This window comes from Ptychodera flava, chromosome 7 (assembly GCF_041260155.1).
Source record: "Ptychodera flava strain L36383 chromosome 7, AS_Pfla_20210202, whole genome shotgun sequence".
NCBI lineage: Eukaryota > Metazoa > Hemichordata > Enteropneusta > Ptychoderidae > Ptychodera > Ptychodera flava.
The window spans coordinates 5,594,358-5,666,446 of record NC_091934.1 but is presented as its reverse complement, the minus strand read 5'-3'; the positions used below and the strand labels follow the sequence as shown (position 1 = coordinate 5,666,446).

At 37.9% G+C, this 72,089-nt stretch overlaps 2 long non-coding RNA genes across 4 annotated transcripts; both read right to left on the bottom strand.

Annotated features, from left to right (window-relative positions):
* Positions 1–41,789: 41,789 nt before the first annotated feature.
* On the bottom strand, positions 41,790–66,640 carry LOC139136637 (uncharacterized). Of its 2 annotated transcripts, none has more exons than XR_011553213.1 (3): positions 66,242–66,640; positions 44,372–44,490; positions 41,790–41,996 (listed from the first exon to the last, which is right to left on the bottom strand). It is a non-coding gene; the product is annotated as an uncharacterized lncRNA (long non-coding RNA). The 2 variants fall into 2 exon arrangements; XR_011553212.1 differs by having other exon boundaries at positions 44,372–44,484.
* On the bottom strand, positions 49,997–60,326 carry LOC139136635 (uncharacterized). Of its 2 annotated transcripts, none has more exons than XR_011553211.1 (3): positions 60,079–60,326; positions 56,099–56,214; positions 49,997–51,511 (listed from the first exon to the last, which is right to left on the bottom strand). It is a non-coding gene; the product is annotated as an uncharacterized lncRNA (long non-coding RNA). The 2 variants fall into 2 exon arrangements; XR_011553210.1 differs by having other exon boundaries at positions 56,099–56,208; positions 60,079–60,323.
* Positions 66,641–72,089: the final 5,449 nt, after the last annotated feature.

The window sequence follows — 72,089 nt, the reverse complement described above, 5'->3', positions numbered from 1 at the left end:
TCAATGACCCTAGTTTTTTTTCGTTAGATTCATATAATCTTGAAGTAACTGTCGTGAGTCCGGCAGAGGAGGAGGCGTTGCGGCCTATATCCATACATCAGTAAAATATAAGAAATTGTCGTCATTCACCATATCTAATTCTGAGTCATTGTGGTTGGAAATACAGGACGGGAAACAGGTTTATGTTATAGGTATACTGTATAGGAAGCCGAATACTACGTTGTCCGATTTTGAAAATAGCCTTTTAGATGTACTCAACTGTGTAAAAGTAGATAGGAAACATTGCATTCTTCTTGGCGATTTTAATATTGATATTTCCAGACAGGATAAATGTGTTGATAGTTATATTACATCATTGAACTGTCTACATTTTTCTCAATTGATTACAGTTCCAACACGGGTTACTGAAATCTCTCGTACTGTTATCGATCATATTTACACAAATATTAGTAACTGTTCCATTGTTTCTGGTACTATCGCTTGTGAGATATCTGATCATTTACCAGTTTTTGCGATCTTCAAAGATATAAGTTTACATAGTAGAATGTCAGGAAAAGTTGCTTTTAGAAATTATAAAATATTTGATGGAACAGATTTTGTAAATGATCTCTCTGAGCAAACATGGAACGAGGTTTACACTAGCACAAGCGTCGATGATGCTTACAACAATTTCGTTTCAATTTTCCGTGATTGCTGTGATAAACACGCACCAGTTGTCGAAAAGACCTTTAAGAACATCAACAAACACAAGCCATGGATTACAAAGTCAATAAGAAAGTCAATCTACAAAAAGCATAATTTATTTGCGAAAATGATTCACTCAAACTATGACTTACAAATTGTTAATAATTACAAACAATATAGAAACACTTTAACTAAAGTCCTAAGGGCTGCTAAGAGAGATTATTATTCGTCTTTGATTCTAGAAAACCATAATAATTCTACCAAGACATGGGATATTATTAATCATTTACTCAGTAGGAAGAAAGTTTGTAATAGAACATGTTTGCCAGAACAACTGATTGTTACATCTAGTGATGAAAATGAGACGATATGCAGTACTCCTTATGAGATTGTAAATGGTTTCAATAGTTTCTTCACAAATGTAGGACCCGATCTGGCTAGCAGAATTCATTCACCTTCACATTCTTATTTTGATTTCCTACCCAAGACCTGTAAAAATTCGTTTTTCTTAGAGCCAACATCAGAAATTGAAGTTGCCAATTTGTTGAGAACCCTTGATATAAAAAAGGCTTCCGGCTGTGATAATTTACCAGCGAAACTCATTGTAATTGCTGCTAATCAAATAGCCAAACCATTGTCTCATATTTTCAATCTGTCGTTTACACAATGCAAGTTTCCAAATGCATTAAAGGTAGCGAGGGTAATACCAATTTATAAGAAAGGTTCAAAAGATGCACCTGGAAACTACCGACCGATTTCTGTGTTACCCCTTTTCAGCAAAATTATTGAAAAAATTGTAAATACTAGACTTATGGGCTTTCTCAACAAATTTAATTTACTGTATAAACATCAATATGGTTTTCGTGAAAAACATAGCGCAAAATTGTCACTTATCAATTTGGTTAGTGACTTACTGCATCAGATCGACAACGGGAATGCTACTATTGGGATCTTCATAGATTTTGCAAAGGCTTTTGATACGATAGATCATAGTATTTTAATATCAAAGCTTCAACATTACGGTATAAGGGGAAACCCTCTAAGTTGGTTTTCAGATTACCTGCATAATCGTACCCAGTTTGTTTTTGCGGACCAGGTGAAATCTGAAAATATGCCACTCACGTGTGGTGTGCCCCAGGGGTCAACACTTGGTCCAACATTGTTTTTAATATACATCAATGATCTCCCGAACTCATCCAACTACTTTGATTTTCGTTTATTTGCAGACGATTCCAATTTATTTCATTCATTTCCTGACAAGCTAAGTAACATAGACCTTTCAGTTGTAAATCATCATTTTATGAGAGTTATACACTGGTGCGACTCAAATAAATTGACTATTAATATTGAGAAGACAAATTATATAATTTTTCATGGCAAACGTAAAGTCATCTCCAATCATGGTGTACTAAAGGTCAAAGGTAAAATTATAAAGCAGGCGGAAAATGCCTCCTTTGTTGGTGTGATTTTCGACGAGCACTTGTCTTGAAAGAACATATTGATTATGTAACACTTTGTATTCGAAAAAAGTCAGGAATGTTATTTAAGTTAAGAAACATTGTACCAAAACATATTTTACTTTTACTTTATAAAGCTTTTCTTCAACCAAACATAATGTATGGATTAGAAGTGTGGGGGAGTACATACTCGACATATTTGCAATCTATTTTGAAAACTCAGAAAATGTGTTTACGGTGTATAACCTACTCTGGATTCAGAGAGCCGTCTGCACCACTATTCAAAGAACTAGGTCTTCTTGATATCTTTAAACTTTATAAACTTGGTATAGGAAATTTCATCTTTGATCTGTACAATTATAATCTTCCCCATCATATTAGTGACTATTTCAATATGGTCGACCATGGCCGACATACAAGGTTTAAACTTCAGCAAAACTTAGCTATTCCGAAGATATACACAGATGCCGGTAAATTTGCCGTTAAATATTCAGGCGCTAAACTGTGGAATAGTTTACCCATTCACATGAAATCACTCACATCACAACATCTGTTTAGAAAAGCGTTAAAACAACACCTCATCGATGAATCGTAAAGTACTCACTGTCATGTAAATTCTTACATTTTAAGCTCGTTGTATTTACTGGATTTTCTTCTTTCTAGCCCTTTTAACAGTGATGCACATGTAGTTTGAGGTGGGGCCAAACCAGATTAGCGAAAAGCTATTTTTTGGCTCCTAAATTGCCATTTCTTTCCTTTTTCAGTAATATGTAAAACGTTTATAGTAGTTGTTATTTCTTTATGGCAATAAATGAATGAATGAATGAATGAGCTCATTCTGTAAATTTAATATGTGCCTATGTGTTGATATATCCTTGAACTAGTTGTTATACATGAAAATTTCGTGTCAAAGATCCTTTTCCCCATTTCCCATTTACATGACTTTAAAAAGTGTGTGTGTCATAGACAAATGGGAAATAGTGTTACAATAAAAGTCCATTAATTGTGTGGTCACTTGTCAGCCATACAGACTGATGTGATGACAAGAAAAATAAAGTTTTTTTTCTTCCTCTGCGTCCTATTTTCTGCTAATGAGGAAATAGATGAAAAAAAACTGCAAAAATACATCACGATAGTGCATGTATAAAACAGAACCGTACAAATAATTGACACTAACATTCAGATCAGAACAGTATACATATTTCACTCTTATATTACTCTGTGAAAACTGTGCAAATGCTGCACTTAAACCGCTGAACTGTTGCTGTACAAAAATAATAAAGCAACACTGCTGTACATTTGTCTCTGCGTGCATCATGATGTTGTCATTTTTTCCTGCGTTGTTGATTGAAGAATGAAAAAAGAAACCCGCGTCACCACATAATTTTTGAAATATGTCTAGAATAAGAAAGAAACGTTTTATTTTTCTTGGCGTAGTACTAGTTGTTTTAATGACCTGTACACTATGAATTTCAAAATGTTGGGTAGAACAAAAGGGTGTTCTTCAAAACCTGAAAATTCCAAATATTAAAATGCAAAAGTTACTGGCAATAACAAAGTATGGAGTTGTTACTCAGGAAACAAATGCTAAACATCGTGGTAAAAGTTGAAACTACAGTCTCTTTTATAAGATTACAAGTTTTGCAGTAAGAAGAGTGGGTATTAGACTGAAAGATTCAGTCGCGTGCGGGCGCTCCGGCGCACTGCGACCTACGACTGTACGGCGCTTATCTGACAAAACGTGCTTATCTGACAAAACTCTTTTTAGCAATACCTTGGGGAGTCACTTTAGCCAGCGCACTTCATGCGCGCGGTACATGTCGTCTCTTCGTACGGTGTCGTGTACACAGAGTGTGCCAATGTAACGTTAATACGAATTCTTCTATGTGAAGGATTTTGTTTCTGTAAACTACTCTCAAATTGTTGACATGTAGTTTTTTTTATTGTGGTTGTTCTTCCATCGGCCAGGCTCGCGCTCGCTCACTCGTCACTGTACAAAGTACTGTACGAGCCCATGGAGGTAACTCCGTGTTGCAACATGTAGGTGCTTTTCTTATCATACACTTGCATGTTTATTGAATATAATTTATGTACTTTAATGGCAAAATTAGCGATCGAGGAAGGTGATGAAAAACAAAAATAAAAGTACTCTGCTTGCCATTGCCGCATTGTGATGTGGGTGGTTTTGATACTCCCGCCACCGTGAGAGCGCACGACCTCATGTGACCTCGTGCCCTCTCCTCTACCCCTTAAGACAGCCTCTATGTGTTGATCGATGTATACACAATGATTAATTGAGGTGCTCGGCGATTTTACGCAATCAATGAAATTTACTGTATTTTTTAACTATTTTATGGCTGTTTTGTGATGTTTGTGATTTTAGACTTCTGTAATTAAAATTTCATTCGTGTGTTTTAACAGACGAAGTATTGTGTGAGGGATTACTTTCCACAAATGAGTAAGGCTACAAGCAGTAATTAGTTATTTTTGTCAGATAAGCACGTTTTGTCAGATAAGCGCCGTACAGACGACCCCCCGTAAAGGGTCGTAGGTTGCAGTGCGCCGGAGCGCCCGCACGCGACTGAATCTTTCAGTCTAAGTGGGTATCTGAACAAATCATAACAGCCTTGAGTACGAAGCCTCCTTTTTAAGTGTCAAATAATACTAGTCCTGAGGCAAAAGTTAGGCGTATGCGATGCAGCTATATTTAATAGTTACAAACCTGTAATCGCTATCAATGCTGTACTGCACATATCGCTATAGACAACGGCACGAAACCTAGCTTCTGCATACCAGTTTTTCAAACGAATTAGATATCCATTCTCATAGCAGTTCAAAAGTAAAATACTCTTAGACTTGAGAAATGTGTGCATTATAGACTTTCGATAAATTTGCTTTACGCTTGAATTTAGCATGGAGCTTTGGTAGCTCTATGAATTTAACAAGCGATGCTCGGACACTGGCAGCGCACAGTGCATCGATGACACTTGGGTCAGGGGTCATCATCAAAAACGTCAATGCCTTATTCACGGCCAGCTTGATATGAATCATGCCACGGATCGCGAAAATCACGGATCATATATCCAAATGTTCATGTCTAATACGTAAAGAGAACCCGAAAATATAAAACACATAATGATTTGATATGGAGAAACATCATTTTGTTTCACTGACGGTCAAGTTAAATGCTCAAATATCGCGACAAGACTTGCACATTTGCACAATATGAATGCGGAAGTACGTCGACTGTACTCTGCGGACGAGCGAGCGCCTTCTCTGAAAATCTGTTTACAATATCACGTCACAATACACTGAAAATTCTTGCGAATTCATCTTTAAGGAAGCCAATTCACACAAGTTCCTAACGTCAGTACAGATATTTTCTTGTTGGCAGCAATACACCACCAACATTTTCGCCGTTCAGGAGTGCCTTACTCGCTCTACGTTGAAAAAAAGCCGTATGCTTTTAACCATGCCGTTCCTAACTTTGCAAATTCCAGTCGACTTTCCTACTCTGATCATAATCTTTCTTTCCATTTCATAGCTTTACTTGCGCTTACAACCTGTGTTAGGGGTGGTTTCTCCCCAATATTGGTGGAGCTGCATAAAGTCAAAAACGAAAGTTTGCCGTTTTTGCTTAGTTTCACCGTCACTACGATCCTTCAGTGTTGATGATGACACTCACAGGCGTGCTGTTTGCATCCCACCACATCGTATAACGCCGGTAACACACAGCCCTGTCATGCAGAGCTAGGTATTTGTATAAGTGTAGTTTATGCTATGTTCTGACGTTCTACGGAAGAGAACGTCGGAACGTAGCATAAACTATACTTATACAAACTACCAAGTAAACAGCACGCCTGTGACGACGTTGTACTGCACAGTGCACGGAGCAATCTGTAGGTACATTGTGCGAAGTTGTCCAACCCAAAACTTAGTAACATCTTAGTCAAATAGTCATGGTAAACATGGGTACTTTTGGTTTGTTAGCTATTTCGTAACAATTTTATTCATTACTGTATGTGTTACAAATACGATCTTCTGACGCATAAGGTCGGGGATGCACAGAGATAAAGTATTACTTCTCAAGTTGAATGCAGGACAGCGCGTGGACAGACAAAGTGATGACGTCATCTGCAATTTTCGATCCGCAAGTTTGGATAATATTTGCTAAATCTTCTCGGCAAACGCTACTTTTTTCTCGCATTTGCGATTTTGCGAGCAGGCAGCGGAAACACTGCCTGCGTCATTGCGAACAAAGGAAGGCCACAACGCACCTTATTTTCAAGCAGGCGATTTATGTTTATTTTTCAGATTTCGTCCATTGAAAATCCTACCAGCACGCGAACGGCAAACAAAGAATTTATTGTATGGCACCTAATGTAGAGTGTTTGGATAACATACACAAGAACGTTCTAAATTACTCATGGAGTTGATCGTTGAAACTGAATAGTGACAGTAGTGGTACTTGGAGCAAAAGTTTCTAGCATTGTTGTTTCTGAACGTTGGTGTCACTCAAGTCCACATGCTTAAATATTCAAACCTTGGAATTGAGGAAGTGCATATTTACTGAGTGTTCCCACTGTAATAAGCTGCGCAAACAAACATTCTGAACAGCTACACTAACAACTGATATGGTCGCACCTAATTAGACCTAGAACAATGGCAAGAGCGTCCAGCTCTGATTAACCATTTTACCTGCAGGCTGTGAGTGACGATTTTGCAGTTCGCCGGCATTGAGTCGATAGCCTGTTATTTCAGCAACAGTGACGCAATACATTTTTCTACAAGTATTTTACTTCTCACTTTCCGATTTCAAAATGTTTATGACAAACAGCCTATAATGTTTATCATACCCTTACTTCATAATATTGACATTTTAGTTTCAATTAGATCTCAACGTCACCACGAACTTCATTACACAAAGTGTTGTTTTAATCGATGTGTATCAGCAATTTTGATGTGGTCTTGTTTACATTTTTAATCAGCTACATGCTCTCAGTTACACAACACACCAGGGCCACTCCATGCATGTCAGATAGAGAAACATAAAAAAATCACCACACCTTGCAATGTCATATATCTTACTTTTTTATTCGTGATGAACAAGTGAGCGTGCATTCAGACACCTACATACAAAATTACCCGAATAGCTTCATTTATGATCCTTGACACTCACAAAACAGCTGTGTGTAGACCCCAGTAATTGTGGCAGGACCTTGTCCCGCTCTATTTCAGTCAATCACAGCAGTCGGCCACCCCTAAAGTTAGTGGCACGCTCTTCTAAGTACTTCCGTGGCAGTATACTTGACAACGTCATCCTGGCGTACAAAACCTGGGCGCTGAAGTTACTATACACAATGGGCCGAGAGCCGAGATTAGGGTTCGTGCGACTGCTAGTTTAATTTGACAGCGGGCATTGCAGTCTGTTGTTCCATCTTTGACTCTCAAGTGTACAATATAACATACATCACTGATCGATCTTCTGACTGACGAGGTTTTAAACTGCTGCCTTATGAACATTGGGGCGACTTAACCGATCCAAATACCTTTCGCAAACTTGAAAGTGCTCGCACTAAGAAAGATATGAAGTAACATTTCAGTTAAATCTGTGTGTTGGTTTTTGAGAGGAAAATTTTTAAAGGGGAAGTTCACCAAGGATGATTTTTACATATGTGGTAGCTCTGTGGTCATTTACCCCAGAAAAGCTATTTTCACCATTTATAACTCGCCCGATTTTTTACGAAAACGATAAAAATAGTACAGGAAGTTGCCCATGTAATTTGAATCATGGGAAAAAAGCCCCAAGTTTGGAGCTTGCATCATGTGACATGGAAGGCACCATTTTCCCATGGGTATGGCATTGTCCACTCATCCATGCTGAAACCAGGCTGTGCGTATTTACATAACTTTTGTTTATACTGAGTATCCTTGCATAAACGATGAATCACTTATAATAAACTGTCCACTGTCAGATTTTGTGTTGCTGTTTTCTACTGTGTTACTGTGAGTAAACAATGTGGGGGCCATACCCATCCAAAGATAGTCCCTTCCATATCACATGATGCACGCTCCAAACTTGGGGCTTTTTCCCATGATTCAAATTACATGGGCATATTCCTGTACTATTTTTATCGTTTTCGTAAAAATCAGGTAAGTTATAAATGGTGAAAATAGCTTTTCTGGGGTAAATGACCACAGAGCTACCACATATGTAAAAATCATCCTTGGTGAACTTCCCTTTAAGGATTAAATTGCGATTTTCGCTATATCCACTACAGCGAACAAACCTCCTGACTGACCCAAACGCCTTTCGGAAATTAGAAAGAACTACCACTAGGGATTATGAGTGTAAAATTTTAGTTCAATCTGTGTATTGGTTCTGGAGGAAAATATTTTAAAAGATTAAATTACGAGTTTTGCAAAATCAAATATGGCAGCAAAACCATGTGACCTATCCGAATGCCTTTCACAAACCTGAAAAGATATTACAATAGATGATACATGTAAAATTGCAGTCTACTCGGTGTGTTGGTTCTAGAGAAGAAGATTTTTAAAGATGAAATTACGATTTTCGCAAAATCCAATATGGCGGCCAAACCACGTGACCGATCAAAACGCCTTTCACAAACTTGAAAGTGATCACTGTAAGCATGACATGAGTAAAATTCCAGCTTAATCAGTGTTTTGGTTCTGGAGAAGAAGATTTTTAAAGATTAAATTACGATTTTTTGCACAATCCAATATGGCGGCCAAACCACGTGACCAATCCAAACGCTTTTCGCAAACTTGAAAGAGATCACACTGTAGATGACATTTATTAAATTTTAATTCAATTGGTGAATTTGTTCTGGAGAAGAAGATTTTAAAGATTAAATTGTGATTTCAAAAAATCCAATATGGCGGCCAAACCACGTGACCGATCGAAATGTCTTTTGCAAACTTAATAGAGATCACTGTAAGGATGACATGAGTAAAATTTTAGCTTAATCGATGTTTCGGTTCTGGAGAAGAAGATTTTTAAAGATTAAATGACTATTTTAGAAAATCCAATATGGTGGCCAAGGTCACGTGATCGCATGCGATTTTATTTGCAAATTCTAGAGACCTTAGGTCATGCTTAATATACAAATAATTTCAAATCGACTAGACCCCTAGGTCTTCTGGAGAAGCCATTTTTAGGTTTTTGGAAAATCCAATATGGCCACCAGGTCACGTGACCAATCAAAATTTCAAGGGTCAGGTGCACGAGTACTAATTGATACCTACTAGCCCTGCAAATTTTAGAAGTTTTCGTTCAGCCGTTTTAGAGATCTAGGTCGACAAAGAATCGGCAGAAGAAGAAGAAAAAGAGGAAGAAGAGGAAGTAGTAGAACTTGAGCAATAACAATAGGGTCCCAGCCGGTCGGCTTGGGCCCCTAAGAAGAAGAAGAAAGTTGAACTCCTACGAAACCAATAGGGGCCCAGCCGGTAGGCTTGGGCCCCTAATTAAAGCTGCAAGCAGCGTTTGCGGGGCCCAAGCGGATAACATGGTTGAAAGATCTTGCACTAATGATATTATGTGCAAAATTCGATCTTGGAAAAGTATGATTTTGAACATCATCTCATAGTTACTGTACGTGTCAGTGGGAATTGCATGTTTTATGTAAAATCCAGCTGGCTCAGAATTAGATATGCGCATAATTAATGAGGTACAGGATGTGGTGTCATAAGGTCTCCCATCATACCAAATATGAAGGCTGTAGCACTTGTGGTTACTGAGTTATTGACATATACGTATATTCAAGGTCAAAGGTCATCGAGGTCACGTGACATTATGTCAAAAAAATTGTATTGCTAAGTTATCCCTATATACCAAAAATCAGACCTCTAGCTCTATTGGCTGGCTCAGAATTAGATATGCGCATAATTAATGAGGTACAGGATGTGGTGTCACAAGGTCTCCCATCATACCAAATATGAAGGCTGTAGCACTTGTTGTTACTGAGTAATGGACATATACGTACATTCAAGGTCAAAGGTCATCGAGGTCACGTGACATTATGTCAAAAAAAAATTGTATTGCTAAGTAATCCTTATGTACCAAAAATCAGACCTCTAGCTCTATTGGCTGGCTGAGAATAAGATATATGCATAATTAATGAGGTACAGGATGTGGTGTCATAAGGTCTCCCATCATACCAAATATGAAGGCTGTAGCACTTGTGGTTACTGAGTTATTGACATATACGTATATTCAAGGTCAAAGGTCATCGAGGTCACGTGACATTATGTCAAAAAAATTGTATTGCTAAGTTATCCCTATATAACAAAAATCAGACCTCTAGCTCTATTGGCTGGCTCAGAATTAGATATGCGCATAATTAATGAGGTACAGGATGTGGTGTCATAAGGTCTCCCATCATACCAAATATGAAGGCTGTAGCACTTGTGGTTACTGAGTTATGGACATATACGTATATTCAAGGTCAAAGGTCATCGAGGTCACGTGATATTTTGTCAAAAAAATTGTATTGCTAAGTTATGCCTATATACCAAAAATCGGACCTCTAGCTCTATTGGCTTGCCCAAACTTAGATATGTGCATATTTAATGAGGTACCGGATATGGCACCATAAGGTCTCCCATCCTACCAAATATGAAGGATGTAGCACTTGTGGTTCCTAAGTTATGGACGTATATGTATATTTGAGGTCAAATGTCATCGGAAGTCATGTGACATTTTGTTAAAAAAATTGTTTTTCGTAGTTATCCCTAATACCAAAATCTGACCTCTTGCTCTATTAGATTGCCCAGAATTAGATATGACTCTTACATAGGCCAGAATAAGCCATTTGTATCGCTTAGCTGCAGGGGAGGTCAAAGGTCATTGACAAATCAGACAAATAATACTTTAAAAATTTTCTTCTCAAAAACTGCCTGGTTAATTTCCTTGAAATTTATTATATAGCATCTAGTAGTGTGGCCTATAAAGTTTGCGAAAAGATTTTGGTGTTAGTTCTTGAGAAGAAGTTTTTGAATGATTAAATTGCGATTTTTCGAAAAATCCAATGTGGCGGCAAAATCATGTGACCGATCCAAATGTTTTTCGCAAACTTAAAAGAGATCACTGTAAGGATGACATGAGTAAAATTTCAGTTAAATCGGTGTGTTTGTTCTGGAGATGAAGAATTTTAATGATTAAATTGCGATTTTCGTAAAATCCAAGATGGCGGCCAAATCATGTGACCAATCCAAATGTCTTTCGCAAACTTGAAACAGATCACTGTAAGGATGACATGAGTAAAATTTCAGTTAAATCTGTGTGTTTGTTCTGGAGAAGAAGATTTTTAATGATTAAATTGCGATTTTCGTAAAATCCAAGATGGCGGCCAAATCACGTGACCGATCCAAACGTCTTTCGCAAACTTGAAAGAGATCACTCTAAGGACGACATGAGCAAAATTTCAGTTAAATCAGTGTTTTGGTTCTGGAGAAGAAGATTTTTAATGATTAAATTGCGATTTTCGTAAAATCCAAGATGGCGGCCAAATCACGTGACCGATCTAAACGTCTTTCGCAAACTTGAAAGAGATCACTGTAAGGATGACATGAGTAAAATTTCAGTTAAATCGGTGTGTTGGTTCTGGAGAAGAAGATTTTTAATGATTAAATTGCGATTTTCGTAAAATCCAAGATGGCGGCCAAATCACGTGACCGATCCAAACGTCTTTCGCAAACTTGAAAGAGATCACTCTAAGGATGACATGAGTAAAATTTCAGTTAAATCTGTATGTTGGTTCTGGAGAAGAAGATTTTTAAAATTAAATCGGTATTTTTCGAAAATCCAATATGGCCGCCAGGTCACGTGACCAATCGAAATTTGTATACCCAGGTGCACGAGATCTCATAGGTACCTATTAGCCCTGCAAGTTTCAGAAGTTTGCGGTAAGCGGTGTTTGAGTTCTAGGTCGACAAAAAAAGAGCGGAAGAAGAAGAAGAAGTAGAAGAAGAAGAAGAAGAAAGTTGAACTCCTATAAAACCAATAGGGGCCCAGCCGGTTGGCTTGGGCCCCTAATTAAAGCTGCAAGCAGCGTTGGCGGGGCCCAAGCGGTTGCCATGGTTGAAAGTACTTGCATTGATGATACAATGTGCAAATTTTGAGCTTCCATGTGTTTCATGTGTAGAGAAATCTTTAGACTAGTTGTTAACACATGTGAAAATACATTTATAAGCTCACGCATCTCAATTCCCATGTGAAATGATTGTGAAAAGTATGCTTTACAGAGAGAGCGAACAAGCATTTTAAGTACAATTGATGTAGAGCATCATAGCTCATTCTGGAAATTTACCATGTGTCCTATGTGTTGACAAATCCTTTGACTAGTTGTTATAAGTGAAAATTTCCTGTCAAAGATCATTTTTCTCATTTCCCATTTACATGATTTTGAAAAGTGTGTCATAGACAAACGGGAAATAGCATTACAATAAATTTCCACTGATTGTGTGGTCACTTGTCAGCCATACAGACTGATGTGATGACAAGAAAAATAAAAAGTTTGTCTGTCATCCTCGTGCCCGTCAATTCAGATCCGCCGCGTCAACCTTTTTTCTGCTCATGGGGAAATAATTAAAAAACAAAATAAACACAAAAAACTCGGCGATAGTAAATGTATAAAACAGAAGCTTAAAAAAATAATTGACACTTATATTCCATTCAGAACTGTACTCATATGTAACTCTTATATTGCGCTGTCAAAACTGTGCAAATGCTGCGCTTAAGTTAATCAAAGAACTGTTGTTATACACAAATAATTAAGCAACACTGCTGTGCAGTCTGCGTGCATTCCTATGATGTTGTCATGTTTAACTCCGTGTTGTTGATTGAAGAGTAAAAAAAAATTACAGTAACAAATTCCTGCCTCACCACATCATTTTATGTCTAGGCGAACCAGCATTTTAAGCCAAATTGATGTATACCATCCTAGCTCATTCTGTGAATTTAATATGTGTCCTATGTGTTGATATATCCTTGAACTAGTTGTTATACATGAAAATTTCGTGTCAAAGATCATTTTCCCCATTTCCCATTTACATGACTTTAAAAAGTGTGTGTCATAGACAAATGGGAAATAGTATTACAATAAAAGTCCATTAATTGTGTGGTCACTTGTCAGCCATACAGACTGATGTGATGACAAGAAAAATAAAGTTTTTTTTCTTCCTCTGCGTCCTATTTTCTGCTAATGAGGAAATACATGAAAAAACCTGCAAAAAATACATCACGATAGTGCATGTATAAAACAGAACCGTACAAATAATTGACACTAACATTCAGATCAGAACTGTATACATATTTCACTCTTATATTACTCTGTGAAAACTGTGCAAATGCTGCACTTAAACCGCTGAACTGTTGCTGTACAAAATAGTAAAGCAACGCTGCTGTACATTTGTCTCTGCGTGCATCATGATGTTGTCATTTTTTCCTGCGTTGTTGATTGAAGAATGAAAAAAGAAACCCGCGTCACCACATAATTTTTGAAATATGTCTAGAATAAGAAAGAAACGTTTTATTTTTCTTGGCGTAGTACTAGTTGTTTTAATGACCTGTACACTATGAATTTCAAAATGTTGGGTAGAACAAAAGGGTGTTCTTCAAAACCTGAAAATTCCAAATATTAAAATGCAAAAGTTACTGGCAATAACAAAGTATGGAGTTGTTACTCAGGAAACAAATGCTAAACATCATGGTAAAAGTTGAAACTACAGTCTCTTTTATAAGATTACAAGTTTTGCAGTAAGAAGAGTGGGTAGCTGAACAAATCATAACAGCCTTGAGTACGAATCCTCCTTTTTAAGTGTCAAATAATACTAGTCCTGAGGCAAAAGTTAGGCGTATGCGATGCAGCTATATTTAATAGTTACAAACCTGTAATCGCTATCAATGCTGTACTGCACATATCGCTATAGACAACGCACGAAACCTGCTTCTGCATACCAGTTTTACAAACGAATTAGATATCCATTCTCATAGCAGTTCAAAAGTAAAATACTCTCAGACTTGAGAAATGTGTGCATTATAGACTTTCGATAAATTTGCTTTACGCTTGAATTTAGCATGGAGCTTTGGTAGCTCTATGAATTTAACAAGCGATGCTCGGACACTGGCAGCGCACAGCGGCATCGATGACACTTGGGTCAGGGGTCATCATCAAAAACGTCAGTGCCTATTCACGGCCAGCTTGATATGAATCATGCCACGGATCGCGAAAATCACGGATCATATATCCAAATGTTCATGTCTAATACTAAGTAAAGAGAACCCGAAAATATAAAACACATAATGAATTGATATGGAGAAACATCATTTTGTTTCACTGACGGTCAAGTTAAATGCTCAAATATCGCGACAAGACTTGCATATTTGCACAATATGAATGCGGAAGTACGTCGACTGTACTCTGCGGACGAGCGAGCGCCTTCTCTGAAAATCTGTTTACAATATCACGTCACAATACACTGAAATTCTTGCGAATTCATCTTTAAGGAAGCCAATTCACACAAGTTCCTAACGTCAGATATTTTCTTGTTGGCAGCAATACACCACCAACATTTTCGCCGTTCAGGAGTGCCTTACTCGCTCTACGTTGAAAAAAAGCCGTATGCTTTTAACCATGCCGTTCCTAACTTTGCAAATTCCAGTCGACTTTCCTACTCTGATCATAATCTTTCTTTCCATTTCATAGCTTTACTTGCGCTTACAACCTGTGTTAGGGGTGGTTTCTCCCCAATATTGGTGGAGCTGCCTAAAGTCAAAAACGAAAGTTTGCCGTTTTTGCTTAGTTTCACCGTCACTACGATCCTTTAGTGTGTTGATGATGACACTCACAGGCGTGCTGTTTGCATGGCAGGGCTGTGTGTTACCGGCGTTATACCACAGGTTATCGTAACGTTGCTTGGATCGTCGTTCGAGGCGGGCGGCCGCATGTCGCCGTTCACTTGGAAAAAATAGAAAGGTCAGACACCGATTTCAGACAAACAGCCTGAAAGAAACAAAAGAAACAATCTCTCGTCAAATAAATGATCCCGACTATCACAAATACCTTCAAATGTTTATTGCTCCAGTATGGCCGGCCTAGAAACGTTACATGTGCCGAAATTTGGCAATATTCACTTCCTGGGGATTCCGCACACTTGCCCTGTATCCGCCATACTGACTTAATTGGACTTCGCTTGAATTGTGGGTAAGGTAGTTCGAATTCAGTATGGCGGATACAGGGCAAGTGTGCGGAATCCCCAGGAAGTGAATATTGCCAAATTTCGGCACATGTAACGTTTCTAGGCCGGCCATACTGGAGCAATAAACATTTGAAGGTATTTGTGATAGTCGGGGATCATTTATTTGACGAGAGATTGTTTCTTTTGTTTCTTTCAGGCTGTTTGTCTGAAATCGGTGTCTGACCTTTCTATTTTTTCCAAGTGAACGGCGACCTGCGGCCGCCCCCCTCGAACGACTATCCAAGCAACGTTACGATAACCTGTGCGTTATACGGCCTCCACCACATCGTATAACGCCGGTAACACACAGCCCTGTCATGCAGAGCTAGGTATTTGTATAAGTGTAGTTTATGCTATGTTTCTGACGTTCTACGGAAGAGAACGTCGGAACGTAGCATAAACTATACTTATACAAACTACCAAGTAAACAGCACGCCTGTGACGACGTTGTACTGCACAGTGCACGGAGCAATCTGTAGGTACATTGTGCGAAGTTGTCCAACCCAAAACTTAGTAACATCTTAGTCAAATAGTCATGGTAAACATGGGTACTTTTGGTTTGTTAGCTATTTCGTAACAATTTTATTCATTACTGTATGTGTTACAAATACGATCTTCTGACGCATAAGGTCGGGGATGCACAGAGATAAAGTATTACTTCTCAAGTTGAATGCAGGACAGCGCGTGGACAGACAAAGTGATGACGTCATCTGCAATTTTCGATCCGCAAGTTTGGATAATATTTGCCTAAATCTTCTCGGCAAACGCTACTTTTTTCTCGCATTTGCGATTTTGCGAGCAGGCAGCGGAAACACTGCCTGCGTCATTGCGAACAAAGGAAGGCCACAACGCACCTTATTTTCAAGCAGGCGATTTATGTTTGTTTTTCAGATTTCGTCCATTGAAAATCCTACCAGCACGCGAACGGCAAACAAAGAATTTATTGTATGGCACCTAATGTAGAGTGTTTGGATAACATACACAAGAACGTTCTAAATTACTCATGGAGTTGATCGTTGAAACTGAATAGTGACAGTAGTGGTACTTGGAGCAAAAGTTTCTAGCATTGTTGTTTCTGAACGTTGGTGTCACTCAAGTCCACATGCTTAAATATTCAAACCTTGGAATTGAGGAAGTGCATATTTACTGAGTGTTCCCACTGTAATAAGCTGCGCAAACAAACATTCTGAACAGCTACACTAACAACTGATATGGTCGCACCTACTTAGACCTAGAACAATGGCAAGAGCGTCCAGCTCTGATTAACCATTTTACCTGCAGGCTGTGAGTGACGATTTTGCAGTTCGCCGGCATTGAGTCGATAGCCTGTTATTTCAGCAACAGTGACGCAATACATTTTTCTACAAGTATTTTACTTCTCACTTTCCGATTTCAAAATGTTTATGACAAACAGCCTATAATGTTTATCATACCCTTACTTCATAATATTGACATTTTAGTTTCAATTAGATCTCAACGTCACCACGAACTTCATTACACAAAGTGTTGTTTTAATCGATGTGTATCAGCAATTTTGATGTGGTCTTGTTTACATTTTTAATCAGCTACATGCTCTCAGTTACACAACACACCAGGGCCACTCCATGCATGTCAGATAGAGAAACATAAAAAAATCACCACACCTTGCAATGTCATATATCTTACTTTTTTATTCGTGATGAACAAGTGAGCGTGCATTCAGATACCTACATACAAAATTACCCGAATAGCTTCATTTATGATCCTTGACACTCACAAACAGCTGTGTGTAGACCCCAGTAATTGTGGCAGGACCTTGTCCCGCTCTATTTCAGTCAATCACAGCAGTCGGCCACCCCTAAAGTTAGTGGCACGCTCTTCTAAGTACTTCCGTGGCAGTATACTTGACAACGTCATCCTGGCGTACAAAACCTGGGCGCTGAAGTTACTATACACAATGGGCCGAGATTAGGGTTCGTGCGACTGCTAGTTGAATTTGACAGCGGGCATTGCAGTCTGTTGTTCCGTCTTTGACTCTCAAGTGTACAATATAACATACATCACTGATCGATCTTCTGACTGACGAGGTTTTAAACTGCTGCCTTATGAACATTGGGGCGACTTAACCGATCCAAATACCTTTCGCAAACTTGAAAGTGCTCGCACTAAGAAAGATATAAGTAACATTTCAGTTAAATCTGTGTGTTGGTTTTTGAGAAGAAAATTTTTAAGGATTAAATTGCGATTTTCGCTATATCCACTACAGCGAACAAACCTCCTGACTGACCCAAACGCCTTTCGGAAATTAGAAAGAACTACCACTAGGGATTATGAGTGTAAAATTTTAGTTCAATCTGTGTATTGGTTCTGGAGGAAAATATTTAAAAGATTAAATTACGAGTTTTGCAAAATCAAATATGGCGGCAAAACCATGTGACCTATCCGAATGCCTTTCACAAACCTGAAGAGATATTACAATAGATGATACATGTAAAATTGCAGTCTACTCGGTGTGTTGGTTCTAGAGAAGAAGATTTTTAAAGATGAAATTACGATTTTCGCAAAATCCAATATGGCGCCAAACCACGTGACCGATCAAAACGCCTTTCACAAACTTGAAAGTGATCACTGTAAGCATGACATGAGTAAAATTCCAGCTTAATCAGTGTTTTGGTTCTGGAGAAGAAGATTTTTAAAGATTAAATTACGATTTTTTGCACAATCCAATATGGCGGCCAAACCACATGACCAATCAAAACGCTTTTCGCAAACTTGAAAGAGATCACACTGTAGATGACATTTATTAAATTTTAGTTCAATTGGTGAATTTGTTCTGGAGAAGAAGATTTTTAAAGATTAAATTGTGATTTCAAAAAATCCAATATGGCGGCCAAACCACGTGACCGATCGAAATGTCTTTTGCAAACTTAATAGAGATCACTGTAAGGATGACATGAGTAAAATTTTAGCTTAATCGATGTTTCGGTTCTGGAGAAGAAGATTTTTAAAGATTAAATGACTATTTTAGAAAATCCAATATGGTGGCCAAGGTCACGTGACCGCATGCGATTTTATTTGCAAATTCTAGAGACCTTAGGTCATGCTTACTATACAAAAAATTTCAAATCGACTAGACCCCTAGGTCTTCTGGAGAAGCCATTTTTAGGTTTTTGGAAAATCCAATATGGCCACCAGGTCACGTGACCAATCAAAATTTCAAGGGTCAGGTGCACGAGTACTAATTGATACCTACTAGCCCAGCAAATTTTAGAAGTTTTCGTTCAGCCGTTTTAGAGATCTAGGTCGACAAAGAATCGGCAGAAGAAGAAGAAAAAGAGGATTAAAGCTGCAAGCAGCGTTGGCGGGGCCCAAGCGGTTAACATGGTTGAAAAATCTTGCACTAATGATATTATGTGCAAAATTCGAGCTTGAAAAAGTAGGATTTTGAACATCATCTACTGGTTACTGTACGTTTCACTTGGAATTTTATATTTTACGGAAAATCCAATATGGCGGCCAAACCACGTGACCGATCAAAACGCCTTTCGCAAACTTGAAAGAGATCACACTTAAGATGTTACATGTCAAATTTCAGTCGAATAGGTTTGTTGGTTCTGGAGGAGAAGATTCTTAGAGATTAAATCACGATTTTCGCAAAATGCAATATGGCGGCCAAATCACGCGACCGATCGAAATCTTTTTCGCAAACTTGAAAGAGATCACTCTAAGGATGACATGAGTAAAATTTCAGCTCAAACGGTATTTGGTTCTTGAGAAGAAGATTTTTAATGACTAAATTGCCTTTTCGCAAAATCCAATATGGTGGCCAAATCACGTGACCGATCCAAATGTTTTTGGCAAACTTGAAAGAGATCACTCTAAGGATGACATGAGTAAAATTTCAGCTCAAACGGTGTTTTGGTTCATGAGAAGAAGATTTTTGAAGATTAAATTGCGATTTTCGCAAAATCCAATATGGCGGCCAAATCACGTGACCGATCGAAATGTTATTCGCAAACTTGAAAGAGATCACTCTAAGGATGACAATGAGTAAAATTTCAGCTAAAACAGTGTTTTGGTTCTTGAGAAGAAGATTTTTGAAGATTAAATGGGTATTTAAAAAATCCAATATGGCGGCCAAATCACGTGACCGATCGAAATCTTTTTCACGAAAAATCTTGAAAGAGATCACTCTAAGGATGACATGAGTAGAATTTCAGCTCAAACAGTGTTTTGGTTCTTGAGTAGAAGATTTTTGAAGATTAAATTGCGATTTTTGCAAAATCCAATATGGCCGCCAAATCACGTGATTGATCGAAATGTTATTTGCAAACATGAAAGAGATCACTCTAAGGATGACATGAATAAAATTTCAGCTCAAACGGTGTTTTGGTTCATGAGAAGAAGATTTTTGAATATTAAATTGCGATTTTCGCAAAATCCAATATGGCGGCCAAATCACGTGATCGATCGAAATGTTATTTGCAAACATGAAAGAGATCACTCTAAGGATGACATGAGTCAAATTTCAGTTCAAACGGTGTTTTGGTTCTTGAGAAGAAGATTTTAAGATTAAATTACGATTTCACAAAATCCAAGATGGCGGCCAAATCACGTGACCGATCAAAATGTTATTCGCAAACTTGAAAGAGATCACTCTAAGGATGACAAGAGAAAAATTTTCAGCTCAAACGGTGTTTTGGTTCTTGAGAAGAAGATTTTTAAAGATTAAAGGGGTATTTTTCAAAAATCCAATATGGCGGCCAAAGTCACGTGACCGCACGCAATTTTATTTACAAAATCTGAAGACCTTACGTCATGCTTCCTACAGAAAAAAATTCAAATTTACCAGACCCCTAGATCATCAGGAGAAGCCGTTTTTAGGTTTTTGAAAAATCCAATATGGCCGCCAGGTCACGTGACCAATCAAAATTTGCATACCCAGGTGCACGAGATCTTATAGGTACCTATTAGCCCTGCAAGTTTTAGAAGTCTGCGGTGAGCAGTGTTTGAGTTCTAGGTCACCAAAAAAGGAGCGAAGAACGAAAAGAAGAAGAGAAGAAGAAGAAGAAGAATATTGAACTCCTATAAAACCAATAGGGGCCCAGCCGGTAGGCTTGGGCCCCTAATTAAAGCTGCAAGTAGCGTTGGCGGGGCCACAAGCGGTAATCATGTGACCGATCCAAATGTCTTTTATAAACTTGAAAGACATAAGCCTAAGGATGACCTGAGTAACATTTCAACTGAACTGGTGTTTTACTTCTCAAGAAGAAGCTTTTTAAAGAGTAAATTGGTATTTTTCGAAAATCCAATATGGCGGCCAAATCACGTGACCGATCAAAATGCCTTTCACAAACTTGAAAGAGATCACACTTAAGATGTTACTTGTCAAATTTCAGTCCAATCGGTGCATTGGTTCTGGAGAAGAAGATTTTTAAAGATTAAATCACGATTTTCGCAAAATCCAATATGGCGGCCAAACCGCGTGACCATTAAAATATCAGAAAAATAATACTTTAAAAATCTTCTTCTCAAAAACTGCCAGTTCAATTTCCTTGAAATTTAGTATATAGCATCTATATTGTATGGCCTATAAAGTTTGCGAAAAGATTTTGGATCGGTCAAATTTTATGGAAATGGGACAGTAAAAAACATTTTCATTTCAAAATTGTAGCCAGGTCACATGACTAATTAAATATTCAAGACTAACATGCACTACCTCTCATTGACCTTAAACATTGTACCAAGTTTCAAAAAATTTCATTGAGCAGTTTCTGAGATTAGGACGGACAAAAAAACGGCAGAAGAATAAGAAGAAGAAGAAGGAAGTAGAACTTTAGCAATACCAATAGGGGCCATCGCCCATGAGGGCGCTCGGCCCCTAAGAAGAAGAAGGAAGTAGAACTTGAGCAATACCAATAGGGGCCTTCGCCCATGAGGGCGCTTTGCCCAAAGAAGAAAAAAAGTAGAACTTGAGCAATACAAATAGGGCCTCGCCCATGACGGCGCCCGGCCCCTAAGAAGAAGGAAGTAGAATTTGAGCAATACCAATAGGGCCTCGCCCATGAGGGCGCTCGGCCCCTTATTAAAGCTGCAAGTAGCCTTGGCGGGGCCCAAGCTGCTAATCTGGTTTAAAGTTCTTGCACTTATAATGTTATATGCAAATTTGAAGTCTCGAAAAGTAGGATTTTGAGCATCATCTCATGGTTACTGTACCAGTATGTTTCACTCGTAATTGCATGTTTTATGCAAAATCAAATATGGCTGCCAGAGTTCTTCACCGATCCAATTGCCTATCAGAAACAGTAAAGTGCTCAGATAGGAGTAAAATGTCATTGATCAGTGTGTTGGTTCTTGAGAAGAAGAGCTTTAAATAGTAAATTGCGATTTTTGCTAAATCCAAGATGGCAGCCAAACCACAACACGGTACGTGAAAGTACCCATGATGCAATGCGATTTGTACACACTGAGATCGGCCTGCCCGTTACACATGCGTTATCCCCATTACGCGCATGCACCCATAGAAACACTGTCCATTACATTAGTTGAGTACATGCAGCTACAGTCATCAGCGCGTTGCGATCGCCTCAAAAATATTTAGACTGACAGTGGAAAGTTTTTCTTGTATGCACGTAGATGTATTTATCATCGGCCAGAGACATGTACGACACGGTTTTTGTGGTTTCAGTGGATATAAGGATGCAACTTTTAGCACAAATGCGGCGATGTCTGATACATTGATAGCATGCATTTATTACCGAGTTACTTGTCAGCTCTGCGGCTACGCGGTGACAGAAACACATTTCGGCGAACGCAAGCTGCACTGAATCGACACCCTTCCAACTTCTTCCAAACCAGCAAAGCTGTTGACGCCGGTTGTGAACGTTTATAGTAAGGGACTGGTCAGTTTCTTCGGCCTGGGGGGCGGTGGATTCATGGGGGGGGTCACCCTGTTTTTGACTTTGGTGATAGGGGGGGTCACCATGTTTTTGAAATGCCCAATAGGGGGGGGGTCAGTGTGTTTTTGAATTTTGACACAGGCTCATCATTGCCTAAAATGCATCGTGTCAGCCACAAATTTCATCATTCAGTTGTATTTTTCGGCGCGCCCTTCGGGCGCGTAACTTTAATAATCAGTCATATTTTCAGCACGCCCAACTTTAACATATCAAGCATACATACATCAGAGATATCTGTATGTTCAATATTTTTCAGCGTGCTCTTCAAGCTCATTACTTTAATATATCAGACATTTTTCAGCATGCCCTTTAGGTGCATGACTTTAATATACACGGCATATATATCAGAGATATCAGGATGTTTCATATTTTTCGGCGCGCCCTTCGGGCGCCATACTTTAATAAATGAGAGATATCTTGATGTAAAGTGTACCATTATGAAATCTGCATTTCATATGAAAAGGATGACAAATTCCTGATACTTTTCTGTTCTCTCTATGAGAATTCAGTATGAGAAAGCAACATGCACAAATATTTCACAATATATATTTGATACAGTGACTTATTTTAGAGATAGAAAAATGACAAGATATCTTTCCTTCTCATTGATGCAATTATTTTCCTTTGTGTCGCAGGTTTTCCGTAGAAAGATGCTTTTTTATGAACAAAATAACATTTAAAAAAGGCACTTTTTGTCATTATTAGCTGTGCTTTTGTGGTTTCAATGTTACATGAAAAAGGTCATCTCAGACACTGCACACATCAGATTTAGCTAAAATGCCTCTCTATGGCTCCTCAGGAGATTTAATAGGATGGTTGGCAAGTCTTAACACCCATCAAAGTTTTTGATTCACTGCTTTTTCCTCTTTGATATTAATGATTGACATCCATTTCTGTACAACAGTTCAGGACATCTGGTTAAGCATTGAAAGTGTGAAATACATTCACAGCTCATTCAAAATACAGCTCATTCAAAATGTACTGTATTCAAACTTTAAGATTGACACTTTGAAATTCCTATCTTACAACTGACATGTCAACAATTTCATTAAAACATACAATGACTATTTAAAATATATATATATGTAAAATGTAATATATATATATATATATATATATATATATATATATATATATATATATATATATATATATATATATATATATATATATATATATATATATATATAATTTATGTCCACCTTTTGTTTTACCTATGTCGCGCGCCAGGGGGGGGGGGTCACCCTGTTTTCAAAATTTGGAATAGGGGGGTCACCCTGTTTTCAAAATTTGGAATAGGGGGGGTCAGCCACTTTTTGACGTCGGCAAAAAATAATCCACCGGCCCCCCCAGGCCGAAGAAACTGACCAGTCCCTAATAGACCGCAATTTTCAACAAGCGATCGTGAAAGTTCTGTAAACACTTCAGTATCCTGTGAGCGTGCAGTAACATGTATCATGGATGTAAAAAATAGATTTTTTACATCCATGCATGTACTAGTATGTACTGATAGCGTACTGCGTAGCGCCTTTGTAGTTTTACGTACGGCCAGTGTTGTTTACATCAGCCGGTCCCCGGCAGAAGACCGGCAACCCTATAAACGCGTCGTAACAAAAGGGTTTTGTCAACAGTTGGCAATGCAAAGCCACGTTCCTATCTGTTCTAGTCTCTACAGTTCAAGGACCGTTCAAAAATGAACATTGATTCATATTTCATGCGATCGAGAAATTACATACCGGTACACAATACACAGATACAGCCATGTCATTTGTATTTGTTTCAGCGCCGTGTCTCGTACGATTTTAATCCCGGCACAAGCGAGCGTAAGCCTGAGTACAGTGCATGTGCATACAAAAGCAAAATTATAACATGGCAAAGTACATTTTTCATTCCGATGTGACTGTCCGTTTTCAAACTCTATCTCCTCCCTCGATTTTGGGGTCAACATAGGCAAGCAGTATATCGTTGGAATCGTATTTAGTTGCACGACAATCCAATGTTGATCATTTTTCAAAATCCACGTTTGTAATCGAGAAATAGCCAAAATTCCGTTAAAAATCTCATTTTTCACTAAATAATTGCGCTGAAATTTCCAAATATCGGTCAAATAAAAATCTGAGAACATACTTCTACTCAGAGCAAGCATGGCAATGGCGTATGCACTCTTCCAGGCATCATTGATAAAAAACCAGAGAAGAGATAGCTAAAAATAACCCCAAAAGGCAAAAAAATGAAAACTTAACGACAATTTTCTATGATATGGATCTTTGGATAGAAAAATGCTATAAAGATCCGGAAAAAAACTGAAAAATGTACGTCTTTCGGGCTATCACATTGACGTAATTGCGAACGAGGATAAAAGTCATGCGTATGCATTCGACCTCAATTTCCAGCTGGGGGCTATTTTTGGACAGCTTTTGTCATATTTATAATGGCGCCCTCCGTGGTAGAATGGTGATCTCTGTGTGTACGAATCGAGTTGCATCATGGGATAAACCACGTACTGTGCACAAGACCGATTGAACTGCGTTTTGCAATCTTGAAAGAGGTCATACTTAAGATGATACGATTAAAATTTCAGTTCAATCGGTGTGTTGGTTCTGGAGAAGAAATTTTTAAAGATTTAAGTGTGATTTCTATAAAATCCAAGATGGCGGCCAAACCATTTGACCGATCAGGATGGCTTTCGCAAACTTGAAAGGGATTTTTTTAAGATGATAGGAATTAAATTTTAGTTCAATCTCATGTGTTGTTCTGGAGAAGAAGATTTTTAAAGATTTCACAAAATCCAAGATGGCGGCCAAACCATGTGTCCAATTCATATGGTTTTCGCAAACGTGAAAGAGACTACACTAAGGATGATGTCAGTTAAATTTCATCTACATCGGAGCGTTGGTTCTGGAAAAGAAGATTTTTTAAGATTAAAGCTCAATTTCACAAAATCCAAGATGGCGGCCAAACCACGTAACCGATCAAAATGTCTTTTGCAACCTTGAAAGAGACCACTCTTAGGATGACATGAGTAAAATTTCAGCTCAATCGGTGTGTTAGTTCTGGAGAAGAGGATATTTGAAGATTAAATTGGTAGTTTTCGAAAATCCAATATGGCGGCCAAATCGTGTGACCGATCCAAATGTCTTTCGCAAACTTGAAAGAGATCAAACTTCAGATGTTACATGTCAAATTTCAGTCGAATCGGTGTGTTGGTTCTGGAGAAGAAGATTTTTAAAGATTTAATCACGATTTTCTCAAAATCCAATATGGCGGCCAAACCACGTGACCGATCAACACGCCGTTCGAAAACTTGAAAAAGATGACTCTAAGGATGACATGAGCAAAATTTCAGCTCAATCGGTGTGTTGGTTCTGGAGAAGAAGATTTTGAAGATTAAATTGTGATTTTCTCAAAATCCAATATGGCGGCAAAACCACGTGACCGATCAAAACGCCTTTCGCAAACTTGAAAGAGATCACACTTAAGATAATTGCAATCGTACCAATCCATAATCCAATAACACTAGGTCAAAATTTGTAAGACAATAATTGTAAACATAGACACAAAACAGCACAAAACAGACAGAAAATAGACGGTACACAAACAAAGTCAAATTCATGAAAGAAAGATATATGGACCTCTGGCCAAAAGACCAAGAAGTGATGCCAGGTGTTTCGAAAATAGTAAGCGCATCCTGCCCCACATGTGGCACCCGCCATATATCAATCTGTAAGTCATATAGGTAGTGGTTGCTAACTAAGGCCCCATGTCACCGATGCCATCAGTGATCATTTGTCGAAGAGAGATATCGTATTTATCAACCAGCTTGCGATACCTGCCAAAAAAGCGTTTGAATGTAGAGACAAGTCTTGCTCTGGTGTTACCTTGATTTAACAGTTTGAAAGAGAGATGGCCATGTCTCTCTACAAAATCACCATATGAACTGCATGCTCTTGCATATCGAATAAGCTGGGAAATGTATACCCCATAAGCAGGTGAGAGTGGAATATTACTGATGAGGTGTGGAAATTAATTATACTAAAGTTGAAATCATCTCTCTTGTCATATAGCCTAGTAGAAAGGTGACCATTAGAGTCAAATGCAAGTAAAATGTCCAGATATGAAGCAGAAGAGGCTGTTTCTGTAGTCTCTTAATCTCCAATTCTGGAGGATAAATCATAGCGAGATATTTACTGAATTCAGAGTTATTCAATGAAATAACATCGTCTATGTATCTAAATGTAAGGTTGAAAGTACGAGCTACAGAGACCTTTTTCTGCTTGATAAGGTTCTGGATAAATTCTGCCTCGTATGAGAACAGAAATAAGTCGGCAAGTAAGGGAGCACAGTTAGTGCCCATGGGAATTCCTATGCACTGTTGGAAAATGTGTCCTCCAAATTCAACAAATATGTTGTCAATGAGGAAATCAAGCATACTGATAATGTCTTTCTCGGTATAAAACACTTTAGCGTTAGTAATATTTTTAACAAAATATGTAGAATTATACCCTAATACCACATATTTGTAACGGCGTGAACCGTTTTTGTAGAAAAATGCTTGGTTGATGATGTTTTTCAAGCGTTCTTTCAATTTATCATGTGGTATTGTGGTATACAATGTGGAAAAATCGAAAGTTTTAATAGATGTTATTTTTGAAACAGATCTTGATTTCAAATTTTCCAAGAGTTCCTTCGAATTTTTTAATATCCACATTTGATTTATACCACTCCGAGAAAAGACAACATCACAGTATGATTGAAGTCCCCGTTTAACAGTACAAAGAACAGAAGTCAGTATCTTCGATAACTCTGTTGTTGAACATTTTTGAAGATCCTGCGATAACCTAGCTTTGTAGGTGTTTTGTGGAGCTTTGGTATCCAGTATAAGCTAGGCAACTTATTATGGTCATCCTTTGTTGTAATATTAAAATTATCAATGAATGACTTATGGTTTGCCAAAATTTCAGATCTGTTGAACATTGATTGTCTGTAAGTGGAGTTGGTGGAGGTCTTAGTTACACCAAGTTCGTCTATAAGACATTCAAAATAATACTTCTTACAGACAAATACGATTTGCAGCTTTATCAGCAGGGACGACAACATATTTGTCATGGATATCATTCAAACACTTAACAGCATCAGGATCTTTAAATACAGAATAGGGTCTTCTGCAAACATGTGATCTTAGTCGACCAATACGGCCACGCACTATTTTCCTCACAGATTTGACCCATTCTGACAGTGTGTCCAGCTCTACATCCTCCCTTTTAGCCCATTTCCTGGCATATTCTTCAACTGAGTCCATAATGATCTTAAAATTATGGTTCCAGTTGATCCTGCGAGGTTCTCTGAACTTGGGTCCACAAGATAGTATCTTACGAAGGTGGTGATGTTCAACCAAGTTCAGATCACCAGTGATGACATGGCCAACTGGAGTATATTTGAAGGGAGATGTAGAGCAGTCACAGGATGCTGGTGTTTGAAGGAATTCATCAATTTTTAAGTGCCGCAATGCCTTATTGTAATTGAATATTTTATTGGAGATTGTCTTGGTGTATTGATATGACAGAATAGGTACAGACTGGTTCTAAAGTATACAGGTATAGTTGATGTAACCTTTTTGTTGTGTAGTACATTGCTGATATTAATGGCATCAATTCCTTTGTTAGTAAATGGAAGATGTATGAAATGACGATGATCATCAGTCATAGGTTCAGCACGAACAGGCTTGTATTGTCTGTAGAGTGCAATGTCAGCAATAATACTGACCAGTCTGTACGGTTGTTTGTTCGGATCTGTCAAAGACAATCCCAATGCATAGACATGCAACCTTCTCAAGTCCTTGATGGAAAGAGCAAATAATGAAGAAGGAATGTGATGGAGACCTAAAGGCTTCTGCAATAAAAGAAGCCATTCATGAAATTTGTCATGGCAATTGGAGGTAGCTGATGTATCCAATTTAGGCCGATGGTAACGCCTATGTCCATGACTACGTCTTCTATGGACAGAAGACTCAAATAGGCCCAAAATGCTGTTCGCACACTGAAAGAGATGACTCTAAGGATGACATTAGTAACATTTCAGTTCAATCGGTGCATTGTTCTGGAAGACAATAATTTTAAATATTAAATTGTTATTTTTCGAAAATCTTATATGTCGGCCAGGGTCACGTGACCGTTCGCGATTTTATTTGCAAATTCTTAAGACCTTAGGTCATACTTGCTATAGAAAAAATTTCACACTGACTTGACCCCTAGGTCAGCAAGAAAAGCTTTTTTTAGTTTTTTCGGAAAATCCATATGGCCGCCAGGTCACATGACCAATCAAATTTTAAGGATAATATGCACGAGAACTTATAAGTAGCTATTAGCACTGCGGGTTTGAGAAGTTTATGTCATGCGGTTTCTGAGATCAAGAGTGACAAAAAAGGGACAGTAGAAGAAGAAGATGAGGAAGAAGAAGAATATTGAACTCCAGTAAAACCAATAGGGGCCAAGCCGGCAGGCTTGGGCCCCTTATTAAAGCTGCAAGCAGCGTTGCCGGGGCCCAAGCAGTTAACTTTGTTTTGAAGTTATTCAACTGATCATAATATGTACAAAATTTGAACTTGGTAAAATCTTTGAATCTTGTTAAGAAGGAAATTGAACATAATTTCATAGTTACTATTGGTTTTCTAGTAAACGTAAGTTTTACGCAAAATCCAATATGACGGCAGAAATGCTTGGCAGATCCAAATGTCTTTTGCAAGCATGAAAGAGATCACTCTAAAGATGACATGAGTAAAATTTCAGCTCAATCGGTGGTTTAGTTTGAAAAATAACAAATTTGAAGATTAAAGTACGATTGACACAAAATCCAAGATGGCGGCCAAAGCATGAATTAGATATGTGCATATTTAATGAGGTACCGGATATTGCACCATAAGGTCTGCCATCATACTAAATATGAAGGATGTAGCACTTGTAGTTCCTGAGTTATGGACAAACATGTATATATGAGGTCAAGGTCATTGAGGTCATGTGACATTTTGTCAAAAAAATTGTATCCCATACTTATCCCTATATGCCAAAAAATTAGACCTCTAGCTCTATTGGCTTGCCCAAAATTAGATATGTGCATATTTATTGAGGTACCGGATTTGGCACCATATGGTCTCCGAGCATACCAAATATGAAGGATGCAGCACTTGTGGTTCCTGAGTTATGGACATATATGTATATTTGAGGTCAAAGGTCATCAAAGTCATGTGACATTTTATTTAAAAAATTGTTTTTCGTAGTTATCCCTATATACCAAAAATCTGACCTCTTGCTATATTAGATTGCCCAGAATTAGATATGACTCTTACATAGGCCAGAATAAGCCATTTGTATAGCTTAGCTGCAGAGGTATAGGGGAGGTCAAGGTCATTGAAAAATCAGAAAAATAATACTTTAAATATCTTCTTCTCAAAAACTGCCAGGTCAATTTCCTTTAAATTTATTATATAGCATCTAGTAGTATGGCCTATAAAGTTTGTGAAAAGATTTTGGTGGTAGTTCTGGAGAAGAAGATTTTTGAAGATTAAATTGGTATTTTTCAAAAATCCTATATGGCGGCCAAATCACGTGACCGATCCAAATGTCTTTCAAAAACTTAAGAGAGATCACTCTAAGGATGACATGAGTAAAATTTCAGATAAATCGGTTTGTTTTTTTCTGGAGAAGAAGATTTTAATGATTAAATTGCGATTTTCGTAAAATCCAAGATGGCGGCCAAATCATGTGACGAATCCAAATGTCTTTTCAAACTTGGAACAGATCACTCTAAGGATGACATGAGTAAAATTTCAGTTAAATCGGTGTGTTTGTTTTGGAGAAGAAGATTTTTAATGATTAAATTGCGATTTTGTAAAATCCAAGATGGCGGCCAAATCATGTGACCGATCCAAATGTCTTTTGCAAACTTAAAACAGATCACTCTAAGGATGACATTAGTAAAATTTCAGTTAAATCGGTGTGTTGGTTCTGGAGAAGAAGATTTTTAATGTTTAAATTGCGATTTTAAATCGGTGTTTTGGTTCTGGAGAAGAAGATTTTTAATGATTAAATTGCGATTTTCGTAAAATCAAAGATGGCGGCCAAATCACGGGACCGATTGAAACGCCTTTCACAAACTTGAAGGAGATCCTCCTAGGAATGACATGAGTAAAGTTTCAGCTAAAGCGGTATGTTGGTTCAGGTCACATGACCAATCGAAATTTGTATACCCAGGTGCACGAGATCTCATAGGTACCTATTAGCCCTGCTAGTTTAGAAGTTTGCGGTAAGCAGTGTTTGAGTTCTAGGTCGACAAAAAAGAGCGGAAGAAAAAGAAGAAGAAGAAGAAAGTTGAATTCCTATAAAACCAATAGGGGCCCAGCCGGTAGGCTTGGGCCCCTAATTAAAGCTGCAAGCAGCATTGGCGGGGCCCAAGCGGTTAATCATGTGATCAATTCAAAGTCTTTTACAAAATTGAAAGACATAAGCCTAAGGATGACATGAGTAACATTTCAGCTCAACTAGTGTTTTACTTCTGGAGAAGAAGCTTTTTAAAGAGTAAATTGGTATTTTTTGAAAATCCAATATGGCGGCCAGATCACATGACCGATTCAAATATCTTTCGTAATCTTGAAAGATATCAGCCAAAGGATGACATGAGCGAAGTTTTAGCTCAATCGGTGTTTTAGTTCTGGAGAAGAAGATTTTTGAAGATTATATTGGTATATTTCGAAAATCCAATATGGCGGCCAAATCACGTGACCGATCCAAATGTTTTTAGCAAAATTGAAAGAGATCACTCTGAGGAAGACATGTGTAAAATATCAGCTTAATCAGTGTTTTGGTTCTGGAGAAGAAGATTTTTGAAGATTAAATTGTTATTTTCGCATCAAATCACATAACCAATCAAAATTGTTTTCGCAAACTTGAAAGAGATCACTCTTAGGATGACATGAGTAAAATTTCAGCTCAAACTGTGTTTTGGTTTTTGAGACGAAGATTTTTAAAGATTAAATTGGTATTTTTACGAAAATCCAATATGGCGGCCAAAGTCACGTGACCGCACGCAATTTTATTTACAAAATCTAAAAACCTTAGGTCATGCTTGCTATATAAAAAATTCAAATTGATCAGACCCGTAGATCATCAGGAGAAGGCGTTTTTAGGTTTTTGGAAAATCCAATATGGTCGCCAGGTCACATGACCAATCGAAATTTGTATACCCAGGTACACGAGATCTTATAGGTACCTATTAGCCCTGCAAGTTTTAGAAGTCTGCGGTGAGCAGTGTTTGAGATCAAGGTTGATAAAAAAGAGCGGAAGAGGAAGAAGAAGAAGAAAGTTGAATCCAGTAAAACCAATAGAACTCTAGCAATAACAATAGGGGTCCAGCTGGTCGGCTTGGGCCCCTAAGAAGAAGAAGAGGAGAAGGAAGAAGAAATAGTAGAACTTGAGCAATAACAATAGGTCCCAGCCGGTCGGCTTGGGCCTCTAAAAAGTAGAACTTGAGCAATACCAATCGGGACCTCGCCCATGAGGGCGCTCGGCCATAAAGATTAAAGCTGCAAGCAGCGTTGCCGGGGCCCAAGCAGTTAACTTTGTTTTGAAGTTCAACTGATCATAATATGTACAAAATTTGAACTTGGTAAAATCTTTTGCATCTTGTTAAGAAGGAAATTGAACATAATTACATAGTTACTGTTGGTTTTCTAGTAAAGGTAAGTTTTACGCAAAATCCAATATGACGGCAGAAATGCTTGGCATATCCAAATGTCTTTTGCATGCATGAAAGAGATCACTCTAAGGATGACATGAGTAAAATTTCAGCTCAATTGGTGGTTTATTTTTGAAAAAGAACAATTTTGAAGATTAAAGTACGATTGACACAAAATCCAAGATTGCGGCCAAACCATGATTTAGATATGTGCATATTTAATGAGGTACCCGATATTGCACCATATGGTCTCCCATCATACCAAATATGAAGGATGTAGCACTTGTAGTTACTTAGTTATGGACATATGAGTATATTTGAGGTCAAAGGTCATCGAGGTCATGTGACATTTTGTTAAAAAGTTTCTATCCCATACCAAACCATACACCAAAAATCAGGCCTCTAGCTCTATTGTTTGCCAAGAATTAGATATATGCATATTTGATGAGGTGCATGATGTGGCGTCATAAGGTCTAGAATCCTACCAAATATGAAGGGTGTACACTCGTGGTTACTGAATTATGGACATATATGTATATTTGAGGTCAAAGGTCATTGAGGTCATGTGACATTTTGTGACAAAAATTGTATCCCATACTTATCCCCATATACCAAAAAATCAGACCTCTATCTCTCTTGGCTTGCCCAAAAATAGTTATGTGCATATTTAATGAGGTACAAGATATGGCACCATATGGTCTCCCATCATACAAAATATGAAGGGTGTAGCACTTGTGGTTACTTAGTTATGAACATATACGTATATTTAAGGTCAAAGGTCATCGAGGTCACATGACATTTTGTCAAAAATATTGTACTGCTAAGTTATGCCTATATACAAAAAAATCAGACCTCTAGCTCTATTGGCTTGCCCAGAATTAGATATGTGCGTATTTAGTGAGGTACCAGATATGGCATCATAAGGTCTCCCGTCATACTAAATATGAACGATGTAGCACTTGAGGTTCCTAAGTTATGGACGTATATGTATATTTGAGGTCAAAGGTCATCAAGGTCACGTGACATTTTGTTCACAAAGTTTCTATCCCATACCCAGGTACCAGATATGGCACCATGTGGTCTCCCATCATACTAAATATGAAGGATGTAGCACTTGTGGTTCCTGAGTTATGGACATATATGTACATTTGAGGTCAAATGTCATTGAGGTTATGTGACACTTTGTCAAAAAAATTGTATCCCATACTTACCCCCATACACCAGAAATCAGACCTCTAGCTCTATTGGCTTGCCAAGAATTATATATGTCATATTTAATGAGGTACGGGATATGGCACCATAAGGTCTCCAATCATACCAAATATGAAGGATGTAGCACTTGTGGTTCCTGAGTTATGGACGTATATGTATATTTGAGGTCAAAGGTCATCGAGGTCACTTTACATTTTGTTGAAAAAATTGTATTCCATACTTATCCCAATATACAAAAATCAGACCTATAGCTGTGTTTGCTTGCCCAAAATTAGATATGTGCATATTTGATGAGGCACCGCATATGGTACCATATGGTCTCCCATCATATCAAATGTGAAGGATGTAGCGCTTGTGGTTCCTGAGTTATGGACATATATGTATATTTGAGGTCAAAGGTCATCGGAGTCATGTGACATTTTGTTAAAAAAATATTATCCATACCTATCCCCATATACAAAAAATAAGACCTCCAGCACTATTGGCTTGCCCAAAATTAAATATGTGCGTATTTAATGAGGTGCATGATATGTCATCATAAGGTCTCTCATCATTCCAAATATGAATGATGTAGCACTTGTTGTTCCTGAGTTATTGACATATATGTATGAGGTCAAAGGTCATCGAAGTCATGTGACATTTCATTAAAAAAATTGTTTTCCGTAGTTATCCTTATATACCAAAAATCAGACCTCTGGCTCTATTGGATTGTCCAGAATTAGATATGACTCTTACATAGGCCAGAATAAGCCATTGGTATATCTTAGCTGCAGAGGTATAGGGGAGGTCAAAGGTCATTGAAAAATCAGAAAAATAATACTTTAAAAATCTTCTTCTCAAAAACTGCCAGGTCAATTTCCTTGAAATTTATTATATAGCATCCAGGTAGTATTGCCTATAAAGTTTGAGAAAAGATTTTGGATCGGTCAAATTTATAGAAATGGGACAATAAAAAACATTTTCATTTCAAAATAGTAGCCAGGTCACATTACTAATTAAAAATTCAAGATGAACATGTACTACCTCTCATTGACCTTAAACATTGTACCAAGTTTCAAAAAATTTCATTGAGCAGTTTCTGAGATTAGGAAGGACACAAAAACGGCATGAGAAGAAGAAGAAAGAGAAGAAAGTAGAACTTTAGCAATACCAATAGAGGCCTGGCCCATGAGGGCGCTCGGCCCCTAAAGAAGGAAGTAGAATTTTAGCAATACCAATAGGGGTCTTGCCCATGAGGGCGCTCGGCCCCTAAGAAAGTAGAATTTGAGCAATACCAATAGGGGCCTCGCCCATGAGGGCGCTCGGTCCTCAAGAAGATTAAAGCTGCAAGCAGCGTTGGCGGGGCCCAAGCGGTTAACATGGTTTCAAGTTCTTCCATTGATGATAATATGTGCAAAATTGAGCTTTGTAAAGTCTTTTGGTTCTTGTAAAGAAGGAATATGAACATGATCTCATAGGTACTGTAGGTTTCACTGGTAATTGTAAGTTTTACGCAAAATCCAATATGGCGTCCAAACTGCTTGTCAGATCCAAGTGCCTTTCACAAATGTTAAAGAGCTCATGCTTAAGAAGATATTAGCAAAATTTCAGTTAAATAGGTGAGCTAGTTCTTGAGAAGAAGATTTTTGAATATTAAGTTGTCATTTTCGCAAAACTCCAATATGGCGGCCAAATCATGTGACCGATCCAAAGTGGTTTGCAAACTTGAAAGAGATCACTCTAAGGATGATATGAGTAAAATTTCAGTGCATTCGGTGTGTTGGTTCTGGAGAAGAAGATTTTGAAGTTTAAATTGGTATTTTTTGAAAATCCAATATGGCGGCCAAATCACATGACCGATCCAAATGTCTTTTGCAAACTTGAAAGAGATCACTCTAAGGATGACATGAGTAAAATTTCAGCTCAATCAGTGTGTTAGTTCTGGAGAAGAAGATTTTTGAAGATTAAATTGGTATTTTCCGAAAATCCAATATGGCGGCCAAATCACGTGACCGATCCAAATGTCTTTTGCAAACTTGAAAGAGATCACTCTAAGGATGACATGAGTAAAATTTCAGCTCAATCTATGTGTTAGTTCTGGAGAAGAAGATTTTGAAGATTAAATTGGTATTTTTCGAAATTCCAATATGGCGGCCAAATCACGAGAGTGATCAAAATGTTTTTTACAAACATGAAAGACATCATTCTAAGGATGACATGAGCAAAATTTCAGCTCAATCTGTGTTTTGGTTCTGGAGAAGAAGATTTTCAAATATTAAATGGGTATTTTTCAAACATCCAATATGGTGGCCAAATCACGTGACTGATCAAAATGTCTTTTGCAAACTTGAAAGAGATCACTCTAAGGATGACATGAGCTAAACTTCAGCTCAATCGGTGTTTTGGTTCTGGAGAAGAAGATTTTGAAGATTAAATTGCGATTTTCGCAAAATCCAATATGGCGGCCAAACCACGTGACAGATCAAAATGTCTTCTGCAAACTTCAAAGATATTAATCTAAGGATGACATGAGTAAAATTTCAGCTCAATCTGTGTTTTGGTTCTGGAGAAGAAGATTTTCAAATATCAAAAGGGTATTTGTCAAAAATCCAATATGGTGGCCAAATCACGTGACTGATCAAAATGTCTTTTGCAAACTTGAATATTAAATTGCGATTTTTCGCAAAATCCAATATGGCGGCCAAACCACACGACCGATCAAAATGTCTTTCGCAAACTTGAAATACATCACTCTATGGATGACATGAGTAAAATTTCAGCTCAATCGGTGTTTTGGTTCTGGAGAAGAAGATTTTTAAGATTAAATTGGTATTTTTCGAAAATCCAATATGGCGGTCAAATCACGTGACCGATCCAAATGTCTTTTGCAAACTTGAAAGAGATCACACTAAGGATGACATGAGTAAAATTTCAGCTCAATCTGTGTGTTAGTTCTGAAGAAGAAGATTTTTGAAGATTAAATTGGTATTTTTCGAAAATCCAATATGGCGGCCAAATCACGTGACCGATCCAAATGCATTTTGCAAACTTGAAAGAGATCACTCTAAGGATGACATGAGTAAAATTTCAGCTCAATCGGTGTGTTAGTTCTGGAGAAGAAGATTTTTGAAGATTAAATTGGTATTTTTCGAAAATCCAATATGGCGGCCAAATCACGTGACCGATCCAAATGCTTTTTGCAAACTTGAAAGAGATCACCCTAAGGATGACATGAGTAAAATTTCAGCTCAATCTGTCTGTTAGTTCTGGAGTAGAAGATTTTTGAAGATTAAATTGGTATTTTTCGAAAATCAAATATGGCGGCCAAATCACGAGAGTGATCAAAATGTTTTTTACAAACATGAAAGACATCATTCTAAGGATGACATGAGCAAAATTTCAGCTCAATCTGTGTTTTGGTTCTGGAGAAGAAGATTTTCAAATATTAAATGGGTATTTTTCAAACATCCAATATGGTGGCCAAATCACGTGACCGATCCAAATGTCTTTTGCAAACTTGAAAGACATCACTCTAAGGATGACATGAGTAAAATTTCAGCTCAATCGGTGTTTTGGTTCTGGAGAAGAAGATTTTTGGATGTTAAATTTCGATTTTCACAAAATCCAAGATGGCGGCCAAACCACGTGACAGATCAAAATGTCTTCTGCAAACTTCAAAGATATTAATCTAAGGATGACATGAGTAAAATTTCAGCTCAATCTGTGTTTTGGTTCTGGAGAAGAAGATTTTCAAATATCAAAAGGGTATTTGTCAAAAATCCAATATGGTGGCCAAATCACGTGACTGATCAAAATGTCTTTTGCAAACTTGAATATTAAATTGCGATTTTTCGCAAAATCCAATATGGCGGCCAAACCACATGACCGATCAAAATGTCTTTCGCAAACTTGAAAGACATCACTCTATGGATGACATGAGTAAAATTTCATCTCAATCGGTGTTTTGGTTCTGGAGAAGAAGATTTTAAGATTATATTGCGATTTTCGCAAAATCCAAGATTGCGGCCAAACCATGTGACAGATTCAAATGTCTTTCACAAACTTGAAAGATATTACTCTAAGGACATGAGTAAAATTTCAGCTCAATCGGTGTTTTTGGTTCTGGAGTAAAGATTTTTAAAGATTAAATGGATATTTTTTGAAAATCTAATATGGCGGCCAAAGTCACGTGACTGCATGCGAATTTATTTGCAAAATCTGAAGACCTTAGGTTATGTTTGCTATATGAAAAAAATCAAATTGACCAGACCCCTAGATCCGCTGGAGAAGCTGTTTTTAGATTTTGGGAAAATCCAATATGGCCACCAAGTCACGTCACCCATAAAAATTGCATACCCAGGTGCACAAGATCTCATAGGTACCTATTAGCCCTGCAAGTTTTAGAACTTTGCGGTTAGCGGTGTTCAAGTTCCAGGTCGACAAAAAGAGCGGAAGAACAAGAAGAAGAAAGTTGAACTCCTGTAAAAACAATAGGGGCCCAGCCGGTAGGCTTGGGCCCCTAATATTGAACTCCAGTAAAACCAATAGGGGCCCAGCCGGTAGGCTTGGGCCCCTAAAGAAGAAGAAGAAAGAATTAGAGCTTTAGCAATACCGATAGGGGCCTCTCCTATGAGGGCGCTCGGCCCCTAAAGAAAGTAGAACTTTAGCAATACCAATAGGGGCCTCGCCCATAGGGCGCTCGGCCCCTAAAGAAGTAGAACTTGAGCAATACCAATAGGGGCCTTGCCAATTAGGGCACTCGGCCCCTAATTTTGTTGGCGGCCACTGTATATTCTAGCTCACAGGTAATATATATAATTTGATTCTAAAGTTCTTTGCACAAATCGCAAAAACAGGTAAAACTTAGATAATATAGTGTTTGAGCGTCTGGCTCAGGGCTCGTCTTTACAATGTCTATCGAAATGGTTATCAGCAGCATAAAGTTTCTGGATATAGCAGCTGTTGATAGGTAAGTGCTGTTAGGTAGCCGTCATTATTTACGGCCTGTAGGGGTCGGACGAATGGCTTTAGAATCTCCAAATTTCGAGTAACCCCCATGCAAGCCATGACGTGTTTGAGTACACCCCTCTCTGCTACAGAATTTTGAGTGACCCCCATAAAAAATTTGGAAAGTTAAATACCTATTCAGTAAAATGGATTGCTGCTGCGACAGGCCCTGTACAGACCCTGATTAAACCCTGTGGAACAAGGTCTGTGCCGGAAAGAAGTTCCATTACTGTGACAGGGGCTGATGTGCAGGTCTGTATCCAGTGCTCTGATGACATGCAGTGTTCTCCGTAGGATTTTTTTACAAGAGGGCGAATATGTGGTGCGAAAAAACCACAAGCGACCGCGCAAGTGGTCACGGGGGAGGTCAGGAGGGGCCTGCCGTTGGAGCTTTTGAAAAGTAGAGATTAAAGCGCCAGTGCTCGCTAACTTTAGATGATAATTTCACCATTTTTATTTTGAATGTGAACCATAATTCCTTGTTCTTCTCCCGAAAGACTGTTGATATAATATACATAGTATCCAGCTTGTCAACTCAGCCTATATGGTTGTAAACTGCATTGTTCTTGTTGAAAACTGACTTCTGGCCCGGACTAGAATTCAAATGTAAACAATAACCATGCATTTTACACATATAGACGTTAAGTTGACAAGCTAAATAGTGGGTATTTCAACATTCTTTGGGGTATAGAATAAGAAGTTGCAATTGATATAAAAAATAAAAATAATGAAAAAACATCAAAAGTTAGCAGCACTGGGGCTTTAAAGTGGTGTTATTAGGTGGCACTTAAGGAGTATTTTTTTCAGATTCTTTTCGTATAAAAAACTCAAAGGAACAGAAAGCTGAGACAGTATAACAAAACTTATATTCCAGTTCACTGATTTCAATGAAGATTACATTTTTGAAAACGAAAAAATAGAGACAGACATACATTTATTCACATTTACTATTTATTATTATTTTCCTGCAATCAAAATGGGTTTGTTGTCACACTTGCTTTACACATTTTCCCCTATCGGTAACCTGTACAATGTAGAATATAGAAAGCAGACGATTCTCATGAATGATCAGGCAAGTATTTCAATATTTAATCAAGAAATGCTGAAAAATAGACTAAGTAGTAGCCCCTGACATAAGGCATGCCACGTCGAATAGCTGATCATTTTCGTCTGAAGATCACAATAACGTGAAACACATAGTGTAATGAGATTTTAGCTTCTACTTGAAACCACCTGTATTATGATATATATATATATATAAATATTATATATATATATATATATATATTATATATATATATATTACTTCACTTTAAGAAAAAATTGAAGGAAATATTTTCTTAGAGCATTACAAAAATATGTTTTCTTTGTTATTAGAGAAAAACAAAATCGAAGTATAGGGAATCGATCCACGATTTACAAATATCAGAGATGAAATACAGACGATCATGTACCAGCCTAACGATCATATTTTGACTTCTCGATAAGCGTGTCATACCATACATTTGTTTTCTACGAAGTGTATCGGAGTTGTACAAATTATTGGTAAAAAACATTTCACTACACAGGATCAAAAGCCAAATTTAACATTCTTTATGCAATTGCATAAAGTTGCATATAGTTGGTCAGCTCCTTTACGGCACCTTTATGCAGTGCATAAAGGTGTGTAAACATGGTGTCAGTGGTGGTGCCTATATGCATCTTATGCACTTGTATAAAAGGGTTTAATGGCTCACTAAAATTATGCACCTTTATGCAATCCAATAAAGTTGCATAATTTTTCGTGTGAGGTAAAGATTGTAAAACAAACACTGAGGATGACAATTTACAGTCTCTACAAATTGGAAAGGACTATATGTGTTACAGAATAGCTGGATGTATAGTGAGAACATCTAGTCACTTCCCTGGGCTCACATTTCTAACGTTCACTCTACCCATCTGGAAACCATCTTGAAGGGCTTAGGGTTTGCACTTTGGAGTCCCCGCACTGTAGAAGACACATCCCCCTCCTTTAATTCTTATCATTTTGCAACTGTCTCTTTATCTTTCAACTGAAATAAAGATTGCGTTTTGTATACCACAGTATATGTTGTTGCAGTCATGAAGAAGATAGTGATAGGTCACACAAGATGAAAATCTAGATTTATGCGCAGCATAAAGGTGACATAAAGTTGCATAAAGATGATCTGTAATTCATCTTTATGCAGCATAAAGATGGAACTTTATGCACCTTTATGCTTGTGCATAAAAGGGTTTAATGGCTGACTAAATTTAATCACCTTTATGTAGGACATTACAGATGCATAAAGATTCACCTTTATGCATCAACCTGATTTGTATTTATACATCTTTATGCACAACATAAAGAAACATATTTAATCTTCTGTAATTTGGATCTTGTAGGTCCAAATATGAACCTGATTGTTCTGTTTTTGCACCTATTGTACTGTAGTTCTGCACTCATTAACTACATTAATATCATTGTTGTATTAACTACTTTTCACATTTAACCCAGCTAACATACACACATATCTACCAAAGCAAGATACATAGAAGAGGTATCGGTTTTAATTGTTTATTAAAATAGTTAATAGGAAATCACATGGGACAAAAAATACAGAATGAAATTCCTAAAACTTCCTCAAATACAAGCAACATACTTCATGTAAAAAACAAAAAATACACTTATTGTTTTCTTCTTAGATGCAATATTGAAGTGTCAACCAAGTATCTGAGAACTGATTTAACTTAACTCACTTTACACAGCAATTATGGCTTTAGTTATAACAAATAAATATAAATCCATTGTTCTCTAAGATTTAAAATAAAATTGGATGTACCGGGTGTTTGGATGTCTAAGTAGAAAAGAGACTCCACATTTAGCTATGTTTTGTGTTGCATTGCTAGTATCTATTATAGATCACACATGATAATGATTCTGCCATATCATTGAAAATTGCCATACAAATATTTTGATTACAACCTAGACTCGAGCTAAGATTCAAGCACATTGCATGTACATAAAGCTACAGTGTTGCCAAAAATAATTGTAGTTGTAAGTTGGTGTACTTAATCTGTAAAATTTGTTTGCAAAGATGCACCTCATTTTTAACACATTGTTCATGAAATATCAAATATGGCCACTGAAGAGACTAAGACAGAATTATTGGTCTTATAACTCAGCCAGTAATCCGTCGAGTACAGTCCACATATTCACAACATGTACAGCTTTGGGTATTCAGCTTAATCACTGATTATAATTCAGTTGGTGTAATAACATATGGAAAGTGTTCCCAGTTGGCCTTTCATGAGTACAGCCTCTGTCTGGCTAACAAAATTCAAAAGTTGAGTGGACTTTGTTCGAAACTAAAATTACATCACTAAGCCTTTGGCAGAATAAAAAAAATGTATTAAATATGCTTATACATTAAACATTGTCCTGTATTGAGTTGTCAATGCTGCTGGTATTGTCATGTGTCTGTCAGGCTCGGATCTGATTGATACCAGGCCCTAAATGCAAGGTAGCCTCAATATGCATTTCCTTTGATGCATGTGTTTTTCCATATGCAGTTTCACTTCTTTCTCTATCCCATGGCAAGAGTCTCCGAATAAAGGCACCACCCTTGCAACTTATGTCATGTTCGCTATCCTCAGAAGAAACACACACAACTATCAAAATGTCTTCAGCTTGATGCTAGTCCTTGGATAGCCCAGATTGTATGTATTTCAGTTCCTGAAAATAATGATACACAGAATAAATCATCAGGACTGTACATCATCAATTTTGTTTGTTTTTGTTTAAATCCGTGTATTTATAGACATTTGATAATTCATTTTAAAGTACTTCACTAGACAAGAATGGTTAAAAGTTGATATGTATGCAAGAAATTTGATTTCTGAATTTCACTGAAATGTTGATTCACTATACATTGGAGTCTATGAGAAAACTATGAATAATTTTTTTCAATGCTTCACAAACACAATTAGACTGAAAGATTCCGTTGCATGCGAGCGTTCCGGTGCACTGCGACCTACCTGGTAAAGGGTCGCAGGTCGCAGTGCGCCGGAGCGCCCGCACACGACGGAATCTTTTAGTCTTAACACAATCGATGATTTCTGAGGTGTTTGACAATTGATACAAATGTATTTGATTAAATTACGGTGTTTGAAGGTTCAGATGTGGACAACAGTTTTGATATTTGAATTTCAACTAAACCTATTTCACTTTTCATGGTACTAGTGGTCTACAGGTCACTTAAATATTTTCCCTGACAAAAGTTGCTATATCTCTAATACGTAAGTAATAGAAATTGTTCATTGCCCTCCATGAGCTCGATTTACAATACGACAAGCCTCAGAGTTTCAACAGCAAGATGTTCATGTGACAGATAATTATACTTTTGTTTAGATTTACAGTTAAATGACTACCAAGAGTGAAATCATGCGAATCATTTTATCTCCCAGAATATTTTTGAACACTAAAACTTCTTTTAACAGGACAACTACTTAAGAAAATTGACTGACCCCAATGCTGTTTGAAAAATACATGACCTCCCCTTTGCAATTTTCAAATTTAAGGTGAACCGCATCCCCCTTCAAATTGTGCTGGCTTACCCCCGGCTGTAATAACTGAATGCTCCCTTATTGAATAAACTGGTCATCTATGTACTGTTGTACATCAAACTGACATGTTTATGCCTAAATATACAAATATGAAGACCAAAATGTTTTTTCACTGATTCATTGCCTATGTTATTGACTAAATATTCCTGTTTTTGTTAAGAGAGACTGTAAAATCATTGTACCTCCCAGACACATGGAGTATGGTCGTGCTTCCAATAATAATTTTGCAAAACACGTCGTCAATTATGCGCTTTAGCGAATGGTCAATTATGTGCTTTAGCAAATGGACCAAGTCTTTGTACGTTGGCCGAGAACTAATACAGTAGGATCTATAGGTTAGAATATTACATCTGTCAAATTAGGATGGAATATTGAAGATAGAAATATTTTTGTATCATGCAGCCTTGACCTAAAGAGCCTTGTAACATATACATATATTGAACTAAAAGAGGGCATGTTATGCTGGGGAATCACCCAAATCAAAGATTGAAGTGACTGTGTATGTGTGTCAGTAATAGTATGGATTAAAAGTTAATCTTTCGGTACTTGATCTAGAAGTCATCACTGATGACATACATGGAGTCCCCGCTGGATTATGTCATTTGAATTACGGTGATTGAATAACAATAACATACTTGCTAGATTCATTACAGGGGAGAGCGGTGAATTTGTTAAATGTTTGGAAATCACATGCTAGTGATCTGTTGGGGGTCATGTTTGTGTATTTGGGACAGTACAATTACGCAAAAATATATATTATGCTACAATTTTTGAAAAAAAAGCAATGGTTTTCTTGCACACTGTATGTTGTTCGGAAAATAGTTTCGTTCAATTTTAGTAAAAGATAAAATATGGTTTTTGAGCATGTCATGTAATCTGGAACATGTTATCAGAACAGAAGCTTGTTTCATCTTTCATTACACAATTTGCAACAGACTCTGCAACCTCAGTTTGTCTGGCGATATTGTTTCAAAGTTTTGTTTCCCAGACAAGGTCTATAAATTACACTTCATGGATTCATTAATAGTATTTTGGCCAGTGTCGGGAGACAGTGTTAAAAAGAACATTTCCTTGGTTTGACTTGCAATTATTGTATGTCATGCACATTTGTGTTTTGGAACTCATGGAAGAGCCCCTGAAATTGTTTCAACACTATGCTCCTCTATAATAATTTCCAGGGTTTACATATTTCATTGTGATTTCAAAATTTGACATGGGCTAAGCTGCATCACTATCTATTACATTTGTATCTTCAAAAGAAGATTATAAAGGCAGATTTTGTCGCTTATGGCTGTTAGGTGCCCTGCAAATATAACCAAACATCAAAGTTCAGCTAAGTAAAATTGTCGTACATGTGTCATGATGGTTCTGCTTAACCATGTTCATGTACTATAATTCACCAACACTGGTGCTTTGGTTAACTTGCCCTTCAAAGTTCACTACTTTAGACTAAAAACTTATCAGTGCAGACTTTGTAGTACATACCTCTCATATTGTTCCCAGTTGTTGGCATGCCTTTTGTGTGACTGTCATTCCTTTGGGCACTACACTTTCCCTATTTGTTCAACGCCTAATAAATACATGTACCTCCAGGGGACCTGCAACTTGCAGAAATATAAAAAAAAGAGTTAAAAATCCTACTGAGAAAAATCAAATTGTCTCAAACACAGATGATGAATCACATTTCAAGTCACGATAATGACGATGAATGACCATATTAATCTGACAGTCCATCGACACATATTTGAATCAGAAATATATCAAGCATTTTCATGGCCTGAAAAGGCTCAACATAATTGGATTCACACTGCACTATGCATTCCTGCAGTATCTCAGAGCTTGTAGACTGTCAGACCATTGATGAAAAATTGACTCTTTTTACATCGATGGTCATATAAATATCCAAAATGTGCATGTTGAAAATAACACCACATTTCTATTTCAGCATAAATAGAAATAATTTAGAAAGTTAAAAATGAATTGAAATGATGCGAAATAAAATGACATATCATGTTTAGGTAAGATTAGAATTAATCTCATGTTCACTTAAAGCCCCGACTAGCTGTATCTTCTAGCATTGTTTTTTTTTTTATATTCAAGCCGAAATAAGTTTGTGAGAATGCACTGATTTTGGTGATGTATACACTTATTATTAACTACCCACTGGACTGTACATGCAACTTTGGCCAAGATAAAGATTGCGATGTGATTAAATATTTGCCCAAACATTAAATCCCACCGTGCATACGAGCAAAAACCCTGGATAATGTGCATATCTGCACTGAAATCTTCACATAAACTGCACAGAGCATTGTGCAATTCATGCTATAAGATATTGAATGGCCCTTACTTCACTGTTTGATGCACCACTCAGGACGCAACATTCTCTGAATGGTTTGGTCACACAGAGTTCACGCAAATGCATGTAGTTCATTCATTCGCGCAGTGAAGTTGGGCTCCCCAAAGGTCATAACCTCACCTCAGTCATAGTGTGAAATGTTAAAGGGATAGCCCACCAAATATCAACCTGCCTTTAAAAGTTGAAGTATATTATTTTTGTAACATTCATGATGAAGAGATGAGATATGTGCTAATGATTCTCCTGGAAATTAATGTTTTATTAATTGATGTGTATGACGCCATTTTCGCCATATGGAAGCGCCACTTATCGGAATTCCTCAGAGAGGCTTGACCTAAGATGACGTTAAGTTTTCGTGTTTGGTTGAGGAAGTTAGGGGTATCACTAGGGTCTGATCTACTGTGCGTTTGTATTGAGCTACTGCCCAATGGACACACTTTGCCTTCAACCTTATAACTTTGAACCAGACTCTAAATGGAGTGTCCCTCATCCAACAAACAATAGTTGTGCATACACACTTTCATGTTCTCAGGGGCACTAAATTAAACTTCAAACACACTTTTATGTTCTAGGGGCACTAAATAAAATTTCAATTTATCATTTCAAAGTACAGTCATAAACTACAATTTTCCTGTTCTCACAACTCACTTTGAACTCTAATCTTGAGTTACCGGTAATTAGAAACCGCAATGGAAGTAGGAAGAGATTGCAAATCCAAGCAGCCGTTTTCTGCTGTCAATTGTGCAGTCTTGGGAAAATAATTGAGAATGGTTAAAATCTGAAAGCCACAACCTCACAACTAGTCATTGGGAAAAATGTCGGGAAAAATTCTTGGAAACGGTCTTTGCATACATAAAAACACACACTGTACTTATAATTTTGAAAACTCACGTCGTGCCAATCTTTACCAGCAACAATTTTTAGAGGCGGTGTTTTCACTTCAGGTTTCGAATCATGCAGAATGCCTTATTGAAATCTCGCGCACGATTATTAGTACATCTGTAATACTTACAGGCAGGCATAATATCTAAGCTGTTTATGAGACTCCCTAGATCAGACCCCCTAGTCAATGCACAAAAACCCGAAAACTTCATCATCATCTGGGCATTTCTCCCGGCATGCTTTGTGGAGGCTAAAAAGGTCTCCATATTGCCTGATTTTGATATTTATTTTCATGGATAACTTCAACAAATCACTGTTTCTGTGCAAAAAGTAATGATAAATGCTTTTATGACATAAATATAAACCTGTACACAGCTGATTAAATTTTTGGTGGATATAAGGTGCTGCAAAGGAAGTTGGGTAGAAAGGACTGATGTAGAGTCAACAGTGCATTGGAGCTGTATGCATGTGGCATTGCCGATGAATGTAAATGTTGGGTATGCCCTCAAATTGAAGAGTCTACAATGTCACAGTCCATACAAACGTTGAACACTGCAAGGAAAGCATCCATGCAGGTCAGTTATGCTCGTTTTGAACAGCATCATTTTCTGATTTTCAAGAGCAAAACCTTTTGGTCAGAACAAATGATCATAAATTTCCTAATACATACAAGTTACCCGTATGTTTAACCCTTTTCCTGGCAAGTCCATATTTCACCACCAGGTCAAGATGGTTAAAATTAATGAAACACAACATATTTCATATGGTGTATTTTAACATAATACTGTACATTTGAAAGCTGTTCAAAACTGTAAACTTGATTCTTTTGGACTAAAGATGCTATAACAGACCAAGCCAAGTGGGTGAAAATATGTCATGTTTTGGCTCAATACCATTTTTTACTGACTTGGCTGATGGGGAAGTGATACTGTCTGGCAGGAAAAGGGTTTTAATAAAATTCAATATATTGATTACTTTATTTAGGTCGCATATTGATAGACTATAGTATTTTCCACAGAAAATTCAAGGGTTTTACATGTATGTTGAATGACCCCCTTGGGACAGGAGTACGGGCCCACATTCATGATTGCCCCCCTGTTTTGACATCCAAGATTGAATGTTCACCCTAGAGGTGAATGTTTTCAACTGTGACATTGTATGTTCTCTCTCCTTGTTAATATTACCAATTTTGAAAAGGGGCGATAATCAAAATGGCTGTTAAATTTGAGTTTACTGTTTAAATGTTTCTCAGAGGAATATTCCTAATGCAGTAAAAGCCAATATCCCTTCAGAGGGTAGAATTCAGAGAAAACCACGACAAAATGGGAACATATTCTGAGGTCAACAAATTTCACAAGTTACAGCTAGTGGGGCATTAACTCACATGCTATGTCATGTTACTTTGCACTATTTATAACCTTCTAAATTAATAATATTATTGTGACAGAGGAAATAAATTGACAACATGGATATAATGCCTCTATAGTAAAAAAGATAAAAAAATATCAAGGGGCTATTTTCTGTCATTGAGCCATAGAACATACATAAATTTGAGTGACAAGAGTTAGGAGACTTGTGGGATTGAATTCAAAAATCTACCAACATATTCAACTTATTGCAATTTCAAAAGAAAGTATAGCAACACTTCATAATCTTATTATTAACCTTCATGCACAGCCAGGGAACACACAGACCTGTACGCAGGGCTAACATTGAATTTGAAGGTTCATATCATACATCGGCTTCCCGTGTCTGGCAAGCATAAATGCCGTCGTAAAAAGATTGGTCAGTGTCTGTCGCTGGTCGTCGTCATTCGGTTCACGCATTGCGAGTGCATGCGATCGGGGTGTTGTCAAGTGAAACCGTATCGGGCTCAGCGGGACCCACAAAATTTCCACAATCCTTGTCCCCGTCACGATCTCATCTGCGATGCTCCAAGCAGTCCAAATGTGGTTGACTAAACTCGTGAGACCTTATGGATTCAACGCGAAACATGTCACTCCGTCAAGAAAAGCATTTCGCTAGCTTGATTAGGCCATGGAGGTAGTCTCTTCCTACCTCCATGGTTTGGCAATGGTGGGTATTTGAGACACGACGCGACGTACAGAACATTTTGGAACCGTAATATTACAACCAAGGCCACTGTGCTTTCCATTTCAGGAGATAACATCTACGGCGTTTTTCCTCATCATAACGCTTATGTTTAGATCTTTTGTCAGAAACATCGTTCTATTCATTACATCGAGTCGTCAATTCTCAGACGATCCCACTCACGCTGGCCCTCGTGGCACCGTCGTAAATCATCACAACGTCGTTTCTCAGAGTTACACAATGCCCATCGTCGTAAACTACGTACCTCTTTACGGCAAAAGCCTTGCTTGATTTTTGCGTAGGTCTGCGGAGCGGAAATTACGCTCTGGCTCGTGAAAATGCACAATGCCTTGTTTGCGTTAGTGGAAATATTACCGTAAAATACTCACATTTACAGCGATCACTCCACAAACTATCTGCCTACAATATTCATCTACCTCGCGAGGCCGCATAAATGATTTTGAAGTACTGCAGGGTCGATCGCCGATAAGCAATGTGATTAGGTTTTGCAATCTTTTACCTAATTTGTTGGGGCGGAGCATCAGCATTCAACAAAGAAATGCTGTTTACGCCAAATTTTAAGCGACTTTTTTAATTGGACGATAAAACAATTTCATGTTGATCATCAAAAAATTGCAACATGTGTGAGTCGGCAAGTGAATTCCAGAAGAACGTCACAATTGTATCTAAAATAAGTCAGTGATTGACATTTATTTTGGTGAACGACAACACAAATTGGGCAACACGTACACAAACCGCAACTTAGGTTCGCGTTGATTGCGCCAGAAGTTGTATAAACAACTTGTCGGCGGGCAACCAGATTTTATTTTTGACTTGCCCGAATGGAAATTTCACTTGTCCCGGGCATCAGGCGATAGGAATTGTCAAGCCCTGATCATTAATACAGACTGTGACTCATCACTATGTGAAAAAGCCAGAATCCATCAAGCATTGTTGTGGATTCCTCCGTGGATTCAATCAGAATCCAAGGAATCCAGAGATATCCATTGTGGGTACTCAGGGAATCCTAAGGTATCCAATTATGGATTCTTCTATATACGGAACACTTTTAGAATCCACAGCAGAATCCATTACAGCATTTTAATGGATTCCATAAGACAGTCTCCTGAATAATCCTGTGCAGGATTTCAATGGATTCTGCGTGAAATTAGTGATCATGGGAATCCACCCTCTTGCCTTAAATTTTCCCATGGTACATTGCGTGAAATCGAATAAAATATCACTGCTCTGCTGTCATTCCTTTTAATTTTTTGAATTTCTCATGAATCGATATTTACTTGAAACAGTAACCTGTACCTTTTGCACATTTTGTACTGTTTCATCATTTTATTTTCATAATTGTATACCAAAATAACCTTGTATCTGCTTCTAAACATGGCCTCTGTATCCTTTATGTTATTTTTGACAGATCCATTTCAAAAGGCCTTACTTCAGTGCAATTATCAACAATTACACTGGTAATGATGCATAGACATGCTTAGAAAATAGATATGGGGCAGTTAGTTCTATTATGGGGAAACAAACAGGACCAAGTTGATATATATGTACAGCGCGGATATTTAATATCTTTTCTGCATTCTTCCATTTTGTCTTTACAGAATTATGTGCAGGCATATTGCCATAGGATGGTATGCACAATATCTACCATTATTGATAAAATGTATTACCGGTATTCTCATGATATACTAGTATTCTTTCATTTTACTCATACTCACATGTTACACTACACACATCAACAATTTAAGTTCATACAACTGTTATGCAATTAAAAAAATAATGTCCTTTTTATTCACTGAATAATACTAATCCAATGAAATATTTACAATAATTGACACATGTGTTAAACAAAAGCTGCGGTTTCTGAAAAAAATCACAAACAATAATATAACCAGACTTTTTGAAACCAATATTTCAAGTCATTCATTGAACGTCTGTACAATTGTAGCAGCGAAAAAAAAAAAAAAGACTTGGCAAAAGACAATGGTAAAAATTTTGCCAAATATACAATTATGCAAACTTCACCACAATTTGAAACAGTCTTACTGAGCTGTACCCTAAAAACCTCCACACCAACTTTCAAATCAATTGGAGTTGTGGTCTCAGAGAAGATTTCTTGACCAAGAATAGAAAAAATTCCCAAAAAATACAATTATACAAATAATCACTGTTTATGACTCGTCGGTGTAATAACATGAGTACAGCCTGTATCTAGTCAATAAAATTCAAAAGTTGAGTGGTCTTTGTTCAAAACTAAAAATGCATCATTGAGCTTTTAGCAGAATCAAGAAAATGCAAAAACATATGCTTATACATTAAACATTGTCCTGTAATGAGTTGTCAGCGCTGTTGATATTGTCATTTGTCTGTATAACGGCTCATGGCCCACAGTACAATCAATTACCCACAATGCTGTTCGATTTGTACCAACGACGTTAGTTTTCTTGTAACTTTTTCAGTTCTGCATAAAAGCAATAATGTGAAGTCTCACGATAATTGATTAATTATATTTATTAAAAGTACGTTGAAATATTGCAGTATAAATTTCAAAGAAACCATTAAATAACCATAAAAGTCACATTCTTCAGGTACTACAAATGTCACAGTTTTGGGAAGCAAGTTATTACCAACTGAAGGGGTCATTCTCTGAAAATAGTTAGCATGTAAATTTCTTTTGTCTTTTCTATTTGGAAAAAATCAATATCCTTTTGTTTCATAAAACAGGTGCAACAATTCTCCCTACTTTCCATCACTTTATTCTGTATGGCTGAGGACACAATCAGTGGAAAATTTACAAAAATCCTTTCTCTTCTCTCAATCAAGCACAATTTTCTTAATCCTTTACAATGGGAATTGAGAAGAAAGGTGTTTTTAAAAGTACGTTCTCAGAATTTCTACACATGGTCCAGGAATTTGTCTACACATGGGAGACATGGTAGACTTCACAGGGGAATCTACATTGGTACAAATCATGATGTATTGTGGAAATCTCTAGTACTGTGTGGCCCACCATCCTCATCCTCAGGCTCTGGTCTGATTGGGGCCACGCCCTCAATGCAAGGTAGCCTCAATATGCATTTCCTTTGATGCAAGTGTTTTTCCATAATGTACGCAGTTTCACTTCTCTCTCTATCCCATGGCAAGTGTCTCCGAATAAAGGCAACACCCTTGCAACCTCTGTCATGCTCGCTGTCCTCAGAAGAAACACACACAACTACCAAATGTCTTCAGCTTCATGCTAGTCCTTGGATAGCCCCGTTTGCGTCCTTCAATTTCTGTAAATAACGATACACAGAATAAATCATCAGAATTGTACATTATCCATTTAGTTTGTTTTTGTTTAAATCTTTGTATTTATAGACCTTTGATAATTCATTTGAAAGTACTTCATTAGACGAGAATGGTTAAAAGTTGATATGTATGCAAGAAATTTGATTTCTGAATCTCACTGAAATGTTGATTCACTATACACTGGAGTCTATGAGAAAACTATGAATAATTTTTTTTACAATGCTTAACAAACACATTCTGTGCTTCTGAGGTGTTTGACAATTGATACAAATGTACTTGATTCAAATAGGGTGTTTGAAGGTTCAGATGTGGACAACAGTAATGATATTGGAATTTCAACTAAACATTTCTATTTTCATGGTACTAGTGGTCAACAGACGAGGTCACTGTTAAATATTTTCCCTGACAAAACTTGCTATATCTTTAATATGTAAGTAATAGAAATTGTTCATTGCTCTCAGTGAGCTCGATTTACAATAAGACAAGCCTCAGAGTTGCCAAGGCAAGATGTTTGTGTGGCAGATAATTATACTTTTGTTCAGATTTACAGTTAAATGACTACCGAGAGTGAAATAATGCAGCGAATCATTTTATCTCCCAAAAAATGTTTTGAACACTTAAACTACTTTTTTAACAATTTAAAGTGAACCCCAACCCATTCAAATTGTGCTCCCTTGATGAATAAACTGGTCATCTATGTACTGTTGCACATCAAACTGACAAGTTTATGCCATAATATACAAATATGAAGATAAAAATGTTTTTTCACTGATTCATTGCCTATTTTATTATTTACTAAATATTCCTGTTTTTGTTAGGAGAGACTAACATCAATGTATCTCCAAGACACATGGTGTATGGTCGTGCTTCCACTATTAATTTTGCAAAACATATCATCAATTAATGCTTCAGCAAATGGACCAAGTCTTTGTACGTTGGTCGAGAACTAATACAGTAAGACATATACGTTAGAATATTAAATCTGTCAAATTAGGATGGAATATTGAGGTAGAAATATTTTTGTACCATGCAGCTTTGACCTACAGTGCCTTGTAACATTTACATATATTGAACTAAAAAGAGGGCATGTCATGCTGGGAAATCACCCAAATCAAAGACTGAACTGACTGCGTATGGGTGGCAGTATGGATTAAAGGAAGGGGGACTCGGAGCCTATAAATACCCCCTATCTCCCTGGGCATTCATAATCCAACATGAGTGGCACATGGTAACAGCATCAACGAATGCTCCCGAAAATCTGGAGTTTTCAACAACCAAAGAGTAAATTAAAGCACTGTTCCAACATATTACTTTTGTGAATACTTGTGGCATCACCTTGTTGGTGAAATTCTCTCATTATATCCATTTTAAGTTGATTTTTGATGCGAAAACTGCTGCGATGCTGTGGACGTGTTCGAAGCATTCAAAGAACAATAGGGAAAGCTTTCAAACAGCTGCCAATCACGAGGGATGCACGATCAAACATTTGTTGTGTCAATCAGATCGATACGATGTCAACAATGAATAAACATTTGTACCACTGAGCCTTTTATACCGTCCAGAAATTTCAAAGCTACAATTTTTTTACCCTGACATATAATACAGCAACCTTGCACAATAATGATCATTCCACTGCTTCTGTTGGGTTTTGTTGGTTTTTTTAATTCGCTCCGTGGCCCCAGTAGATTTTTTTCAATATGATACACAATTTGAATTTTTTTCAAGGTAAATTTAGTATATTCTCTTGTCCAGTTTGATAGAGTAGACGTCGAGCCCGGCACTGTTGACTGAGATCGGGCTTGGGGTCATTTAATCCTGCAACCTGAAGAGTTCTGTATGATCATCGTTCAGCATTTGGGTGATTTTTGTTTGGTCAAAGTAATCAGTAACAATGTACGCAAGATTCCTTATGTTGTTTTTGTCACCATCATACACGTATACGAACGGTTTTCGATTAAAAATGGTAAAAATATCCAGTGCTTGTAAATGCATGCACAGATTCTTCAGTGACTGTTTATGCAGCAGTCGTCGATTCGACAAGGATTTGCCACCATGTAACAACTGTAAACACCGCGTCAACAGTCCCAGGTATGTAGGTGTATCTCAAACTATACACTCCGAGTTCCAAAACCGAGTCGGACTTGCAAGTCCGAGTACTCGGACTTGCATACTCCGAGTAAACCTGCTTACTCGGATTTGTATACTCCGAGTACATGGCCTACTCGGACTTGAATACGCCGAGTAATACGTGTTCCTATAAATGCATATTTTGCCATGCCGGACAAGAAACGATCTGTCGAAAAAAGTATTTTATTACCCACAGAGTTTACGGCTAGCGCGGATCGATATGTCAAAAATCTGCTCTTTTGAAAAAAAAAATCATTTTCACGATGTCTTGTAATCTGTTGTGCAATGTATATTTAACCACGGTCCCTCCACAAGGAGGGACCGGGACCGTGATTTTACCCTCAGAAGAAAGCTACTGCCACGGCCGGCGGCAAAGTTTTTGAAAGATGACTTAGACGTAACATTTGCATTAAAAACCAATAAATTTCAGGCAAGTCCAGTCAGTTACTCAGTTCGATATCACAATCGGTCCAGCGAACTTAAATCAATGCATGACATCACAGGTCAAGTCAGGTCATTATTTACGACCAAGTGGTCACTCGCACTCGGTTCATACCATAGACGAGCGCACTGTGCTCATTTTATTTTGAAAATTACTAGTTTAATTATTTTATCAAGACATAATATGCCTAAAATGCTTGGGCAAGTTTATCATGGCCTCGCTACGCCAGCAAACCACGGCCATGACGTCACAGGTCGACAGGTCATTCAATTATGGCGTCCGTGTTCTAATAACTTGCCGCGCTGCATCGCGGTGATCTTGAAACGTTTTTGTGCCCAATTCAAGTCATGTATCAAATCAGGATCTGATCCGGTAATGAAACGAAAAGACAAGACAAACTCATAATTTGCGTGACGGTAGCTACACTCGACGATGACTTGAGCGTGTTGTACAAGATACACAGATCGGATCAGAGGTCAGACAGATTGCGTTAACAACTCTTTTCTCTGAGCGACTGGAAATGCACTGCAGTGTATACCCTGTTCCTGTGTTTTTCCAGCATTGTTTTTTTCTATAAGCAAGTGTAACTCGACGTATTCAAGTCCGAGTAGGTCATGTACTCGGAGTATACAAGTCCGAGTAAGCAGTTTTACTCGGAGTATGCAAGTCCAAGTACTCGGACTTGTAAGTCCGACTCGGTTTTGGAGTCTTTTGATACATGACTGGAACTCGGAGTATGCTGTTGAAGGCACTCTTACATACCTCACAGTCCATAAAAAATTTCATGCTAAATCGAGTTAGATAACAATTGCCTTGCAGTAGGAAAGGTAAGTCCACCATCCGTAAAAGTTGTTGATCTGAAAAATCTTCACTGTGCACCAACTACATGAGTGGCTGTTATAGTTGTACACGTACATGTAGTTCCATGGGCTTTCCATTGTCCTTTGTTACGAGCTATGTTCAAAGTGCGTCAAGGTATGAATATTTTCATGTTGAAGTACCGGGTACATTGATTTTGTTCAAAACCACTGCCTGTTTGTTCCTTGTGTTTTTTTTGTGTCCCTAACGTTGACTGGCTCTATGTGCGTTCGGTACAAACATAGCAGTCGAGATTAAGATTTCCTGGATAAATAGATACACTCATAGTTTATTCCGCCTCTGATGCAAAGATACACACTGTTTTAGATGTGCCACTCCTAGGCCCTGGGATCAAATTCAATACCTTTAAAAGTTAATCTGTTGGTGCTTGATCTAGAAGTCATCGCTGATGACATAGTCTCCACTGGATTGTAGTTTAGGTTTAAGTTTATAGGAAAATAGTTTCATACTATTTTAGTAAAAGATAAAATTATGGTTTTTGAGCATGTCATGAAATCTGGAACATGTTATCAGAACAGAAGCTTGTTTCATCTTCATTACACAATTTGCAACAAACTCTCTAACGGCAGTTTGTCTTGTGATATTGTTTAGATGTTTTGTTTCTCGTACAAAGTTCATAAAGTACACTTCAAGGATTCCTTCAATAATATTTTGGCAAGTGTTGGGAGACAGAGTTAAAAAGAACATTTCTTAGGTTTGACTATGCAATTATTGTATGTCATGTACATTTGTGTTTGGAACTCATGTACGAGCCCCCTTAAGTTGTTTCAACACTGCTTCTCTATATAAAATTGCAGAGTTTACACATTTCATTGTGATTTCAAAATTTGACATGGGCTAAGCTACATCACTATCAATTACATCTGTATCTTCAAAAGAAGATTATAAACGCAGATTTTGTTGCTTATGGCTGTTAGCTAGGTGCTCTGCAAATATAACCAAACATCAACGGTCAACTTATAGTAAAATTGTCTTACTTTGTGTTGTAATGGTTCTTTTTAACCATGCTCATGTACCATAATTCACCAACACTGGTGCTTTGGTTAGCATGTCCTTCAAAGTTCACAACTTTAAACAAAAAACTTATCAGTGCAGACTTTGTACATGTGTATGAAGTACATACCTCTCATATTCTTCTCAGTTGTTGGCATGCCTTTTCGTGTGACTCTGTCATTCCTTGGGGCACTACACTTTTCCTATTTGTTCAACGCCTAATAAATATCTCCACGGGACCTGCAACTTGCAAGGAAATAAATAAAAAGAGTTAAAAATCCTACTGTGAAAATTAAATTATCTTAAAACACAGATGATGAATCATCAGATTTCACGTGACAATAATGACGATGAATCACCATATTAATCTGACAGTCCATCAACACATATTTGAATCAGAAATATATCAAGCGTTTTCATTGCCTGAAAAGGCTCAACTTCATTGGATTCACACTGCACTATGCATTCCTGCAGTATCTCAGAGCTGGTAGACTGTCAGACCATTGATGAAAAATTGACTCTTTTTACATCCATGGTCATATCAATATCTAAAATGTGCATGTTGAAAGTAACACCACATTTCATTTTCAGCAGAAACAGAAATAAAATGACATATCATGTTTAGGAAAGATTAAAATTAATCTCATGTTAACTTAAGCCCCCACTAGCTGTACATGTATCTTCTAGCATTGTTTTATGATTTTAACGTCAAGCCAAAATAAGTTTGTGAGAATGTTCTAATTTTGGTGATGTATACACTTATTATTAACTAAACTGGGACTGTACATGCAATTTTGGACAAGATAAAGATTGCAATGTGATTAAATATTTGCCAAAACATTAAATCCCATCACAGTGCATACAAGCAAAAACCCTGTATACTGTGCATATCTGCACTGAAATCTTCACACAAACTGCACAAAGCAGTCCAATGTAATGCACAGAGCATTGTGCAATTCATGCGATAAAATGTTGAATGGCCCTTACTTCATCATTTGATGGGCCACTCAGGGCGCAACATTCTCTGAATTGTTTGGTCACACAGAGTTCATGCTAATGCATGTAGTTCATACATTCCCGCAGTGAAGTTGGGCTCACCTCAGTCATACCGGTATGTGAAATGTTAAACAATTTCAATACCCAACACAGTAGCTAACAGAGGTGGAGGTCTGAAGTTTAGTGGAAAGAGATGATTGATTATGTTAACTAAGATTTCTGCTAAAATATCAAGCGACCAGGATGACATTTGACCCAGCCAATATGGCTATAGGTCTGATTTTTGCTGGACGGCCATCATGGAGGAAAGTGTACAGCAAAAATATCAAGTAACCAGGATGACCTCTGACCTGAATTTAACTTATTTGCCAGTATTAGTGCAATAGCCTTCATATTTGGTAGGATGAGGCGTCACATCATGAATTACTTAAGATCTGTCAAATAAAATATTATTGACGTTGACTATAGCACGTACAGGGACAGCATAACGATTGGGGAGAGTCACTTTTCTCAGCATCGTTTTGAAAATTCGCCCTCCCTCCCTATAAATTTTTTTCCAGTCCCTTACCGGCCAGCACAGGTTGAATTCGTGAACACACATATCACAGGTCACCACTTTATGCACATACAAGGCCTCATTAAATGTGATTTAACAGTGAAGATTAATTGATAAAGTGAATTAGAGTGAAAATTCACCTATTTCTACTAGCTTGAAATGCTAATCATGCAAACTGAACTTTGGCTCGCGGCACGTGAATTAGCCTTATCCGTGGTCGTACAGGTAACTCTCTTGTGCTGCAGTGTATGAGTAATTGTCTATGTTTGCAAAGCAGGGGCACTCTCGGAGAAATCCTACCGGTGCGCACAGTAAAAATCACAGTCCTTAGCAATTTGTAGAGTTGTGCAAGTCCAACATATCAATAATTTGTCACATAAGTTACATAAACAATGCTATAGGGCAGAATTCAGAGAAAACCAGAACAAAATGGGGAGATACATGTATTTTGAGGTAAACAAATTTCAAGACTTACAGCTAGTGGTTCTTTAACCCTTTGAACCCGGCTCAGACATAAATGTCTGATGACGTCATAGAGTACCAGGGGTCGGGTGCAAAGGGTTAAACATGCTAGTCGTCATGTACATGTAACTTTGCATTATTTATAACCTTCTAAATTAATACTATTATTGTGACAAAGGAAATAAATTGACAACATAAATCATTAAATGTAATGTCTCCTATGACTATAGAAAAAAAAGGTCAAAAAATATCAATGGGCCCTATTCTGTCCTTGAGCCATTGTACATACATAAATTTGAGCTTGAATAAGTGGACTTGTGGGATTGAATTAAAAAATCGGCCAACATTCAACTGATTACAGTTTCAAAAAAAATAAAGGATAGCAAATCTTCATTATCTTATTATTAACCTTCATGCACAGCCATTTTGAGTAGAGGTTCAACAAACAATAGAGCGTATAAATCATGTGTTCCTTGGATTACTTTTCATGGAGACTGAACAGAAATTACAGGGGGTAAGGCCTTTTTTGGGGTCCATTTTTTTAAAAAGCATTTGAATTGTCATGCATGCCTTTGGGGCAGGGTTACAATTTTTGCGCAACTATTGAAACAATTTGAAAACAAGATGTGGCCAACACAGTGCTTTACCAAAAAAATATCAATTTAATACATTGGAATCTGTTAGGCAAAATATTGACAGTTTTCCCCTATGCAACATGCATTATATGTACATTTATCCATGTTTGATAATTTATGTAATTCTAGTAGTTGGAATTTGGATGCAAAATATATCTGTTTACGAAAAATTTGATTTTTGGATTATTCAATATACATTGTAGTCCATGAGGAAACCATGATTTTTTGCAATAAATCAATAGCTATATCTGTGTGTTTATAGATGCTTAATTATTGATATTAATGCCAGTGTTCGAAATTTGTGGAAAAATCAACCAGTCACCAGGACTGGTAACTTCAAAAAGTTGCCTGTCCTGCCAAAAACTTACCAGTCCTGATACTGCGATTGCTTTTTGTGCCTAAGTATTTTTGTTATGCGCTGTTGAGTAGGATGAATTTACGGGAAAGAAAACTGTCTTGCCATAAAATTTGAATGGGAGCCCAGAGAAAAAATAGCAGACATAGTTTTAAAGAAAACTCCAAACGCTTAAGTCAACCTGTCCACCGGACTGGTAACTTTTTTATTTTACAAGTTCTGCAGAAAAACAACCAGTCTCGGACTGCCGGGCAGGTGTTATTTCGAACACTGTTAAAGCACTTGATTAGATTGAGCTGGTTATAGTGAATGTGTGTGCAAGAAATTTGCTTTTAGAGTTTCACCGGAATGTTGATTCACTAAACATGTACATTCTGGTCTCTGAAGAAAATATGAAAAGGTATTTTGAAATACAACACAAGCTAAATCTGTGCTTATATAAATGTTTGGCAATTGAAAATGTCACAATGAGAATATTGGTTGAAAGAACAGATGTGAACAACAATGTGATATTGGACTTTCACCCTAGTGATTTTTTGTAAAGGTTAAAAGTATTCTTTAACAGTTCAAAGTTAAATGAGAACTTATATGTCAATTATTAAGATATCATTTATACAGACTGTGACTCACAGGGCACATGAAAATTTTGGAGGGACAATCTTTTCCTTGCTAACACTTTTTGAAGGGTCATTATTTTCCATTGTTATAAGGCACTTTTGCTGATCCCTGGGATTGCCTTGTTTAAGTATGTAGGAGGACTACCTTTTGTTTTCCATTGAAACTGTAATCTGGTTGGTAAATTTTCTGGTGAGACAATCTGGTGCCAACACAGGCCTCTAAAAACACCAATCAATCCCCCCGCCCGTAATTTTTGTCCAGTCCCTGACAGGTATCAACACTCATTAGCATAAAGTGACCCGGAAATTCGATGTTCATTATTCGTTTGAAATTATCAGGAATATCGATGATTTAAAACAAACAAACGTTCGATACTTTGCCAGATACAGATTTTGCTGGACACGTTTATACCAGAAGGAGTAGACGTATCCCAGACACTTTGGCTGGTCAAGAATAAGTGAATAGCTATACATACTGTACATACATACCTGGTAAATTGTAAGCTTACACGAGAACCGTTCAGCTGATGCAGGACTCTTTGGCGATCACCACACTGGCACTAGATTCAAACGTACCGCATAGTCGTCGAGACGGTCCAGGATTTCAAGATTAGAGTCTTTAGTGGACATTCCTAGACACCGGCGGGACGTGTCAGTACTAAAATATAGACGACGCAACGCAACGTTGAGTAGGCGACGCGACGCTATCCATAACAATGGCGTCTTCTGAGTATGGCTCCCCAAGTGCTCAAATATTCACGAAACGAACTTTGCAAAGAATTTGATAACTATCACTTTTCACTCAATCTTGAAGAAAATGTTATTTTTTTTGCTCTCGTTAAATAAAAATATTGCTAACTGAACCATATATTCGTTTTCGCCAGCTAAAGCATGGAGGTAGAAAGAAGAGAGCAGCAGGCTACTAGCTAGGGGGTCAATTTTCATCAACAGGCTGCTTGCTGTGCAGTTTACCTCTCAGCATGTACACAATGGGATTTCGATTTACGCATTTTTTACCTTCATGAATATTCCGGTGGCGAGATCTTTATCAAGATGGTCAAAATATAGCAGCTATCAGGCCAAAATAAAACTTTGGGAAATATGAACACGGTTTGAAATCAGTCTGATATAATAACTACCAACCGTATGTAGGCCTACTGACGGGAAAAGCGAAATTCTAGCACTTTTTTATGAAATCCATCATCGTATATCACGGTCGCAATTTACATGCGGGACTGAGCTCAGAGTTCACTATGACTTGACGTTGGATTTAATGGACCACGAAGGTAAATGCAGAAAGTGGAAAAGACATTTTCTTGAGCAATAGTCGCTACAGTCGCGGTATCTTTTCCCATACACCCGCTTTTCCGGAAAAGTGTTTTTAATATAAAAATGTGTACAATGTAAAACTTCGAAGTTCATCGTCTAAAAGTTGATTTGATATGCAGCAGTACGGTCTATTTTTTATATCAATGGGTATACTGATATTATAAGTTCTCGAAACTAGTACAAATAATTCCCCTAACTCTGAAATTAATGCGCGTTAGTTCAGAATTCATCACGATAGATCGATGCATCAAAATTTACGGATTCACGTGACTGAACTATCTTGTGATTTGTTTGCTAATTGACGTTTCGGCGGCGAAAGTCCAAGGCCCAAAGAAGAAGTATACAGTCCAATCACATATTTTCGAAGAAATAACCACAGCTTTCCATATAATGTGCGAAATCCGGCCCTGACCAATGCTGCCGTCCTGTTTCCGAGAATAACTTTCGAGCGGTGAAGCTAACATTGCCACCGAACAGCCTTGACTCGCCTCCGAGTCGATTTTTGATGTGGTTGAAGCACGGTCCTTTGGTTGAATTAAACCACTGGCGAAGAGTATATTGGCAATATTCAAAAACATACCGGTGTGAAATGTAATGCAGATCTCCTGGTTATGTGTCAAATAAGCAATTTTTGCCGCAAGTCATATCTTGTTTTTCAGAAAGTCGAACTCACAAGAGGGCAGATCGTCTGTGCAGCCGACACGAACACAAACTGTCATGATACCGGCTACCAAATACTATCACAAGATAGGCTGTCGTCTACTGACTCCACACATTTGTCATTTGAATGAACGATGTGTGACGAAAAGGGAAGTATCCCATGTTTAACTGCTGTGGCGATATCGATGACAACCCTAACAAATCGTTATGAGACTGCATGAAGAACGAGCGCATTTTGCGAAAGATTATGATCTTAGTCGTTGTTATAAAACGTGCCTGCCTTTGAGAGTCATAATTGCTAAAGTCAACTAAAGGGACTGGTCAGTTTATTCGGCGGGGGGGGGGGGGAGTGGATTCATAGGGTCACCCCGTTTTTGACTATGATGATAGAGGGGGGTCACCATGTTTTTTGAAATGTCCAATTGGGGAGGGGTTCAGTCTGTTTTAGAATTTTGACACAGACTCATACTTGCCTACAATGCATCGTGCAAGCGACAAATTTCATCATTCAGTTGCATTCATGGCGCGCCCTTTAGGCGCTTAACTTTAATATTAATAATACTTTTTTCAGAGCCCCCTTCAAGCTAGCACGAAACTTTAATATATCAGACATATATGTCAGAGATATCTGTATGTTTAAAATGTTGTCGGTGCGCCCTTCGAGCGCATTACTTTAAAATATCGAACTTATTTTTCAGCATTCCCTTCAACCGCATGACTTTCATATATCAGACATATATATCAGTGATATCCAGATGTTAATATTTTTCAGCGGGCGCTCCGGGCGCTGTACTTTAATATATCAGAAATATATAAAAATATTTTGATGTCTGTAAATTGAACGTCTGTTTTGCAAAGTGTACTAATCATAATGAAACCTGCAGCGCATATGAAAAGCATAATAAGTTCCTGATACTTTTCTGTTTTCTCAATGAGAATTCAGCATTAGAAAGCAACATGCACTAATATTTTACAATCAAGCGTCAAACTTCATGATATCTGATAGGCACATTAGATTTTATACTATTAGGAAATTAAATTTTAGCCCAGGATTTATTAACGGAACACAGTCCCAGGTGTAGACTGGCCCCCAGTCGCGCTTTCTCTTCAGTTGAGTTACTTGCTGACCAGGCGGCGTTCACTCCACGATCTGCGCAATAGCCTACCATTAACACAACGGTTTGCCGATGTTTAGTCCTTCAATTTATTATTTTTTGATACTTATATGCCCACAGACTTGGAGAAGTCTATCCCTGATACTCTTACACTTACATACCCAATAGACAAACCTGGCGGTCATACCGTTATGTGAGATACAACGTTTGCAACTCTAAAATCTGACCAGAAAATACTTGGTACACTAGGAAGCAAAAGGAAAAATTTAAAAAAGGACACATCTTACCTACAAGAGCAAAATAATTTGACCTTACAGCATTGATGTATCTTTTCACATTCATGCTTACCGATGGCTGGCTGTACCGATTTACTCATACGGAAACTATGACTATAGTAGGTTCCCTTTGAGCGTATTTCAAATTACTGATGCCATCAGCTACAGCAAAGTATTTTCAGTATTGTCGATTCTGTGTTCAGCATTTAATTTTACTCATTATTTTAAAACATTCGTTGTTCGATTTTGAAAGGTAGTCGATTCGCCGGATAATTGCCTATGCACTCGCCAGGGCACAGGCGATTTGATAGTAACTATGCGAAACCCGCACGATGCAAATGACAAGTTGTATCATAGGGTTTTCGTCAAGCTACAGACCCTCTGCACACAAACGACGATTGAAGCATTCGTGCACCAGAGTGTTCATAACATTATGCCATACACGTAATGTGGGAGGACATCAGGCAACCTCTCCACATTCCGACATTAACCACGGTACGGTTTTGTGGAGGGACCGTGACCACGGTAATTTAGGGAAGTCCCTGCCCTGACAATGCTTGTTGCACACTCAAACAAATAATTCCCTTTGTCTGTGTTGCACACTTCACCCTGACTGTACTGCATATGCATTGTGACCACAGAGTGCGTACCGGGGGCCTTGGTTCGACCACTTAATATCGAAAAGGACACTAAATCATCTGGATAAAACGACCGATACATTCACAATTTTCAAATTTGATAATGGCCTTCCCGTCTCAGCAGTCTCCGACTTTTGCCATGGTAGTCAGCTGAGGTCGAGTAAGACAGCAAACAAAGGCTGTTTTAATCACGGCTATATCACGGTCATCTTTATTTCACGCAAAACTACTCAAGTTACTTTTTTTACTGTAGACGTTCTTAAAAGTTGTAGAACGCACTAGAAGTGGAGTCTGTGCAGTCATGAATGTAAGGGTACAGGAGGGCCTGATAATCCCTTTCACACCTATTATTTTATCTTTGTCGACGCTGGCCTTTTCAGCTGTGCCATGATCAGGACGGCCAAGACACTCCATGGACGTATCTGTGGTATGTCCAGGGACAGACACACACACACACACACACACACACACACACACACACACACACACAAACTTCACTCATAATTTTCTATGCATCACAAAAATCTTTCAAATTTATAACATTCCTTTTTTCATCCATAGTGCAGTAGGGCTGACAGCGATCCTGCAAATGTGATTCGGGTGCAACTCAATGACAATGCGTTCAATCAACTTTTAACAAGTTAAGGAAAAGAAAACAAGTTTACAAGAATTTGATGCAAATTTCAGACTTGAACAAAGTCTATTTTCAGTTAAACTTCTAGCAACAGTGACTGAAGCAAGAAAAGGTAATGAACGATTCCGTCCACTATATACCGTCTCAAATTGTAACGAGCTCGAACAAAACCTGTATCGATAAACGTAAACTTGAAGCAGGAGAGGGGTCAATTTGATTGGGGAGGGGGTTTCAAGCTGATAAGTATAAACGCAATCCATGTCTTGACTCAAATGATTGATCATGAAAGGCCATAGTCCTCTATCGTTAACGTTGTAGTTCTTGACATACATTAAGTTTTGGAATTTTGTTTTATTTGTATGTATATAGGATCTTTAGGAAAAAGCGTTTTTGACACTGCCAATGTTGATTGCAAAACGAATTTACAAGTGGTAATATTTTTAGGTGTTTCAACTTTTGCAACGCTTTCACTCAGCATAAAAAAGTGTCTGCAGTAGTCATACTTTCCGTTACACTGGCTAGGCTAGTATCCATCATAAATACTTTTATGGATTCTCAAAATCTAGCCAGGTCTGTGTTTTTTAGACCCACAATGCATTGTGACACTAGAATCCATTAGTATCCAAAATGGATTTTGGCATGTATTCCCCGCAGCCTTAGTTTTGCTGGATACTGGGGGAATCCATTATGTATTCCGGTGCTGGATTCTCAGTAACTGGATAATGATGGATACTCTAATGGATTCTGCTGTATACTGTAAGAATCCATCAAAATGGATATTGCTATAGGTCTGTGGATACGGAACACTTCACATGGTGTCACTGGTCATACAAAAATTTGGGAGGGATAATCTTTTTCTTGCTAACACTTTTTGAAGGGTCATTATTTTCCATGGATTTAGAATGGCACTTTGCTGATACCTGGAATTACCTTTGTTCTAGCTGTGATATCGCAGCGGTACTTGTGGCGTGTATCGAACGCGATCGGGTCATTGAGGTCATCGCCACAGTCCCGCTGCGAGCCAACGCATAGGCTTCGTCGGCAGTTTACTATGAGACCGACCGGTATCGTAGATTTAGCTCGCAAAATAATAAAATAGATAAAGCATCCAAAAAATAAAAGTATACCTACTGCATCACTGACTATCTGAGACTCATCTTCTACTCCTGCTAACGAGCCCGACCTTGAAACATGTATTTTCGACCGTTTTTTGATGAGTCGTCGATGGTTCCTGCTTGAATTTGAACTTTTGACCTCCAACGTATTCAATGCGTTGTACGCGCGATCGAGCAAACATCGTAGAACCGTCGACGGCTCACGGGAAAATGGTCGAAAATACGTGTTCTTATCTTCAAGAAAGTTAGCAGGCGCACAGAATGAGTCTCAGATAGTCAATGATAAAGATGATACAAGTTTATTTATTCAAAGGCTAATATAGTTCATTATTTTGCAAGCTAAATCTAAGACACCGGTCGGTGTCGTCGTAAACTGCCAACGAAGCCTATGCGTTGGCTCGCAGTGGGACTGTGGCGATGACCTCAATGACCCGATCGCGTTCGATACACGCCACAAGTACCGCTGCGATATCACAGCTACCTTTGTTCTAGTATGTAAGAGGACTATGGAGGGGTGATAGCTTGTTGTTTTCCATTGAAATTGTTATCTGGTGTGTAAATTTTCTGTTGAGACAATCTGGTGCCAACACAGGCCTTTAAAAACACCAACCCCCCCCGCCCTTAATTTTTGTCCGGTCCCTGACATGAATCAACAGTCATCCCGGGGTGCATACATGTACCACTAAAAGTCACATTTAGCATAAAGTGACCTTGAAATTCGATGTTCATTGAAATTATCAGGAATATCGATGATTTAAAACAAACAAACGTTAAATACTTTGCCGGATACAGACATTGCTGAACACGTTTATAAAAGAAGGAGTAGACGTATCTTAGACACAATTGGGCTGGTTAAAAATAAGACAGCAGCTATACATAAGCTTACCTGGTATAGAGCCGTCCAGCTGATGCAGGACTCAGCGACGATCGAGGGCTTGAAGTGTGTGTCGACCTGTCGCTGGTGCGGAAAAGAGGTACTCTCTTCCGTTTTGGCGAGTTTCGTCTAGCTGCTTGTCGGACCATGTCGTAACTGCATGACACGGTCGATGACACACTGGCACTAGATTCAAACGTACCGCATAGTCGTCGAGATGGTCCAGGAATTCAAGGGTAGACTCTTTAGCAGACATTCCTAAACACCGACGGGACATGTCAGTAGAAGCTAAAATATCGACAACTGAAGATTCTTGACGGCACGATCACAGGGTAGGAATGGTACGATGTACAGATGTAAGCGACGCCACGCCACGCCATTATCGTAACAAATTAAACAATGGCGTCTTCTGAGTATGACTCCTTAAGTGCTCAAATATTCACGAAATGAACTTTGCAAAGAATTTGATTATAACTATCATTTTTTACTCAATCTTGAAGAAAATGTTATTTTTTTGCTCTCGTTAGACAAAAATATTGCTAACAGAACCATATTTTCGTGTTTCGCCAGATAAAGGTACATCATTGAACACATTGACCCCCTAGCATCAGGCTGCAGTCCAGCCTCTCTGCATGTACAAAGCAGCTTACGCATTTTTTATCTTCATGAATATTCCGTGTTATATAACCAGTGCACTGAGCCGGATCTTTGGCGAGATCTTTTTCAAGATGGTAAAAAATAGCAGCTATTTGGCCTAATTAAAACTTTGGGAAATAATCGTGTGTGAGTCATATGAAGTAGGCCTATAGGCCTATTGCTATTGCTTGTATTTTGAGGACGGTTTTGAAGAATTCATTCGTTTTTTGTTGCATGTGATTTCCTATTTAACTATTTTAAATAAACGATATCTCTTCTATGATCTTGCTTGGTAGATATGTGTTTGCGTGTGTATGTTAGACGGGTTGAACTGTGCAAAGTGGCTAGTATAACATTGATATTAACATTGATACTGCATCTGCAGATACAGCCAATCGTGCATCTTGTAAACAATTTCTTTATTGTAGGGCCTACATACAACATTCTTACTGTTGCAATAGCCAGATTTGGATTCATGTCAACACCAACAATGTTGCTATGTACACGCCGGCTATGCTCAAAAGTAGTATGGAGGGAATTGAGAATAATACAGCACATGAAAGAAAAATAAATTGAAAGAGAACTGCAGTACAATATTTCATCCTCATTTGACCGATGTCGTATCCTATAACCTACTGAAATTAGTTTCTGACGAACATACAAGGACGTGTATCATTCACCAAGGTGGTGCAATATGTTTTGCGACTTTGCAGAAATATTATAGTTCTGACCACAGGCGACCCAAGTATTACTGAGTTTTTCACACTGTTTTCTCCATCATTTTCTCTTCTTTCTTCATGCTCTGAATGATTCTCTTCTTTCTTCATGCTCTGAATGATCGGAATAAATAAAATAAATGGTTTATATAACCTAACCTAACCTAACCTGTGACTCTTTATTTATTTTACACTCCATTACAAGGACGTATATCTCTCATACACACATGCTGTAATTAATTAGTCAACACAACTAATTATGCTAATCCGTGACTTATCAGGGATTATACGGGTTGGTCAACATCGCGAAAGATAGGAATGGTTACTAAAACGGGTTTTTCATTAACATCACTATCTTTCCGATGTTGACCAACCTCTGATAAGTCCACGGATTAGCATAATTAGTTGTGTTGACTAATTAATTACAGCATGTGTGTATGAGAGATATACGTCCTTGTAATGGGAGTGTAAAATAAATAAAGAGTCACAGGTTAGGTTAGGTTAGGTTAGGTTAGGTATAATAAACCATTTATTTTATTTATTCCGATCATTCAGAGCATGAAGAAGAAGAGAAAATGATAGAAAAACAGTGTGAAAACTCAGTAATACTTGGGTCGCCTGTGTTCTGACGATGTTCTCCATGTCAGCTTACGTATATAGGAGATATACCGGTATCTTTCCGAACGATAATGTGGATACACACAGCGAGGTCTACGCAAAAAGGTGATGAATCAATTGAATAAAAAACGGTTTTTGGAGATCATATCTGTTTATTTCATCAATTCTGAACATGGTTTGAAATCGGTCTCATACAATAACTACCAACCTGTACTGACGGGCCTGGAAAAGCGAAATTCTAGCACTTTTTTATGAAATCCATCATCGTATATCATCGGCACGGTCACGGTCGCAAAATTGAAGCTAGCAACAGTAGCAATGCCGGTAAACAGCCTTGACTCGCCCGAGTCGATTTTTGATGTGGTTGAAGCACGGTCTGAAGAACGAGCACATTTTGCGAAAGATTATGATGGATTGTAAGGCTACCAAGTTGTTATAAAACGTGTCTGTCTTAGGAATTCTTTGGAAGTCATATACTGCTAAAGTTGTACAATATTCATTATAAGGGACTGGTCAGTTTATTCGGCAGGGGGGGCAGTGGATTCATGAGGGTCACCCTGTTTTTGACTATGGTGAAAGAGGGGTCACTATGTTTTTGAATGCTCAATTAGGGAGGGGAGTTCAGTGTGTTTTAAAAATTTCGACACAGGCTCATACTTGCTTAAAGTGCATCGTGCAAGCGAAAAATTTCATCAATTAGTAGCATTCATGGCGCGCCCTTTAGGCGCTTAACTTTAATAACAATAAAAAAATCATATTTTTCAGAGGCCCCTCCAAGCACGAAACTTTAATATATCAGACATATATGTCAGAGATATTCGTATGTTTAAAATGTTGTCGGCGCGCCCTTCGGGCGCCTTACTTTAAAATATCAAACATATTTTCAGCCTTACTTTAAAATATCAAACATACTTTCAGCATGCCTTTCACATATCAGACATATATATCGGAGATATCCATATGTTAATATTTTCAACGGGAACTCTGGGCGCTGTACTTTAATATGTCAGAAACATATAGAAATATTTTGATGTCTGTAAATTGAAAGTCTGTTTTGCAAAGTGTACCAATCATAATGAAACCTGCAGCGCATATGAAGAGCATGATAAGTTCCTAATACTGTTCTGTTTTCTCAATGAGAATTCAGCATTAGAAAGCAACATGCACTAGTATTTCACAATCAAGCGTCATACTTCTTGATCTCTGATAGGCACATTAGATCCAGTTTTATTCTAAACCTGGGAAATTTTAGCCCAGGATTTATTAACGGAACACAGTCCCCGATGTAGACTGGCCCCAGTCGCGCTTTCTCTTCAGTTGAGTTACTTGCTGACCAAGCGACATTCACTCCACGATCCACGAAATAGCCTACCATTAGCACAACGGTTTGCCGATGTTTAGTCCTTCAATTTATTATGTTTTGATATGCCCACAGACTTTGAGAAGTCTATCCCTGATACTCTTACACTTACATACCAAATAGGCAAACCTGGCGGTCACACCGTTATATGAGATACAACGTTTGCAACTCTAAAATCTGACCAGAAAATACTTGGTACACTGGAAGCACTAGGAAAAATTAAAAAAAAGACAATCTTAATTACCTACCAGAGCAAAATAATTTGACTTTACAGCATTGATGTATCTTTTCACATTCATGCTTACCGATGGCTGGCTGTAGCGATTTACTCATATGGAAACTAAGACTATAGTAGGTTCGCTTTGAGAGTATTTCAAATTACTTGTGCCATCAGCTACAGCAAAGTATTTACAGTATTGTCGATTCTGTGTTCAGCTATTAATTTTACTCATCATTTTAAAACATTCCTTGTTTCGATTTTGAAAGGTAGTCGATTCGCCAGATAATTGCTATGCACTCGCCAGGGCACGGGCGACTTGATAGTAACTATGCGAAACCCCCACGATGCAAATGAGAAGTTGTATCATAGAGTTTTCGTCAAGGCACAGACCCTCTGCACACAAACGACGATTGAAGCATTCGTGCACCAGAGTGTTCATAACATTATGCCATACACAGTCTGCATACACTTAATGTGGGAGGACATCAGGCAACCTCTCCACATTCCGACATTGACCACGGTAATTAGGGAAGTCCCTGCCCTGACAATGCTTGTTGCACACACAAACAAATAATTCCCCTTGTCTGTGTTGCACACGTCACCCTGACTGTACTGCATATGCATTGTGACCACAGAGTGCATACCGGGGGCCTTGGTTCGACCACTTAATATCGAAAAGGACACTAAATCATCTAGATAAAATGACCGATACATTCACAATTTTCAAATTTGATAATGGTCTTCCCGTCTCAGCAGTCTCCGACTTTTGCCATGGTAGTCGGCTGAGGTCGAGTAACACAGCAAACAAAGGCTGTTTCAATCACGGCTATCACGGTCATCTTTATTTCACGCAAAACTACTCAAGTTACTTTTTTGAGTGTAGACGTTCTTAAAAGTTGTAGAACGCACTAGAAGTGGAGTCTGTGCAGTCATGGATGTAAGGGTACAGGACGGCCTGATAATCCCTTTCACACCTATTATTTTATCTTTGTCGACGCTGGCCTTTTCAGCTGTGTCATGGCTGCCATCATTATCAGGACGGCCAAGACACTCCATGGACGTATCTGTGGTACGTCCAGGGACACACACACACACACACACACACAAACTTCACTGATAATTTTCTATGCATCACAAAAATCTTTCAAATTTATGACATTCCTTTTTTCATCCATAGTACAGTAGGGCTGACAGCGATCCTGCAAATGTGATTTCGGGTGCAACTCCATGACAATGCGTTCAATCAACTTTTAAAAGAAAACAAGTTTACAAGAATTTGATGTAAATTGCAGACTTGAACAAAGTCTATTTTCAGTTAAACTTTCTAGCAACAGTGACTGAAGCAAGAAAACCGCTTTTGTTTATACATTCAAGGGGTTCCTCCTGATTGTTGTTAATGACATATGGCTATTTACACCTTGAGACAATGGAGCAATGAATCAGAACCCTGCATGACTTGCCATTGCCTGACCTATCACTATTTTCTTCATGACATACCGGTGCAAAATGAAATGCAGGTCTCCTGGTTATGTGTCAAATAAGCAATTTTGGTCGCAGGTCATATCTTTTTTTTTTCACAAAGTCGAACTCGCAAGAGGGCAGATCGTCTGTGCAGCCGACACGAACACAAACTGTCTGATACTGGCTACCAAATACTATCACAAGTTAGGCAGTCAATACTCTACTGACTCCACACATTTGTCATTTGAATGAACGATGACGAAAAGGGAAGTATCCCATGTGTAACTGCTGTGGCGATATCGATGGCAACCTTTCTGATATGTTAATGACATATGGCTATTTACACCTTGAGACAATGGAGCAATGAATCAGAGCCGTGCATGACTTGCCATTGCCTGACCTATCACTATCTTCTTCATGACTGCAACAACATATACGCAATCTTTATTTCAGTTGAAAGATAAAGAGACAGTTGCAAAATGATAAGAATTAAAGGAGGGGGATGTGTCTTCTACAGTGCGGGGACTCCAAAGTGCAAACCCTAAGCCCTTCAAGATGGTTTCCAGATGGGTAGAGTGAACGTTAGAAATGTGAGCCCAGGGAAGTGACTAGATGTTTCTCACTATACATCCAGCTATTCTTTAACACATATAGTCCTTTCCAATTTGTAGAGACTGTAAATTGTCATCCTCAGTGTTGTTTTACAATCTTTACCTCACACGTAAAATTATGCAACTTTATTGGATTGCATAAAGGTGCATAATTTTAGTGAGCCATTAAACCCTTTTATACAAGTGCATAAAGATGCATATAGGCACCACCACTGACACCATGTTTACACACCTTTAT